General features: G+C 42.5%; 1 protein-coding gene and 1 long non-coding RNA gene across 2 annotated transcripts in view; one reads left to right on the top strand and one right to left on the bottom strand.

Moving 5' to 3' along the window:
* LOC132874176 (uncharacterized) overlaps positions 1 to 14,485 on the bottom strand; it is a 15,475-nt gene extending 990 nt beyond the window's left edge. Inside the window, exons 1-3 of the long non-coding RNA XR_009651640.1 lie at positions 14,357 to 14,485; positions 2,776 to 3,074; positions 1 to 2,388 (exon numbers count right to left, since the gene is read on the bottom strand). The exon at positions 1 to 2,388 is cut by the window's left edge and continues 990 nt beyond it. This is a non-coding gene — a long non-coding RNA (uncharacterized LOC132874176). The remainder of the gene's footprint in view (positions 2,389 to 2,775; positions 3,075 to 14,356) is intronic.
* Positions 14,486 to 17,401: 2,916 nt separating this feature from the next.
* On the top strand, positions 17,402 to 62,868 carry timm17a (translocase of inner mitochondrial membrane 17 homolog A (yeast)). The gene is made up of 6 exons (XM_060910153.1): positions 17,402 to 17,508; positions 57,545 to 57,644; positions 57,788 to 57,851; positions 61,529 to 61,657; positions 61,832 to 61,942; positions 62,037 to 62,868. Exons 1-6 carry the CDS (start codon positions 17,474 to 17,476, stop codon positions 62,105 to 62,107), a joined length of 510 nt encoding a protein of 169 aa, XP_060766136.1. The 5' UTR covers positions 17,402 to 17,473; the 3' UTR covers positions 62,108 to 62,868.
* Positions 62,869 to 72,089: the final 9,221 nt, after the last annotated feature.

Genomic DNA, 72,089 nt, shown 5'->3' with positions numbered 1-72,089 from the left:
GGTTGGTTATGCGAATGGGAACACTTTGAACATGCTAAAGCACATCCGACGACATCACCCAGGCATCCCCATAACTGGAACAAGACCGAAAAAAAAAAGTGTTCAGTCACTTCTCCCCACCGTGTTTCACCAACCACTAGACACAAACTCTACTAGAGTGAAAAAAATTACCGACGCAATTGGGATTTATATTGCATCCGCAATGCACCCATACTCCACTGTAGAAGAGGAAGGCTTCAAATATTTGTTCCATGTGCTAGAACCACGTTTCACGGTGCCATCCCGCAGCCATATTAAACAAACGGTAGTACCAGACATTTACAAAAGAACAAGGCACGTAGTGGAATTGGAGTTGTCAGCGGCTCCTTCTATTGCTCTCACAACTGATTCGTGGACGTCTCGAGCTACCGAAAGCTTTCTCACAGTAACGGCGCGTTTTATCAGCTCTTCGTGGGAGATGAGAACGGTAGTCCTACAAATGTGCCCCTTCTACGAGCAGCACACAAGTAGCCACCTAGCTGATAAGCTAAATGAAGTTGTGTCAGAGTGGAAACTCGAAAGGCCTGGGATGAATATAGCAGTCACCACCGACAATGCAAGAAACATTGTCAATGCAATTGGTGAGGCGGGGCTCGGTCCGCACATAGCGTGCTTTGCCCATACCCTTAACTTGGCCGCTAAGAAAGCACTCGATGTCAAGCAGGTATCGAATGTACTTGCAAAAATGAGATCAACAGTGTCATACTTTCACTGCAGCACGACGGCTACCTACATTCTGGAAATGAAACAGGACATGCTTGATTTGCCGCACCACAGTCTCATCATTATTGTTGCCACGCGCTGGAACTCCAGCTACAAAATGGTCGAGAGATACCTAGAGCAACAAGCTGCTATCTACTCAGCCTTGACAGAGAAGAAAATCAAGACCAAGGGCATCGCTAACCTGTCAGATCAGGAGCTGTCCTATGCAGAGAACATAGTCGATGTTATGAAGCCTCTGAAGATGATCACGGCAGTTATTAGTACAGAAACAGCACCATCTATTTCCATGATCCTGCCTCTGCAAACTACAATCCTGAATGCCACACAAGAAAATACATCTGATGCTGGAGATGAAAAATGCAATTAGAGAAAACTTCAAAGGCAGATACGAGGACCCAGACCTCAGGGATTTCCTAAATAAATGTACATTACTGGACCCCAGGTTCAAAACACTGAATCACCTAGATCCAGCGTGCCACAGGAAAGTCCATGACGATATTATCAGAGAAGTGCTGGGAAGAGCACAACAGGTATGCATTTAAGAAAATAATAATAATAATAATAATAATAATAATAATAATAATATATAAAATGTTATTTCTTAAGTGACTAATCTACTGTTACACCATAATGCTCAATTTATTGTTTTCCCCCTTTTCACATTGCAGAATGATCTGTCTCTGTCCACACAGGAGGACAGACCATCAACTTCACAGGCCACTCCTTTGCCAGTGAAGGCAGAGGAGTCAGAGGTATCCTCCTCCCCACCTCCTTCCAAGAGGTCAGCGATGGCAGAAATTTTTGGCTCCCTCTTCAGGGCTGATCAGAGGAGCCAGCCTACTTTGAATCAGAAGTTAAAGGAAGAAGTCAGTGCTTACATGGCAAAAGAATGTGCCTCAGTTGACTCTGACCCGCTTTCCTGGTGGAAATGTCACGAATCTCTGTATCCTAATTTAGCCATATTGGCAAAAAGTTACTTGGCCATACCTGCTACATCAGTGCCCAGTGAAAGGGTGTTTTCAACAGCAGGTGACATAGTTACTGCCACTAGATCTACACTCAGCACTGATAGTGTGGACAAACTAGTTTTTTTGAAGAAAAACTTAAAAATTGAATGAAGGTGTAATACATTAAGAGGTACATACTGTAGTTTATAATTGCAAAAATGGATTGAAGTTTATTACTGTTAAAACATTGTACCTCAGTATTATGTTGTGATCTGTGGCCTTGCCTTCATTGTTCCATTTTTCATTTTGATTCAGAATATTTCAGCTACCTATTTTTGAACAATAAATACCCTTAAAGACAACCTTTTTGGTTGTTTTTTTTTTCCCCCTGCACCGTACCGAAAATGTACCGTACCCGTGGGGTCTGGACCGAGGTACGTACCGGACCGTCACTTTTGCGTACCGTGCCACCCCTACTAGCAAGCTATATACATAGATCAGGAAACAATAGAACAGAAAAACAACCACAAATGAGAGTGTTTTAAGCTAGGGCTAATTTCATATCAGCTGTGCTGATGTCAAACGGTGGGTTATAGTCTTCATGTGGGTTTGGAGGCCAGTCAGGCAAGTCGTCTGGGTCTATTTTCACCATCTGGTAACCAATATTTGTCAGCTGCCTCTGAAACACAGACATAAAACATTGACAGAAAACAAGAAGCAAACATAGCATCACAATCACTAAGCCCAGGACCGATATGGTGGATGGAATCAGAGTCTTCCATCCACTGAACCAACGCCACCAACTGTCTTCGACTCCTCCATGTTCATCTGCTCGTAATTGTTCAGCAACCTTGCGCATCTTGTTCAGTGCCTCAGTGATGTTACCGAGTTAACCCTTGCCCTTCTTGACGTTTGTTGGTGCTCAGAGGGCGGGCAAGCCCCATCAGCACTCGCCCTACCTCACCGGGACTTGGAGGAAACTCGAAACCCTAAGACTTATCTATCGGCTAGACACTGAAATACTCTTCCCTATTGAGGGTGTGTGCGTGATTGATGTGATACTCACACTGTTCCATGCAGTGATGCCTTTCTTCCTCACACGCTTTAGTCAGCGTCCGGGGCACTTAGGCCTTCCTTTTCCTCCTGCTCAGCCGGTTCAGGAACCCTCCTGCAGTGGCTAGCGTGGATCCACGTCACTCTGCCTATGACCTTCACTGCCGTTGGGGTTGTGAACAGGACCTGGAATGGGTCATTCCACCATGGCTTGTTCCACTTGGTTCGTCTGAAGTCCTTCACCACTATCCAATCCCCTGGTTGTAGATCGTGCAGGGGTCCCTCAGCAGGCTTGGGAAGTGCTTCTTTTACCTGTTTGTGGATAGATTTCAAAGCAGAGGACAGCGTTGCACAGTAATTCAACATTGCATCATCACACAGTGTGGTGTCTGGCAGTGTTCCTTGGTCTGGCCCTATCCCCATGTTGGGTACTCGTCCAAACAGAATTTCAAATGGGCTTAACCCATGTTTAGGCCTAGTTTGCATCCTCATTTGTGTGAGTACTACAGGGAGGACCTTTGTCCATCCTAGCCCTGTTTCTGCACAAGCTTTACTTAGTTAATTTTTAAGGGACTGTAGGACTTTGAGCAGGTGGGTGGAGCACAGAAGTACGGCAGGCCAGAACTGAGTCTCAAAAAGCTCTTTATTTTCAGCTTTTCAATCTCCCAGTCACACAGACACACACATCAGTTGTCTGGTTGGGGAGAGAGCTCCCTTCCTCTGCTCTCTCTCTCGTTATATAGGGTGTGGTCACTGGGGAAGACACACAAACACAGGTTAACTGACATCAGGTGCAGTGATTCTGCCACTCACCTTCCCTGACTTTGCCCTGTGGTCACAGACCAACGCTTGACCACACCCCCGCTACCACATACCCCCACCGCCCGACTCAGGCCAGGCAGCCGTCCAGCCTGCAGCCGACTCCCCCCCCGACAGGAGAGGAAGTCCGCCACGACCATCTGCGCCCCCGGCCTTGGAGTGTCACAGGGCATTGGAGTGTCTGAATAATTTCATCAGAGTAAATTATGTATTAAAATTACTAAATAAACAAATGCGTTACAGTCCATGAAACATAGGAAGTATGAGAAGAAAACAGTAAATCAGAAAGCTGTGCACATTTGCGCGAAAGCTGCGCAAATGTGCGCAGCTTTCTGATTTACTGTTTTCTTCTCATACTTCCTATGTTTCATGGACTGTAACGGATCTGCAATAACATGCATTGTTGGCTACAGATCGAAACATACTTTCAGAATGCACTGACCAAGGCAGGACTAAACTCGATGTGCCTTCTAATAATAATAATAAAAAAAAAAAAACAGAATAGTAATTTGTAAGCTAAAAAGCCTGTGTCTACACTTTTCTTTCGCCGAGTGGCAGCTGTCTTCAACTGGGGCGGGAGGGCGGGACATGACTGAATGGGTGTTTCTGATTTGTCAGCTGTCGTCCTTACACCGCATGGCATGCCCCAAGCGTTTACAACACAGAATTCCAGGTTCTCCGCTCCAAAATCGGCAGCTTCAAAACGATTGATTTTTTTTTTTTTTAACCGACAACCAAAAAAAAATTAACCGGTTGACGTTGATTCGGTCAACCATCAGTCAAACGGTCATCGGTTAACATCCCTAGTTGTTATCAGCGCTCAGTTCAGAAGCCTGCATTTCTGATGGTATGGGGTTGCATTAGTGCGTGTGGCATGGGCAGCTTACACATCTGGAAAGACACCATCAATGCTGAAAGGTATGGACCCTTTTCACGTGACGTCACGACAAACGTGGCCGCCATTTTGGACATGTACTACCAGTAGTTTACCACAGCCAACATTGAGGAACGGCAGCAAAGAAAGTGTTTATTTTCAGCAAGACTTCCATAATGCCACTATATTGTTGTGCACCTGGATGTAGTAACCATCAACAAACAAGGCAAGGGTTATCATTTTATCGGATCCCGGTAGATGCTGACCGACGGAGAAGATGGATAGCGGCATACCAACGCTTGTGTAGTGACCACTTTGTTGGAGGTAAGACGAATAAAATTAGCCAGAAAAGGCATTACATTGCTGTTAACATTCCATTCTAGTTTACTGTAATTATGATCTGGCAGCTATTTACACCGGATCCAGTGTAAATAGCTGCTGGAGCCAACGTCCGAGGTTCCGGAGCGCGCTAGCTCGCGGCCGGCCGGAGCGCGCTCCGGCAAGCTCGGACGTTGGCTCCGGCAGCTATTTACACTGGATCCGGTGTAAATAGCTGCCAGATCATAATTACAGTAAACTAGTAAATACAGTTTTCTGCATCTCGCTCCTTTTATGTTTGTCGCCTTCCTCGCATTCAAACCGATTCGAGCTGAAGTCCACTACATGTCCAAAATGGCGGTCGCGTTTACGAAGGTCACGTGACTGAAAAGAGTCTATATCCAGGTTCTAGAGCAACATATGCTCCCATCCAGACGACGTCTCTTTCAGGGAAGACCTTGCATTTTCCAACATGACAATGCCAAACCACATACTGCATCAATTACAGCATCATGGCTGCGTAGAAAAAGGGTCTGGGTACTGAACTGGCCAGCCTGCAGTCCAGATCTTTCACCCATACAAAACATTTGGCGCATCATAAAACGGAAGAAACAACAAAAAAGACCTAAGACAGTCGAGCAACTAGAATCCTACTGTGGCAGCGGGGGCGTGGTAAAGCGCCGGTCTGCGACAGGAGGGCGGAGTCAGGGAAGGTAAGTGGCAGAATCACTACACCTGACGGCAATTAACCTGTGTTTGTGTGTGTCTTCCCAGTGACCGCGCCCTATTTAAGGAGGGAGAGCGAGAGCAGAGGGGCTCTTCCTGGAACCAGACGCCGAGTGTGTGTGTGTCTGTAAACTTTAAATCATAGTTGTTAGACTGAAAAGTGTGACAATAAAACAATGTATCCACCTGATCTCTGTGCTGCCATCCTCTGTGCTCCACTCATACCTATCGAACTGCTACACCTACATTAGACAAGAATGGGTTAACATTCCTATCCCTAAACTTGAGCAACTTGTCTCCTCAGTCCCAAGACATTTACAGACTGTTGTAAAGAGAAAAGGGGATGTCTCACAGTGGTAAACAAGGCTTTGTCCCAACTTTGAGATGTGTTGTCATGAAATTTAAAATCACCTAATTTTTCTCTTTAAATGATACATTTTCTCACTTTAAACATTTTATATGTCATCTATGTTCTATTCTGAATAAAATATGGAATTTTGAAACTTCCACATCATTGCATTCCGTTTTTATTTACAATTTGTACTTTGTCCCAACTTTTTTGGAATTGGGGCTGTAAGACGAAGAGGCATTTCTCCCATCTCCACCTGGATAGCTGTCACTGGGGTAGTTTTAACAGCACCACAGCACAACCTTAATGCTTGATTTTGGATCACATCCAACTTATTCCGCAGTGTTTTGGCTGCAGACCCATATATTATGCTTCCATAGTCAAGCACAGACCTAATCAAACCTGTATAAATTGTTCTTAGAGCATGTCTGCTTGCTCCCCACTCTACTCCGCATAGACATCTCATTACATTTATTACTTTCTTGCATTTATCAATCATTTTTTGTATATGCACTGCCCACGTTAATCTTTGGTCAAATCATATGCCCAGATATCTAAAGGAGTCCACCCTTTCCAATTCATTATCAGAGAGATTCACTTTTATATCCTTAGCCATTTTCTTTCTTGGAAAAAAACATTATTTTGGTTTTGTCAATAGAGATCCTAAAACCCCATCTAATGGACCATTTATCCACTACATCAACTGCTTGCTGTATCTTACTCACCACATATTCAACATTTCTCCCTCTTTTCCATAAAGCACCATCATCTGCAAACAATGCTACATCCACAAAATTCTCCACTTCCTTAAAAATGTCACTTATCATAATGGAGAACAATAAAGGACTGATAATGCTCCCTTGTGGGATACCATTTTCTACCTGAGACCGCTCACTTGTCATCCCATTAATCCTCACCATTATTGTTCTATCTGATAAGAATTCCTTAACCCATGTGAAAACTCTTCCCTTGACTCCCATATGATTTAACTTAATCAAAAGGCCCTCCTTCCACATCATGTCATACACCTTCTCAATATCAAAAAAAGACAGCCACAACGGATTCCTTATTCACATGGGCTCTTCTTATGGTATCCTCTAAATATACTAAAGGATCCATGGTGGGGCGTCGTGGCTCGGGTGGATGGGGCGCCATGCCATGGATCCGGGGACCCGGGTTCGATTCCGGCCCGAGGTCGTTTCCCGATCCCTCCCCGTCTCTCTCTCCCACTCATTTCCTGTCTCTGCACTGTCCTATCCAATGGAGGTGCAAAAAGCCCCCCCAAAAAAATCTTAAAAAAAAAAAGGATCCATGGTGCCTCTGCCTCTTCTAAAACCACTCTGATAATTTTGTATCAATCCTTTAGTCTCAACTGTATATATTAACCTGTCATTTATTATTCTTTCCATTGTTTTCCCCATCTGAGATGTTAGTGCTATTGGTCTGTAGTTGCTAGGGATCTTTGGGTCTTTCCCAGGCTTTTTAATAGGGATAATTATAGATTATTTCCATACTTTTGGTATTATTCCCTCTGTCCAGACCCTATTGTAAAGACTCAATAGAACTTCCTTTCCTTTATCAGTTAGGTTCTCTAACATAGAATAACAAATCCCAAATCCCCCCTAAAGGAGCTTCAGGATTAAGTTCTTTTTAGGATATTTTCAAGATCTTCACAAGACCTTTGCACGCATCTCAAGATCAAGAAAGCAGCAGAAATCAAGTCTATGGTACATGGATCTTCCAAAATACAGTGGAACCTCTCTGAAGTGAATATCTGGACATAGTGATGCTTTCCATAACTGGAGCTCTTTGCTTTTGGGGACATATTCTCATGAGTGATAGCCTAAAAGTGCAAAGTTGGCCTCTCACAGGAACTAGCAAACAAGATGTGTATAAATACAAAACAAACTCTGAAATATCCCTGGTGAAAATCTGTCAAGGATCCGTAAAGTTCTTTGTGAGGGCCTTGGAGGATCCAGTTGAGGAGCTCAACAAAGATCCTCAAAAGATCTTCAAGGATCTTTTAACTTCTTGCCAAGATCTTCAAAGATTCCAAATAAATTCCAAACAAAACAATTCTTTATTGATGCTATCATAAAATAACGTATCATGAAAAAAGTTATGTGGAACATTCAGGAAAAAGCAAACAGATGGCAACATAACAATAATCTGTTAAACAAACATCACATCAATCTGTTTGCTTTTTCCTGAATGTTCAACATAACTCTGTGTTCATGATATGTTATGATAGCATCGATAAAGAATTGTTTTGTTTAGAATTGAATGTGGGGGCGGCACGCTGGTGCAGTGGTTAGCGCTGTCGCCTCACAGCAAGAAGGTCCGGGTTCGAGCCCCGTGGCTGGCGAGGGCCTTTCTGTGCGGAGTGTCCGCATGGCTTTCCTCCGGGTGCTCCGTTTTCCCACACACTCCAAAGACATGCAGGTTAGGTTAACTGGTGACTCTAAATTGACCGTAGGTGTGAATGTGAGTGTGAATGGTTGTCTGTGTCTATGTGTCAGCCCTGTGATGACCTGGCGACTTGTCCAGGGTATACCCCGCCTTTCGCCCGTAGTCAGCTGGGATAGGCTCCAGCTTGCCTGCGACCCTGTAGAACAGGATAAAGCGGCTAGAGATAATGAGATGAGATGAATGTCTCATCTCGTTATCTCTAGCCGCTTTATCCTTCTACAGGGTCGCAGGCAAGCTGGAGCCTATCCCAGCTGACTACGGGCGAAAGGCGGGGTACAACCTGGACAAGTCACCAGTTCATCACAGGGCTATGAGATGAATGTGTTTTTTGTTTTTTAAGATTCTTGTAGATCTTGTCAAGAATATTAAAGATCATTGAAGAGCTTGGCAAGATGTTAAAAGATCCTCGAAGATCCTTACCAGGGGTTCTCACTACTGCCATCGAGAAGACGCTACAGAACCTAAAGTCCTGCACTTCCAGACTCAGGAACAGCTTCTACCCAACAGCAATCAGTGAACTGAACTTGCACCCCTCCACAACAATTTTACCTCAAGTGCAATCATCCATCCATCACTGCTTATCCTGTGCAGGATCGTGGGCAAACTGGAGCCTACTCCAGCTGACTATGGGCAAGAGGCAGGGTACACCCTGGACAAGTAGCCAGACCATCACAGGGCTGACACAAATGCCCCTTTTCCACCAAAGCAGTTCCAGGGCTGTTTCAGGGCCAGTGCTTAGTTTGGAACTGGGTTTTCTGTTTCCACTGACAAAGAACTGGCTCTGGGGCCAGAAAAACCGGTTCCAGGCTAGCACCAACTCTCTGCTGGGCCAGAGGAAAGAACCGCTTCCGTCGGGGGGGGGGGGGGGGGGGGGGGGGTGGCGGCGGCAGAGTTGTTAAGACCAGCAACAATAACAAGACCGCGAAAGATCGCCATTTTTAAGCGACAAGAAGCAGCAGCTGTACAAACGCGAAGTCATCCATTATTATTATTGTTGCTGTTGTTGCTGCTGCTTCCGCGTTGTTTTTGCTTCAATATTCGCGCCAAGGTTTATGCAAACGTAGTGACGTAACTGACGTATACAGTGACGTAACTGATGTATACAGCGACGTAATGACGTGGCTTCCCTTAGCACCGCGAGCTATGGAAAAGCAAACTGGTTCTCAGCTGGCTCGCAAGTTGAACAAGTTGTGAACCAGCACCGGCCCCGAACCAGCCCTGGAACTGATTTGGTGGAAAAGGGGTAATAGAGACAAACAACCATTCACAACTCACATTCACACCTACAGTCAATTTAGAGCCACCAATTAACCTAACCTGCATGTCTTTGGGGCAAACCGGAGCAAACCCACATCGACACGAAGAGAACATGCAAACTCCACAAAGAAAGGCCCCTGTTGGCTACTGGGCTCGAACCCAGAACTTTCTTGCTGTGAGGTGACAGTGCTAACCACTACACCACCATGCCGCTCTAAGCAGAGTCATAATACACTAAACTGCATGAGTCACTAAATTATTTTATACACTTTTATATTCTATTTATATTTTTATAGTTATTATTTATTCAACTGATAGCTTCTTTTAATGTGTGCATGTTAGTTAATGGACCGATGAGTAGAGTGAATTCCCATTCACTCTACTCATCGGTCCATTAACTCACATGCACACATGACCAAGTTTTTCCTTTAAGAGAGACAGCAAATTTCATTGTATGTTAATATGCAATGACAGTAAAGCCTATTCTGACTCTGCATTCTTATTCTGAAACCACAGTCAAAATAACAGTTCATATTTTCTTTTTATTATTATTTATTTCTGTTCCTGACCCGAAGTAGAACAGAATGACCAACTATCCAATGAGGCCAAAGATTTAATCTTTTTTATGGCACTCCATATAGTGCAGCGGTTAAGAGAATAATTGTTCAAATTATGATAAAAGTACCAAACTTGGACCAAGTACAGCCTGAACCCTTGTCTTCCACATAAGGGAGAGCTTCACCAGAAATTTGCATTATTTCAGGGGTAGATTAAGTATTAAATATTGGGTATCGGTTAATATGTTAAATATTATAAAAATCATTTAACACTGTGTATATAGCCAAATTGGTGGCCTATTTTCCCTTCAAGTGGAAGACAGCTATTGATTAGAGGGATTTTAAGCATGTTTAGCTAAAATAATAGTGGTTCTGCAGCATAAATACTTCAAAATGTACACAATTTAAACTTTGAATTTACAGAATACTTAACAGTTAAGAATTATACCATATCAGTAACATTTGGCCGACATTATACATGGCTGTTCATCCAATTGTTGCACAATTTATAGCTGTGTAACTTAAAAGTAACAATCCTATGTCTTTTTCATGTATTTCACTCTTTAGAGTATTGTCCTTAAACATTAAATTTTGATTTAAAGGGTTTCAGTTTTTTGTTATACTTCTTGATCTCAAATATGATGTTATTCTTAAGGGCTGGTTGAACCATTTTCTGTACAGACTTAGCATAATTATAGAAAATGGTTCAATGGTGAGTTGAAATGTTAAAAATGGGTCTGATTTGCACCTATCCTGTCTGTCTGCATCTGTTATTATCATTTTCAGAAAACTTTGTTGTGGTTTTTACAAGACTCTCCTGCATGAGCAAAAAAAAAGAACAAAAAAGTTGATATTGGCTATGTTCACACTGCAGGCTGAAGTGACTCAAATCCGATCTTTTTGCCCATATGTGACCTGTATCCGATCTTTTATTGACAATATGAATGACACAGATCCGATTTTTTCAAATCCGACCCAGGCCGTTTGGATATGTGGTCCTAATTCCGATTCCTATCCGCTCTTTTCATATGCGACTTCAGTCTGAACCGCCAGGTTGCATTCATCCGACTTACACGTCATCAACAAGCCACAAATGTCACTATTCTGCGCTGAAGTAGGCGGCGGGTCTCTCAAAAAAAGGTACAACATGGCGCATAATCACGGGCGCAGATAGAGGGTGGGACGGGTGGGATTCGTCCCACCCAGATTTAAATTCACTTCGTTCGGTCCCCCCCACTTTGCATAAGGCAAACCTCACTGAAAAATCAAAAGACTAATTACCATTCGGTTTATTGAGGTGCACAGCAGTGTATACATAGTTGCAACAACTCACATAAAACAAAACAAAGACTGATATTCGGTTGGTTGAGCTGCGCAGACTGCACAGGTTGCGAGCTCGAGCTTGGTTGCTATGGTAACCCACAACAAGTTTGACAGGCATATCGGGGTTGGGGTTGGTTTGCTGGCAGCTTTGTCCCCCCTCCAGTTTTTTGTCCCCCCCAGTTCAAAAAACGTATCTGCGCCCCTGCGCGTGACATCAATGCAGAGGTTAGGGAGCTGATTTCCATTTGGGGGGATACAGCTATTCAAGCTAGATTGGACGGGCCATACCGCAACCGGGCGGTTTTACTTCCGTAAACACTGGCCATGCTCACTGCGTGTGACGTCGTCGTATCCTGCAATGCGCATGCGGAACACTTTTAGGTCGCTTTTCGTTCATACTGAGGATCACATACAAGTCGCATACATTTGTTAATGTGAACGACCTCACAAAAAAATCGGATTTCACAAAAAAATCGGAATTGAGCATTAAGCCTTGCAGTGTGAACATAGCGATTGACCTGAGTGGGTGACATTGGTTTGATTATTTGATCTGATTATATCCTCTGGCTACATGATTACACATTCTGTCTTACAGATGCATACATGCATGTTCATAATCACAAAATGAGAAACCTGAACTGAGGACCGCCGACATCCTGGCTGCCATTAATTTTGAACTCTTGTAATTGGTGGTGGATTCAGCTCGAGTAGAATAGTGGAGGTGATTATCATAAAATTGATGATGTAAATTAATACATGTACATGTAATATGAGCTAATCATTTTGAATTTTATATTTTAAAATGTCTATCTACAGTATGTGGAGGATGCTTGTACATATTTATAGACACCAATTCTTTTGCAATTCACTACTATGAAAATGGCACTAATTTTCCTAACACTATTGCCGCTTTTTCACTACCAACGCGGCTGAGTTGGGCTGAGCCGTGCCGTGCTGAGTTGAGCTGAGCGGGGCTGTTGGAGTTGCATTTCGACTATAACTGCGCTGAACCGTGCTGGCTGGAAGTGGGTGGACACATTGGGTGGAGTTAGCGAAAGTGGGTGGACGTCAGGTGATGTCGTTAGGCGGCGCAAACAGTGACATCAGTGATCTTTTAAGCGGTAGTCTCACAACCCGGATAGTAAACAATAAACATGGAGGACATGGAGTCGTTAGTGTTGCTGGTCTTGGTGCTGTGGCTTGTTGTCACCGACAACGCCAACAGATACTGGCAAGAGCGTATAGATGAGGCAAGGCGCATAAGGCTTCAGAAATTCTCGTAATTCGTAATTCTCCTTCTTCCGGGTTTACAGATCCCAGCGCGCTCGCGGGGCGTGTGAGGACACTCCTCCTCACCAATCAGTGCACAGGGGAGTGTCTCCTCACGCCCCTAGCCTCACTCAGCTCGGTTTGGCTCGCTTCAGCCCCACTCCAAAACCGTGCGAGTTTTGGGGGCTGAGCAGGGCTGAAGCGAGCTGAGTCGTGATGTTCTTAGATAGTCGAAACGCGAGCCGTGTTGGGTTGAAGTGAGCTGAAGCGAGCTGAAAAAGGGTAGTGGAAAAGGGCCATATTTTGTCTTTCAGATGCATGTGCATGTTCCTGATGGTACTGAACTGTAGCATTTTCATGTGCATATAACAGCTTACTGACTAATACCTGCAATGTAAATTCATGGTGGAGGATTGTAATTAGACATTTTAGTTGGTGGAAGTAATCTGGTAAAAATGCAGAAAACATTCAAGCTAGTTGCTTCAGGCCCGATGGGACAGTCAAGCACTACTGCGAAACCAACAGACTGGTTGTTATGTTTCTTGTGCCAAACAGATGATGCAGGATTAGGTGAACTGAAATGTCCAGCAAGGAGAACAGAAGAAACATCTGGTTATGATTACATTGCAAATAATCTTTCAGAATTTGACAAAATCAATCGTGTGCCTATGAATATAAATCTGAATAGGTTGAATGATGGTCAGGGCATAGTAGAGACACTCAAGGCTCATAAAGCCTCATTAGCCCTGTTTTTGTTGTCAAAGAGATAGTTACAAAATAAATATACACAATGCATATTTCTTGCTAAAAACCGAGTATCCTAAATAAAACATTGAATCCACCCCCTTAATCTTTTAATTTTTGCTGAAGCTCTCCTTTTTCTGCTTACCAATGGTCTTGGCTATGCATCTGCAAAATTTGGTACTTTTATCACAATTTGAACAATTCTTCCAAATATTCTCCTTAACCGCTGCACTAATAGAGAACCCCAAAAATCGGACTGTTTCAAATGAGAGGATTGGAATGGCCCCGGAGAAGCGTCACGTTCTTGATTGCGTCACATGAACGGAAAAGAACAAAATGGAGGAGTACGCAAGGGAGCCGTGGTAAGGCTAACCAGCGAAAATAACTTGATTTGAAACGTTTTAAATGTACTATTGATTTCCTTTACCAAAGCTAAACACGCACTTGCATTATATATTGTTTCAAGCTTAAAATGAGTTTCAAAGGAAATTCCCGTGTAGTGGTTGATTCCTGCTTTGTACAGTTCAGTGTTTTTAGCCATGCTATGTTATCATGGTATATGACCTTGCTTTAGTACTGTTAATAGTACTTTTGCTTCTAATATGTTTAGGTTTCCTGTTTCCATATGTATAAGTATTTTGATGCTGGATAAAGTGGCTAGAGATAATGGAGATGAGACGGCAGTTGTAAGATATTTTAATAAATACATCTGTTATAATTCTAGCTAAACGAATCTGGTAGCAGTTTCTGCTTAAATAGCTAAATATTCTACTCAGACTGTAATTCACGTGTCAACCTCAAGGCCTACGGGCTAAATACTGTCCGTTGCCTCGCTTCATTTGGTCCCCCCCCCCGAATTTGTAGAAAGATAATACTGAAACATTTTTACCTTGTCTGGAACTGATACAAGACCCGTAGTTAACGTTCCGCAAGCGCCACTGTACAGTGCAGATGGGCTAACATCTCAGGCCTAGTTTATACCGAGTTAACGTGTATTCGCGCTGCCACCTAGAAAGGGGGATGATGGGGTCTCAGGGCATTTTCTTGACTTTTGCATAATCTTAAATTCGCAATCTCCACTCTCTCTTTGATGAACACTACTTAGTTGAGTGGTTCTTGACATGATATGGATACAGTTGTGGAATATAACTATTTACTGTTTTAAAAAAAATAAATTCACTGTTTAATGGTCTCTTGCATTAAGAAGGCAAGAAATTCCACTAATTAGCTTTTGACAAGGCACATCTGTTAATTGCAAAGCATTCCAGGTGATTATCTGAACCAGCTTCATGCCAGCATTGTGCAAACCTGTCATCAGGGTAAATGGTAGCTACTTTGAAGAAACTTTTTTTTTTAAACGCTCTTTTTGTTTTACCACATAATTTCATATACGTCACACATCAGGGTTCTCCACTTTTCAAAAATAAAAGGTGGTGGTGGGGGGCCAGGGGGACAAAGTCCCCCTGAAGCTGACAGACTTTGGGCTTTTTTGACAGTGAAACTGGCCAACAAATGGATAGGAAATGCTAAATCATTCTTAAAATCATTTTACAAAAAAATTAACATTCTTACTGTACATATCTTTGTCAATGTGAGACTCATTTGATGTTTCAGTTGAGACTGATGCACCTGTTGCGCATCTCTGAATTATTTATTTTTGTCAAAATAATTAGTTTTTCTTTTGTTTCAGACATGTAAAAGCTTTTTTACCTTTACCTGACATGTTTCGACGGTGTAACTTCCGTCTTCATCAGAGAATAAAAACATCATGATATTACCCGCAGACAAAGGCAGAACAATAGTCATAATGGATACAGCACAATCTCATCTCATCTCATCTCATTATCTCTAGCCGCTTTATCCTTCTACAGGGTCGCAGGCAAGCTGGAGCCTATCCCAGCTGACTACGGGCGAAAGGCAGGGTACACCCTGGACAAGTCGCCAGGTCATCACAGGGCTGACACATAGACACAGACAACCATTCACACTCACATTCACACCTACGGTCAATTTAGAGTCACCAGTTAACCTAACCTGCATGTCTTTGGACTGTGGGGGAAACCGGAGCACCCGGAGGAAACCCACGCGGACACGGGGAGAACATGCAAACTCCACACAGAAAGGCCCTCGCCGGCCACGGGGCTCGAACCCAGGACCTTCTTGCTGTGAGGCGACAGCGCTAACCACTACACCACCGTGCCGCCCACATACAGCACAATATGAAAACCAAATGAACAGTATGTTGGCAGACACCACCACATATGAGATCCTCAAGAAAGACCCCACAGAGGACAAGAAGAAAAAACTAAAAGCTTTACTGAAGCCTTTATTGGAAGCCAACAAAATTGATAAACAGACATACAACAATTTAATACCCACAGTCAGCATAACCCCCCGGATCTATGGCACACCAAAAATACATAAACCAGGAACACCGTTACGTCCAATTGTGGACAGCATCGGATCAATCACTTACAACCTGTCTAAAGCGCTTGCGGAGATAATCAAACCACTACTGGGCCAAACAGAACAACACTGCAAAAATTCAAAACAACTAGCAGAACAACTCAGTAAGATAAAAGTGGAAAAGGATGAAATATTAATATCACACGACGTTGTCTCCCTATTCACAAAAACACCGGTGGAAGCTACACTGAGAATTGTACGACAGCGCCTCAAGACAGACAAGACTCAAGAAACGTACACAGTTATCAGTAGAAGACATCAGTCAACTGCTCAGTTTCATTGCCACATCCACATACTTCCAGTTCCGCGGAACAATATACAGGCAGAAGGAGGGGTTTGCGATGGGGGACCCACTCTCCGCCATAATGTGCGGCTTCTTCATGGAACACCTTGAAAGAGAGGCTATTACATCTGCCCCAGAAGAATGCAGGCCCACATTATGGAGGAGGTATGTAGATGACATCCTGGAGAAAGTGAAAGTCGGACGCACCCAACAATTGACAGATCACCTCAACTCTATAGACGACACCGGCAACATAAAATTCACGCACGAAGAGGAAACAGAAAAATCAATAGCGTTTTTGGACATAAAAATTCACCACACAGACGACGGAGACATCAAAATAACAATCTACAGAAAACCGACACACACTGATCAATATCTGCTCTGGACGTCCGAACACCCCATCGCACACAAACTGTCAGTTGTCACAACACTCTACGAACGTGCATCAATCATAACCGACCCCACAGAACGTGCAACAGAAGAACAACACATACGGCAAGCTCTGATCACATGTCAATATCCACCATGGGCCATACACAAAGGCGCACAACAAGTGAAAACAAAAGAAAAGACGCAGGAAAAAGGAAGAAAACAGACAACCCAAAAACAGGAAAGTAAAGCAGTAGTGACTCTACCGTATGTCAGAGGAGTCACAGAACAAATCCAAAGAGCCATGAAAAAACACAACATACAAACACCCGTGAAACCACACACCAAACTACGACAGCTACTAGTTCACCCTAAGGACAAAATTGACCAAAACAGTAAATGTAATGTCATATATGAAATACCATGCCTGTCATGCAATAAAACCTACATTGGGGAGACAGGAAGGAGTTTTAGCATACGAAAAAAGGAACATAAAAAAGAATGTGAAAAAGAAACAGAACAGAGACAAACAAGAGCAATAAAAGAAAAGGCTATGCAAGGGAACCTGAAATCAGCAATAACAGACCACTGCAGAAGGGAAAATCATATAATGGACTGGGACAATGCTCAGATCATACAGCAAGAGAACAACAGATACCACCGTTGGATCAAGGAGTCAATAGAAATCAGAAAGCGTAGCCCAAGAACAATAAACAGGGATGAGGGGGCGTACATGCTCTCCCACACCTGGAGCGCCGTCCTGAGGGGGCAACACTGACAGCGGGAGGCGTGACCGACCTGTCAATATTGGCAGGGAGGTCACGCCTCCACAACATCAGCTGATTATAAAGGCACGTCACACACCAACATCCGGGTGACCCTCTGATGAAGACGGAAGTTACACCGTCGAAACATGTCAGGTAAAGGTAAAAAAGCTTTTACATGTCTGAAACAAAAGAAAAACTAATTATTTTGATTTAAGAAGAAGACATAATGAACGTAATATATTTATTTATTTATTTTTGTGTGTGTGAAATAAATGAACTTCCATGCATAAACAAAATACCCAATTACAATAAATGGATACGTTTTTTACAATACACAATGTTAATTGGGTGAAACCACTCTAATCCATGCATGAGCTGGTGCGCCTGCCCGAGACTGGCACTACGAAGCCACCCCGGCCTCTGTAGTTCGGGTCCTTTGACACAGGAACCCGGAAGTCTTGCAGTAAACAAACAGTGAGGCAACGGGAGAATGCAGCTCTCGCCTACATGATCACAGATGCGTAAAATAAAAGCCCTGAACTTAATGTGTGGTGTTGTATGATTACTGTAACTGTGAATGATCAGAAAAGACGATAGATAAGTGTAACTGTTGCACGATAACCAGGGATGAGAATTTTCCGCCGATCGGCGGATTTCTGACTTTTTCAGACCAAAATGATCGTTTTTGAGATCGATGTAAATCCATTGAGAAATTTTCGGGGGGTATGGTTAACGATCTGTGGTCACCTTATAACGTCTTGATTCTTGGTGGGCTCCGGGTTAACACACTCGAGTCTTTCAACATGTCGTAATTAACATTCACTTTTGCGACAATGTTCGACTCATTTGTGGTAGAATTTTCGGGAAATCCCATCGCGTGCAGTGTACGCGTGCTCTCCACGCGTGGCTTGCAATCGCCGTTCACCGACCCGTACACACTGTTTGACAATACACATTGGTAACATCGGAAAGGCACATGTATTCAGGCGGGATATTTTAGCATATCGACAATGGCAAAAGTCCTAGATAAGAAAGAAGAGGATCGAGCGAGGGAGACTGATAAAGGTGCAGGAATAAAGAACTGTTTTCGATGGGCTTGGTTAGAAAGAACACTGAACGCAGACTGTCACAACGAAGCTCGGTGATCACATCCGGAAAATAGACGTCCCAGGAAAAGTACTTTGCTCATTGTGTTCTGACATGATAAACTACGCTAGTAGAAGGGCGAGGACTATCGAACTTCACATATACACCAAAAAACACAAAGGCAGGTCGAAAATGATTTTGCCTGTTCAATGATTCATTATATTTATAATGTATATTGCATGAATCAATGCCATTTTGTGTGTGTGTGTGTGTGTGTATATATATATATATATATATATATATATATATATATAATATAATATAATATAATGTCATATATAAGTGTGTATATTTTATAAATGTGGTTAGCTTATCTAATGTAGCATGTTGGGGAGAATCATAGTGTATTTCTGATAAAATTTTAGGTATGATAGCATGTATAACTCTCCTACTTATTTCTCATTTCATAGGGGGACGGGGGAGGGAATTGCTGGTATGTGCCGCGCGGGAGCGTCTGCCCAAATGTTTTAGGCCGAGATGAACTTAGTTTTTGATTTTAAAAAAATCCAATATGTAATGCCAATTGTACATGCCTGTTCTTTAATTCAAAATCACCATCTTGATCTTCAAATTGACCATATGGTATATGTATTACATTACACAACATCCTGTCCAGATAAAACCTAGTTAGTACACACAACAGTTGAAAGGGAAGCGATAAGTGATGTTGAATGTTGCCTGCTTAATATGCAAGACCTCCTGCTACCATGATAACATCAGAAGAAAGCTTAAGAGAATTATATGATAGAACTTTTTTCTGGTTTGCACTTCATTTTAAAGGATTAGAGTATTCAAAGACATGAATAGCAAAAATGCAGAAATATAATACTGTAGAGCTTGTTTATATTAAAGGTGCATTGATTTTTTTTGAAGTCATCAAATGTGAATTGATTAAAAACAAGTCTCTTTTATTAATCATTTTCACCTGGTAGTCCACCAAGAAGGGGAATTTATTTCCAAATAAATTGCAACTTTTTGCTGATAAAATTAATGGTTTTGGGGTAAAAAAAAAAAAAAAAAGCCAAAAATCATTAGCTCCTGCCCCCTGGGCCCCCACCGGGGCTCTGCCCCTGGGCCCCGCTGGGTGCTTGCGGCCCCCAAACCCCCAGCTTTTTTCAGACTTTTTAAATATTTTTCATTCTCATCCCTGAATAACGCTACAAACACCCGCAAAGTTATTTAGCTGCTGGCTAGTTGCAGCTTGTAGCTTCCAACGTTACTATATGTCAGTATAGTGTAATGTGGTGCAGTGTAGTGTAATGTGGTGCAGTGTAGTGTAATGCAGGGATAGCCCCGTATGCATTTGTTTAATTGTCTTCTGTGTAGGGATGTTAACCGATGACCGTTTGACCGGTGGTTGACCGAATCAACGTCAACCGGTTAATTTTTTTTTTTGGTTGTCGGTTAAAAAAAAAAAATCAATCGTTTTGAAGCTGCCGATTTTGGAGCGGAGAACCTGGAATTCTGTGTTGTAAACGCTTGGGGCATGCCATGCGGTGTAAGGACGACAGCTGACAAATCAGAAACACTCATTCAGTCATGTCCCGCCCTCCCGCCCCAGTTGAAGACAGCTGACAAATCAGAAACACCCATTCAGTCATGTCCCGCCCTCCCGCCCCAGTTGAAGACAGCTGACAAATCAGAAACACCCATTTAGTCATGTCCCGCCCTCCCACCCCAGTTGAAGACAGCTGACAAATCAGAAACACCCATTCAGTCATGTCCCGCCCTCCCGCCCCAGTTGAAGACAGCTGCCACTCGGCGAGAGAAAAGTGTAGACATATGCCGCTTTTCCACTACAAACGCGGCTGAGCCGTGCCGTGCCGAGTCGAGCTGAGCAGGGCTGTTGGAGTTGCATTTCGACTACAACCGCGCTGAACCGTGCTGGCTGGAAGTGGGTGGACACATTGGGTGGAGTTAGCGAAAGTGGGTGGACGTCACGTGATGTCGTTAAGCAGCGCAAACAGTGACATCAGTGACAGTGGCGGAACAAGTCAGAGCCGGGCCGGGGGCGGGGCAAATGACCGGGCCCTTTATTAAAGCTTATCATAACATCATTTTAGGCTACAAAATGTCCGCAACTGCGGTGTTTACCAATTTCAACACTACCGGGTGCAACTATGTTATTTAGTACATCTAGTCCTTCAAACGAACATGTAACTCAGAAACAAAAAACATTAGGATACTGTACATGGCTCATAATAAAACATCAATAGCCTATACTGCGCACATTATTTGAAGGGCATACGAATGAGCGCTCAGAGTGGTGACAGGAAGAGTCAGAAATAAAAGGAGGGCGGTGCAAACCTCACTGAATGCATTGTGTTTACCAATTTCAACACTACGGGGTGCAACTATGTTATTTTGTACATTAAGTCCTTCAAACGAACATGTAACTCAGAAACAAAAAAACATTAGGCGACATACTGTACATGGCTCATAATAAAACATCAATAGCCTACTGCGCGCATTATTTGAAGGGCATACGGCGAGCCTTGCGCTCCGCGAACTCGTCCACGATGCTCTGTATGTCACTGATTCAGTGAGCTTTTAAGCGGTAGTCTCACGACCCGAATAGTAAACAATAAACATGGAGGACATGGAGTCGTTAGTGTTGCTGGTCTTGGTGCTGTGGCTTGTTGTCACCGACAACGCCAACAGATACTGGCAAGAGTGTATAGATGAGGCGAGGCGCATAAGGCTTCAGAAATTCTCGTAATTCATAATTATTCTCCTTCCGGGTTTGCGGTGTTTACAGATCCCAGCGCGCTCGCGGGGCGTGTGTGGGCATGTGAGGACACGCCTCCTCACCAATCAGTGCACAGGGGAGTGTCTGCTCACGCCCCCAACCTCAGTCGGCACGGCTTGGCTCGCTTCAGCCCCACTCCAAAACGGTGCGAGTTTTAGGGGCTAAGCAGGGCTGAAACGAGCTGAGTCGTGCTGGTTTTTGGTAGTCGAAACGCGAGCCATGTCGGGCTGAAGTGAGCTGAAGCGAGCTGAAGTGAGCTGAAAAAGGGTAGTGGAAAAGGGCCAATAGGCTTTTTAGCTTACAAATTACTATTCTGTTTTTTTTAATTATTAAAAGGCATATCGAGTTGAGTCCTGCCTTGGCCAGTGCATTCTGAAAGTATGTTTCGGTCTGTAGCCAACAATGCATGTTATTGCAGATCATATCTCTCCACACAAACTAAAGGCGCAGATGCCGACTTTTTCACGGCTGAATCATGCAGATCCGATTTTTTTTTTTTTAGGGGGGGGGCGTTGGAGTGTCTGAATAATTTCATCAGAGTAAATTCTGTATTAAAATTACTAAATAAGCAAATGCCGTTGAAATTATTCAGACACTCCAACACCCCCCCCCCCCCCCCCCAAAAAAAAAAAATCGGATCTGCACGATTCAGCCGTGAAAAAGGCGGCATCCGCCAAAAGGCGCGCCGTTTGCATCCCTGTTAAATTCATAGGTTAACCAACTTTAACCGGCTAATGAGGCTCGGTGGTCAGTCAAGGTTTTTTTTTATTTTTCGCCATACCTACTTCTGTGTGTTAAATAGTTACAAAATTATAATTAAGCGAATACTTTATGATTTATTTGGTGTATACTGATGTTTTTTATTTTATTTTTTTATTTGGTCAAGGGAAGGGTGGCGGGCCACGTGAAGGGTGGCAGGCCAGAATTATAACGTGGTGGTGCGCCACTTTAAAAGCGCCCGTGGAGAACACTGCACATCTTTTAATAGTTTTGATGTCTTCAGTATTATTCTACAATGGAGAAAGTGTCAAAATACAGGAAAACCTATGCAGGAGTAGGTGTCCAAACACTTGACTGGTACTGTATGTCTCATGGCATACACTCTACAATGGTCGCACCACATGAAAATTTCAAGTTCATTGTGGCCACCTGCACAAAACAACCTTGTCCATCCCGGCAAGGGTGCTCACCTTCTGAAATCAACTCCTCTCAAAATTTTTGGAGGAATTTCACAAAACTTGGCAAAAGTCATTGTTATATGTTGGTAGTATGCTTTTGTTATTTTGTTCAATTCGGTCACGTTTTACCAGAGCTGTGGCCCTTGATTTACAGCCTTGTACTCTCTCAATTTCAGGAAGGTGTGCTTGCCTTCTGACATCAACTCCTCTCACAATTTTGGGATGAATTTCTCAAAGCTTGGCAAAAGGCCTTGTATTGTGATTTAATTTCGTTTGTGAAAATTTTACCAGAACTTTGACCCTTGATTAAATAACTTGTACTTTGACAATTTCATGAGGGTGTATGTTCATCTGAAATCCACTCCTCTCTCTCAATTTGTGGAGGAATTTCATCAAACTTGGTAAAAGGTTTTGCTATATGACCGTTATAAGTTCAAGATGGCGGCGCGCACACGCAGCGGCTCCTCTCTGTCCCAACAGAACGGTGTTTTCGTGTTTTTTGTGGTTTAAAACAGTGTGTATCTGTTCGTCTTTGTCGCGTCCATCAGTCTCAAGGCACACATACTCCCGTGAGTTTCTGCTCGACATCCGCAGAACTATATTCACAGATATAAATCCAGCGGATGCGGAAGTGCTATGCGACTACGGTTTGCTCCAGAGGCCTGCTCAATCACCGACCCCCACTCCTGCATCCAGCCCACAGTGGAAGCGCCACAGGCGGAACATGCGGAAGCAGAAGAGAGGCAAGCGCGGAGGTATCCGAGCTAGGCTAGCGGCTAGCCCTCACCGGCCGGCTATCCCTACCATCACTCTGGCCAACATACGCTCGCTGGACAACAAGCTGGATTCGTCAGACAGGTCAGACAGAGTGCTAGTCGAGGGGGGGGAAGACTCGCGGTGGAGGACTCTGTGTTTACATCAGTGATGCCTGGTGCCGCGATGCTGTTGTGGTCTGCAAACACTGCTCACCACTGGTGAAGTTTATAATTATTAAGTGCCGGCCATTCTACTTGCCAGGGGAATTTACAGCCATATTGCTGGTAGCAATATACATCCCTCCCGGCTCCAATAACAACAGGAGTGAAGCACTGAATGAACTCTATCAGCACATCAGTGAGCAGCAGACAGCCCACCCAGATGCTTTCCTCATCCTGGCTGGGGATTTCAATCATGCAAACCCCAAGAGCGTGTTTCCAAAACTCTATGGTCATTAGGGGTGTGCAAAAATATCGATACGGCGATATATCGCGATACTTTGTCTTCTGATTCAATATCAATACTCAATTTGAATATCGATATTTTTTCAAATAATAAATCATGTTTCAGACGGGTTGTAAATCCAGTACGACTTCCGCACCTCCGCTCCGCGAGGTGTCGCTGTGCCGCTCCCTCACTGCAAGGCACTCTTCGTCTTCTCTTTTTTCCCCGGCGGTTGCAGTGAGGAAAAAAAGCATGGCTGTTAAGCAAGCATGGCTGTTAAGCAAGCATGGCTGTTAACGTAAACCTAGAGACGCCGCCGAACTTTAACGCAGATGTTTGGAGGCACTTTGGATTCCAAAGGAAAGGAGAAAAAACAGTGAGCTGGTGTTCTGTAAAGTTATCCTACCTCTTGGATTTGTCCTACCAAGCCTACTGCGCATGCGCGAAATCCAGGAGAGTAGGAAAATTCAACAGTAGTTTTGTCCTACCGATCAGCTGGGCTGATAGAAAATTGGTGAGTATTTCACGCATTTGCCGATTTTTATGTTTTGTGCGTATTGGTCGAGTCTTTGGCCGAGTCAAATAATTTGTAATGCCTTGTTTTGAATAATAAACCGGTCTGTATGAGAACTTGCTAATTCATGTGTTCTGCGCATGCGCAGTAGGCTTCGCGCATGCGCAGTAGGAGACTAAGATGCACACTGCACTTTTCAATGTGTTTCAGACAGTGTGTTGTTCCTGCAAAATAAGCACAAGTTAAATGTTCTCAGGTATATGTTCTCAAGTTTACAAAGAACAAATTGATATTAGTGTTAGCACTGAAATGTATGTGCAGTCTGCAGTGCAAGTTTTAAGTTTTCATAAAACAATTTGATTCTGCTTGTTAAGCAGCACTGATGTGTCCATGCTTACAGAAAAGTTGATAATACTAGCACAGAAATGGGAATTTTCTGTATGTTGTAGTGAAGCAACTCTTGGTTTTGCCAGCAGTGGAATAGAGACAAATATATGTCTGGCAAGAGTGTGTAGTTATGTATGTGAAATGTTATTTTACAGTGGTCAATAAATTCTGATTTTCTTCAGTGATACAGATATCGTGATGTGGTTGAAATTTTTTGCAATATATCGATTATCGCAGAATCGCTGTACCGTGATATTATCGTTATCGTGGGCAAAATATCGCCATAGTATCGTATTGTGAGGTATCTGGTGATACCCAGCCCTAATGGTCATATCAACTTTCCCACACATGGAAACAATACTCTGGACAATGTTTACACCATGCATAAAGACGCCTACAAAGCCCTACTCCTCCCCCACCTTGGGGCCTCAGATCACTCCACTGTTATGCTAATGCCAGCATACAGACCGCTGGTTAAAGTCACCAAACCAGCTACAAAACAGATACGTGTGTGGCCAGAGGGGTCCTCAGAGGCACTCCAGGACTGTTTTTCCACCACTGAATGGAGCATGTTCAGACAGGCGGCCACCTACAGCAACATCACATCTCCAGGAGTACACGGAGACCGTCACTGCCTACATGAGGAAGTGCATGGACGACGTTACTGTCACCAGAACCATCTCCATTCAGGCCAATCAGAAGCCATGGCTGACAGGGGAAGTCCACAGGCTCCTGTGGGCTCGGAATGCCGCCTTCAGAGCTGGGGACGAGGTGGGCCTGAGGACAGCTAGGGCCAGTCTGTCACGAGGCATCAGGGTGGCCAAGAGACAGTATTCCAGGTACATTGCTGACCATTTCAACGACAGCAGAGACACCAGGAACCTGTGGCGGGGGATTCAGACCATCACAGACTACAAGCCCTCACCGCAGACCTGTGACAACTCCACGTCTCTGCTGAATCAGTTGAACGACTTCTTCGCTCGCTTTGAGGCAGACAACAGCACCACGGCACAGAAGACCCCACCACCTCCTAGCGACCAGGTGTTGACGCTGTCCCCAGACAGCGTGAGGAGAGCTCTCAGGATGACAAATGCACGAAAAGCCCCGGGTCCTGATAACATTCCTGGTCGTGTCCTGAGAGACTGTGCCGAGGAGCTCACAGATGTCTTTACAGACATCTTCAACATCTCATTGAGCCAGGCTGTTGTCCCTACGTGCCTCAAAACCACCACCACCATTATCCCGGTCCCGAAGAAGCCGTCTCCCTCCTGCTTCAATGACTACCGCCTGTCGCACTCACTCCCATCCTCATGAAGTGCTTCGAGCGGCTAGTCATGCGGCATATCAAGTTTGCCCTCCCCCCTGCCCTGGACCCTTTCCAGTTTGCATATCAGTCCAACCGTTCGACCGATGACGCCATCTCCACTGCCCTCCACTCAGCCCTCACCCACCTGGAGACAAAAGACTCGTATGTCAGAATGCTGTTCATAGACTTTAGCTCAGCATTCAACACAATCATTCCTCAGCAGCTCATTCATAAACTGGACCAGCTGGGACTCAACACCTCCCTGTGCAACTGGCTGCTGGACTTCCTGACGGGGAGACCACAGACTGTACGGGTCAGCAGCAACTCCTCCAGCACCATTACATTGAACACGGGGGGGCCCCCCAAGGATGTGTGCTAAGCCCCCTCCTCTTCACTCTGCTGACCCATGACTGCACACCAACATCCAACTCTAATCTCTTCATTAAGTTTGTGGATGACACGACTGTGGTGGGTCTCATCAACAATGGCGATGAGACATTCTACAGGAGTGAGGTGAGCTGCTTGGCCATGTGGTGCAAGGACAACAATCTCCATCTGAACGTGAAGGAGATTGTTGTGGACTTCAGGAGAGAGCACACCCAGCATGCTCCACTATCTATCGACGGTGCTGCAGTGGAGAGGGTGAGCAGCACCAAGTTTCTGGGTGTACACATCTCTGAAGACCTGTCTTGGAGCAACAACACCGCATCACTGGCCAAAAAAGCCCAACAGTGTCTGTACTTCCTCTGCAAACTGAGGAGAGCAAGAGCCCCGGCCCCCATCATGCACACTTTCTACAGAGGCACCATCGAGAACATCCTGACCAGTTGTATCACCGTGTGGTACGGCGCCTGCACCGTGTCCTGCAGCAAGACTCTGCAGCGCATCGTGAGAGCAGCTGAGAGGATCATTGGTGTCTCTCTCCCTTCTCTAATGGATATTTATAACTCCCGCCTCACCCGCAAAGCCATCAGGATTGCAGGTGACCCCACCCACCCATCTCACAGCCTCTTCAGTCTGCTGCCGTCAGGGAGGAGACTGCGGAGTCTCCGGGCCAAAACCAGCAGGCTCAAGAACAGTTTCTTTCACCAGGCAGTCAGGAGGCTCAACTCTCTCCCTGTTCTGCCCCTCCTCCCCCCTCTGCCACAGATTCTGCTCGCACACCCCCCTACCCCCCCCTTCAGCATCTGACATGTCATCCTCACAGTTCCCCCCCCAAACACACATACATACATATACAGACATACAGACATATCTCATCGTTCATTAACACGCTGAACTCAGGGACCGCACATCTCACTTTACCTCTTCTGTGCGTTTCTTATTAGTGATGCAGTGCAGAGCACGCATCACTATTGTTCTTCTATGTGTTTCTTATTATTAGTGATGCAGTGCAGAGCACGCATCACTGTTGTTCTACTATGCGTTTCTTATTAGTGATGCAGTGCAGAGCACGCATCACTATTGTTCTACTATGCGTTTCTTATTATTAGTGATGCAGTGCAGAGCACGCATAACTATTGTTCTTCTATGCGTTTCTTCTTATTATTATTATTATTAGTGATGCAGTGCAGAGCACGGCATCACTATTGTTATTCTATGCGTTTCTTATTTTTATTATTAGTGATGCAGTGCAAAGCACGGCATCACTATTGTTATTCTATGCGTTTCTTATTAGGATGCAGTGCTGCAGCACAGCAACCTATGGGCTCCCCTAGGGGAGCCCATAGGTTGCAGTGCTGCAGCACTGCAACTATTGTTCTTCTACGTATTTAGGATGCAGTGCTGCAGCACAGCAACCTATGGGCTCCCCTAGGGGAGCCCATAGGTTGCAGTGCAAAGCACTGCAACTATTGTTCTTCTACGTGTTTCTTCTTCTTCTTCTTCTTCTTATATTTATTATTCCTACGCAAATTTTGATTTCGAATAACTCAATAACCGTACGTCGCACACAGACAAACAATACATCAAAATGTGCGGCTCGATCGGACTCGCTATGCTATTACTTTTCTCTACAGATTACGATTTTTTCGCGACGTAGTCGCGAAAAAATCGTCCAAAAAAAACCCCATTCATTTCTATGGAATTAATTGGAAAAAAAGCACTTTTTCAACGTTTTTCAAACGTCCGCTGCTCTGGCATGCTTTAACCTAGAGACGTGATTCAAACTCTAAAACGTAGGAAAACTTCTCCTCTGTGGATCTGGCATTCAACTTTTCTGCTGGGTTCTACACTTTCGGATCAGTCCCAGCTCAAACGCCATGTGGGTTCCGGGAGAAAATCCGGCTTTTGAATGGGTGTCTATTGCGTTACACACCAGTGAGGGTCGTTAAGCTTAGAGTGCAGACAGTTTGAAAAAAAAGCTCAAACTTCCTCGCTTAAACTGTGTTTTCAGCCACAAATTTCACTCTACAGACATGATTTTCTCAAAAGTAGTAGGAAAACTTGTCCTGATTCACAGAATGTGTCTACCTAAACGATAGGATTTACGGTTTTTGAATGACAAGCCTCAAAGTGAGGAGAGCACAGGTGAGCGGCCTCATTGACTCCCATTATAAACGTTGCTGAAAAGTCACTCGTTTTTAACTCCCTGTAGCGTCCTCATTTTTAACAATACAGACAAAAAAAATTACATCAGTCTATTCAGGAGACCCTTCTAGCGCTCAATGTGAAAGAATTTTGTGAATAGCTGCTTCCGTTGTCGAGTTATTTGTCATTGTTCGAGGTCTGGTCCGTAGTAAAACACAGCACAATATTCAAGACCTTGTGTGTCTTAGCTCATTGACACACATATTATAAACGTGAGTGAAAAGTCACGCGTTTTTAAATCGCTCTAGTGTCGTTATTTTAAAGAGTACAAACAAAAAAATACATTTTATTCAGGAGACCCTTCTAGCGCTCACTGTGAAAGAATTTTGTGAATAGCTGCTTCCGTTGTCGAGTTATTTGTCATTGTTCGATGTCTGGTCCGTAGTAAAACACAGCACAATATTCAAGACCTTGTGTGTCTTAGCTCATTGACACACATTATAAACGTGAGTGAAAAGTCACTCGTTTTTAAATCGCTTTAGTGTCGTTATTTTAAAGAGTACAAACAAAAAAATACATCATTTTATTCAGGAGACCCTTCTAGCGCTCACTGTGAAAGAATTTTGTGAATAGCTGCTTCCGTTGTCGAGTTATTTGTCATTGTTCGAGGCCTGGTCCTTCATAAAAAAAACAGTAGAAAACTCCAGCCCTTGTGTGTCTTAGCCTCTCCTTAGCCGCCCACTTTATTAGGAACACTTCTGTTCGTACATACAAACTACAAACACTCTTCTTAGAGTTTAGAGTTTATTTTATTTTTAAAAGGGACAGTGCACAAATTAAACATTATCCTTGTGGTAAGGACAGATGTCTGTCCCAGGTTATAGCAGTACATGCTAATTTCCGCCTGTAGTCACTTTGTTCATGCTCTTGAATAGCTCTTCTTCATGACGGCTGCTGCCTCAAGCGCACACATAATCATTGCATTGAAACGTCATTGCGGGTCACACATTCACGGCCAGCGAACATGCGTGACCAAATTGCTTCGCGCACTGCATCCTCTCACAATTTCCCCCGGGGAATTGTCCGGTCTAGTTAGGATGCAGTGCTGCAGCACAGCAACCTATGGGCTCCCCTAGGGGAGCCCATAGGTTGCAGTGCAAAGCACTGCAACTATTGTTCTTCTACGTATTTCTTCTTCTTCTTCTTCTTCCTCCTACGCAAATTTTGATTTCGAATAACTCAATAACCGTACGTCGCACACAGACAAACAATATATCAAAACATGCGGCTCGATCGGACTCGCTATGCTATTACTTTTCTCTACAGATTACGATTTTTTCGCGACGTAGTCGCGAAAAAATCGTCCAAAAACCCCCCATTCATATCTATGGAATTAATTGAAAAAAAAACACTTTTTCAACGTTTTTCAAACGTCCGCTGCTCTGGCATGCTTTCACCTAGAGACGTGATTCAAACTCTAAAACGTAGGAAAACTTCTCCTCTGTGGATCTGGCATTCAACTTTTCTGCTAGGTTCTACACTTTCGGATCAGTCCCAGCTCAAACGCCATGTGGGTTCCGGGAGAAAATCCGGCTTTTGAATGGGTGTCTATTGCGTTACACACCAGTGGACCTCGTTAAGCTCAGAGTGGAGAGAGGTTAAAAAAAAAGGTCAAACTTTCTCGCTTAAACTGTGTTTTCAGCTACAAATTTCACTCTACAGACATGATTTTCTCAAAAGTAGTAGGAAAACTTGTCCTGATTCACACAATGTGTCTACCTAAACGATAGGATTTACGGTTTTTGAATGACAAGCGTCAAACTGAGGACAGTGCAGCTGACAGGCTTCATTGACATCCATTATAAACGTGATAGAAAAGTCACTCGTTTTTAAATCGCTCTAGTGTCGTTATTTTTAAGACTACAAACAAAAAAATACATCATTTTATTCAGGAGACCCTTCTAGCGCTCACTGTGAAAGAATTTTGTGAATAGCTGCTTCCGTTGTCGAGTTATTTGTGATTGTTCGAGGCCTACTCCTTAGCAAAACAGCAGACACCTGACATAATCTTGTGTGTGTGTCTTAACTCTCCTGTTCAGGCCCGTCACCATGCCGATTGGGGCCAGTGACGGGGCAGAGGGGTCTGCTGTCTCAAGCACACACACAAATCATGCTCAAAATTTCAAACTTAAACTGTTTTCAGCCACAAATTTCACACTACAGACATAATTTTCTCAAAAGTAGTCGTCACACTTGTCCCAAAAAACCCCCATTCATTTCTATGGAATTAATTGGAAAAAAAAGCACTTTTTCAAACATCCGCTGCTCTGAGAAACTGAGAAGAGGGCAGCCGACAGGCCTCACCTTAGCCGCCCACTTTATTAGGAACACTTCTGTTCGTACATACAAACTGCAAACACTCTTCTTAGAGTTCAGAGTTTATTTTATTTTTAAAAGGGACAGTGCACAAATTAAACATTATCCTTGTGGTAAGGACAGATGTCTGTCCCAGGTTATAGCAGTACATGCTAATTTCCGCCTGTAGTCACTTTGTTAATGCTCTTGAATAGCTCTTCTTCATGACGGCTGCTGTCTCAAGCACACACATGATCATTGCATTGAAACATCATTGCGGGTCACACATTCACGGCCAGCAAACATGCGTGACCGAATTGCTTCGCGCACTGCATCCTCTCACAATTTCCCCCGGGGAATTGTCCGGTCTAGTTAGGATGCAGTGCAAAGCACTGCAACTATTGTTCTTCTACGTATTTCTTCTTCTTCTTCTTCTTCTTATTCCTACGCAAATTTTGATTTCGAATAACTCAATAACCGTACGTCGCACACAGACAAACAATATATCAAAACGTGCGGCTCGATCGGACTCGCTATGCTATTACTTTTCTCTACAGATTACGATTTTTTCGCGACGTAGTCGTGAAAAAATCGTCCAAAAAAACCCCATTCATTTCTATGGAATTAATTTGAAAAAAAGCACTTTTTCAACGTTTTTCAAACATCGGCTGCTCTGGCATGCTTTAACCTAGAGACGTGATTCAAACTCTAAAACGTAGGAAAACTTCTCCTCTGTGGATCTGGCATTCAACTTTTCTGCTGGGTTCTACACTTTCGGATCAGTCCCAGCTCAAACGCCATGTGGTTTCTGGGAGAAAATCCGGCTTTTGAATGGGTGTCTATTGCGTTACACACCAGTGAAGCTCGTTAAGCTTAGAGTGCAGACAGTTTGAAAAAAAATCTCAAACTTTCTCGCTTAAACTGTGTTTTCAGCCACAAATTTCACTCTACAGACATGATTTTCTCAAAAGTAGTAGGAAAACTTGTCCTGATTCACACAATGTGTCTACCTAAACGATAGGATTTACGGTTTTTGAATGACAAGCGTCAAACTGAGGACAGGGAAGCTGACAGGCTTCATTGACATCCATTATAAACCTGAGAGAAAAGTCACTCGTATTTAAATCGCTCTAGTGTCGTTATTTTTAAGAGTACAAACAAAAAAATACATCATTTTATTCAGGAGACCCTTCTAGCGCTCACTGTGAAAGAATTTTGTGAATAGCTGCTTCCGTTGTCGAGTTATTTGTCATTGTTCGAGGCCTGTCCCTTAGCAAAATTCAGCAGACACCTGACAAACTCTTGTGTGTGTGTGTCTTAACCTGCTCAGGCCCTTCACCATGCCGACTGGCTTCAGTAAGCGAGCACAGAGGGGAGGGGCCGGCTGTCTCAAGCACACACATAAATCATGGCATTGTAGCTTCATAGCAGGTCACACAACCATACGTCGCACACAGACAAACAATATATCAAAACGTGCGGCTCGATTGGACTCGCTATGCTATTACTTTTCTCTACAGAGTGTAGACAGTTTGAAAAAAAAAGCTCAAACTTTCTCGCTTAAACTGTGTTTTCACCCACAAATTTCACTCTACAGACATGATTTTCTCAAAAGTAGTAGGAAAACTTGTCCTGATTCACACAATGTGTCTACCTAAACGATAGGATTTACAGTTTTTGAATGACAAGCGTCAAACTGAGGACAGGGCAGCTGACAGGCTTCATTGACACCCATTATAAACGTGAGAGAAAAGTCACTCGCTTTTAAATCGCTTTAGTGTCGTTATTTTTAAGACTACAGACAAAAAAAATACATCATTTTATTCAGGAGACCCTTCTAGCGCTCACTGTGAAAGAATTTTGTGAATAGCTGCTTCCGTTGTCGAGTTATTTGTCATTGTTCGAGGCCTGGTCCGTGGTAAAACACAGCACAAAATTCAAGACCTTGTGTGTCTTAGCTCATTGAAACCCATTATAAACGTGAGAGAAAAGTCACTCATTTTTAAATCGCTCTAGTGTCCTTATTTTTAACACTACAGAGAAAAAAAATACATCATTTTATTCAGGAGACCCTTCTAGCGCTCAGTGTGAAAGAATTTTGTGAATAGCTGCTTCCGTTGTCGAGTTATTTGTCATTGTTCGAGGCCTGGTTCTTCATAAAAATCAGTAGAAAACTCCATACCTTGTGTGACTTAGCTCATTGACACCCATTATAAATATGACAGAAAAGTCTCTCACAGTCTATTCAGGAGACCCTTCTAGCGCTCACTGTGAAAGAATTTTGTGAATTTCTTTTTTTTGTGAAAAAAAAAAAAAACGGCCTCGGTCGGCATGACACTTCACCTTAGCCGCCCACTTTATTAGGAACACTTCTGTTCGTACATACAAACTACAAACACACTTCTTAGAGTTTAGAGTTTATTTTATTTTTAAAAGGGACAGTGCACAAATTAAACATTATCCTTGTGGTAAGGACAGATGTCTGTCCCAGGTTATAGCAGTTCATGCTAATTTCCGCCTGTAGTCACTTTGTTTATGCTCTTGAATAGCTCTTCATGACAGCTGCTGTCTCAAGCACACACATAATCATTGCATTGAAACATCATTGCGGGTCACACATTCACGGCCAGCAAACATGCGTGACCGAATTGCTTCGCGCACTGCATCCTCTCACAATTTCCCCCGGGGAATTGTCCGGTCTAGTTAGGATGCAGTGCTGCAGCACAGCAACCTATGGGCTCCCCTAGGGGAGCCCATAGGTTGCAGTGCAAAGCACTGCAACTATTGTTCTTCTACGTATTTCTTCTTCTTCTTCTTCTTCCTCCTACGCAAATTTTGATTTCGAATAACTCAATAACCGTACGTCGCACACAGACAAACAATATATCAAAACGTGCAGCTCGATCGGACTCGCTATGCTATTACTTTTCTCTATAGAATACGATTTTTTCGCGACGTAGTCGCGAAAAAATCGCCCCAAAAAACCCCATTCATTTCTATGGAATTAATTGAAAAAAAAGCACTTTTTCAACGTTTTTCAAACATCCACTGCTCTGGCATGCTTTCACCTAGAGACATGATTCAAACTCTAAAACGTAGGAAAACTTCTCCTCTGTGGATCTGGCATTCAACTTTTCTGCTAGGTTTTACACTTGCGGATCAGGCCCGGTTCAAACGCCATGTGGTTTCTGGGAGAAAATCCGGCTTTTGAATGGGTGTCTATTGCGTTACACACCAGTGAGGGTCGTTAAGCTTAGAGTGCAGACAGTTTGAAAAAAAAGCTCAAACTTTCTCGCTTAAACCGTGTTTTCAGCCACAAATTTCACTCTACAGACATGATTTTCTCAAAAGTAGTAGGAAAACTTGTCCTGATTCACACAATGTGTCTACCTAAACGATAGGATTTACGGTTTTTGAATGACAAGCCTCAAAGTGAGGAGAGCACAGGTGAGCGGCCTCATTGACTCCCAGTATAAACGTTGCTGAAAAGTCACTCGTTTTTAACTCCCTGTAGCGTCCTCATTTTTAACAATACAAACAAAAAAATACATCATTTTATTCAGGAGACCCTTCTAGCGCTCACTGTGAAAGAATTTTGTGAATAGCTGCTTTCGTTGTCGAGTTATTTGTGATTGTTCGAGGCCTACTCTTTGCAAAACACAGCAGACACCTGACATAATCTTGTGTGTGTGTCTTAACTCTCCTGTTCAGGCCCGTCACCATGCCAATTGGGGCCAGTGACGGGGCAGAGGGAAAAGCTGTCTCAAGCACACAGACAAATCAAGCTCAAAATTTCAAACTTAAACTGTTTTCAGCCACAAATTTCACACTACAGACATAATTTTCTCAAAAGTAGTAGTCACACTTGTCCCAAAAAAAACCCATTCATTTCTATGGAATTAATTGGAAAAAAAAAGCACTTTTTCAAACATCCGCTGCTCTGAGAAACTGAGAGGAGGGCAGCCGACAGGCCTCACCTTAGCCGCCCACTTTATTAGGAACACTTCTGTTCGTACATACAAACTACAAACACTCTTCTTAGAGTTTAGAGTTTATTTTATTTTTAAAAGGGACAGTGCACAAATTAAACATTATCCGTGTGGTAAGGACAGATGTCTGTCCCAGGTTATAGCAGTACATGCTAATTTCCGCCTGTAGTCACTTTGGTTATACTGTTGAATAGCTCTTCTTCATGACGGCTGCTGTCTCAAGCACACAATCATTGCATTGAAACGTCATTGCGGGTCACGCATTCACGGCCAGCGAACATGCGTGACCGAATTGCTTCGCGCACTGCATCCTCTCACAATTTCCCCCGGGGAATTGTCCGGTCTAGTTAGGATGCAGTGCTGCAGCACAGCAACCTATGGGCTCCCCTAGGGGAGCCCATAGGTTGCAGTGCAAAGCACTGCAACTATTGTTCTTCTACGTATTTCTTCTTCTTCTTCTTCTTAATCTTATTCCTACGCAAATTTTGATTTCGATTAACTCAATAACCGTACGTCGCACACAGACAAACAATATATCAAAACGTGCGGCTCGATCGGACTCGCTATGCTATTACTTTTCTCTACAGATTACGATTTTTTCGCGACGTAGTCGCGAAAAAATCGTCCAAAAAAACCCCATTCATTTCTATGGAATTAATTGAAAAAAAAGCACTTTTTCAACGTTTTTCAAACATCCGCTGCTCTGGCATGCTTTCACCTAGAGACGTGATTCAAACTGTAAAACGTAGGAAAACTTCTCCTCTGTGGATCTGGCATTCAACTTTTCTGCTAGGTTCTACACTTTCGGATCAGTCCCGGCTCAAACGCCATGTGGGTTCCGGGAGAAAATCCGGCTTTTGAATGGGTGTCTATTGCGTTACACACCAGTGAGGGTCGTTAAGCTTAGAGTGCAGACAGTTTGAAAAAAAAGCTCAAACTTTCTCGCTTAAACTGTGTTTTCAGCCACAAATTTCACTCTACAGACATGATTTTCTCAAAAGTAGTAGGAAAACTTGTCCTGATTCACACAATGTGTCTACCTAAACGATAGGATTTACGGTTTTTGAATGACAAGCGTCAAACTGAGGACAGGGCAGCTGACAGGCTTCATTGAAACCCATTGTAAACGTGAGAGAAAAGTCACTCATTTTTAAATCGCTCTAGTGTCGTTATTTTTAAGAGTACAAACAAAAAAATACATAATTTTATTCAGGAGACCCTTCTAGCGCTCACTGTGAAAGAATTTTGTGAATAGCTGCTTCCGTTGTCGAGTTATTTGTCATTGTTCGAGGTCTGGTCCGTAGTAAAACACAGCACAAAATTCAAGACCTTGTGTGTCTTAGCTCATTGACACGCATTATAAACGGGATAGAAAAGTCACTCGTTTTTAAATCGCTCTAGTGTCGTTATTTTTAAGACTACAAACAAAAAAATACATCATTTTATTCAGGAGACCCTTCTAGCGCTCACTGTGAAAGAATTTTGTGAATAGCTGCTTTCGTTGTCGAGTTATTTGTGATTGTTCGAGGCCTACTCCTTAGCAAAACACAGCAGACACCTGACAAAATCTTGTGTGTGTGTCTTAACTCTCCTGTTCAGGCCCGTCACCATGCCGATTGGGGCCAGTGACGGGGCAGAGGGGGGCTGCTGTCTCAAGCACACACACAAATCATGCTCAAAATTTCAAACTTAAACTGTTTTCAGCCACAAATTTCACACTACAGACATAATTTTCTCAAAAGTAGTAGTCACACTTGTCCCAAAAAAAACCCCATTCATTTCTATGGAATTAATTGGAAAAAAAAGCACTATTTCAAACCTCCGCTGCTCTGAGAAACTGAGAAGAGGGCAGCCGACAGGCCTCACCTTAGCCGCCCACTTTATTAGGAACACTTCTGTTCGTACATACAAACTACAAACACTCTTCTTAGAGTTTAGAGTTTATTTTATTTTTAAAAGGGACAGTGCACAAATTAAACATTATCCTTGTGGTAAGGACAGATGTCTGTCCCAGGTTATAGCAGTACATGCTAATTTCCGCCTGTAGTCACTTTGGTTATACTGTTGAATAGCTCTTCTTCATGACGGCTGCTGTCTCAAGCACACAATCATTGCATTGAAACGTCATTGCGGGTCACGCATTCACGGCCAGCGAACATGCGTGACCGAATTGCTTCGCGCACTGCATCCTCTCACAATTTCCCCCGGGGAATTGTCCGGTCTAGTTAGGATGCAGTGCTGCAGCACAGCAACCTATGGGCTCCCCTAGGGGAGCCCATAGGTTGCAGTGCAAAGCACTGCAACTATTGTTCTTCTACGTATTTTTCTTCTTCTTCTTCTTCTTAATCTTATTCCTACGCAAATTTTGATTTCGATTAACTCAATAACCGTACGTCGCACACAGACAAACAATATATCAAAACGTGCGGCTCGATCGGACTCGCTATGCTATTACTTTTCTCTATAGAATACGATTTTTTCGCGACGTAGTCGCGAAAAAATCGCCCCAAAAAACCCCATTCATTTCTATGGAATTAATTGAAAAAAAAGCACTTTTTCAATGTTTTTCAAACATCCACTGCTCTGGCATGCTTTCACCTAGAGACATGATTCAAACTCTAAAACGTAGGAAAACTTCTCCTCTGTGGATCTGGCATTCAACTTTTCTGCTAGGTTTTACACTTTCGGATCAGGCCCGGTTCAAACGCCATGTGGTTTCTGGGAGAAAATCCGGCTTTTGAATGGGTGTCTATTGCGTTACACACCAGTGAGGGTCGTTAAGCTTAGAGTGTAGGCGGCTTCAAAAAAAAGCTCAAACTTTCTCGCTTAAACCGTGTTTTCAGCCACAAATTTCACTCTACAGACATGATTGTCTCAAAAGTAGTAGGAAAACTTGTCCTGATTCACACAATGTGTCTACCTAAACGATAGGATTTACGGTTTTTGAATGACAAGCCTCAAAGTGAGGAGAGCACAGGTGAGCGGCCTCATTGACTCCCAGTATAAACGTTGCTGAAAAGTCACTCGTTTTTAACTCCCTGTAGCGTCCTCATTTTTAACAATACAAACAAAAAAATACATCATTTTATTCAGGAGACCCTTCTAGCGCTCACTGTGAAAGAATTTTGTGAATAGCTGCTTTCGTTGTCGAGTTATTTGTGATTGTTCGAGGCCTACTCCTTAGCAAAACAGCAGACACCTGACAAAATCTTGTGTGTGTCTCTTAGCCTGCTCAGGCCTGTCACCATGCTTACTGGCTTCAGTAAGCGAGCACAGAGGGGAGGGGGGCAGCTGTCTCAAGCACACACATAAATCATGGCATTGTAGCTTCATAGCAGGTCACACAACCGTACGTCGCACACAGACAAACAATGTATCAAAACGTGCGGCTCGATCGGACTCGCTATGCTATTACTTTTCTCTACAGAATACGATTTTTTCGCGACGTAGTCGCGAAAAAATCGTCCAAAAAAACCCCATTCATTTCTATGGAATTAATTGGAAAAAAGCACTTTTTCAACGTTTTTAAATCGCTCTAGTGTCGTTATTTTTAAGACTACAAACAAAAAAATACATCATTTTATTCAGGAGACCCTTCTAGCGCTCACTGTGAAAGAATTTTGTGAATAGCTGCTTTCGTTGTCGAGTTATTTGTGATTGTTCGAGGCCTACTCTTTGCAAAACACAGCAGACACCTGACATAATCTTGTGTGTGTGTCTTAACTCTCCTGTTCAGGCCCGTCACCATGCCAATTGGGGCCAGTGACGGGGCAGAGGGAAAAGCTGTCTCAAGCACACACACATCATGCTCAAAATTTCAAACTTAAACTGTTTTCAGCCACAAATTTCACACTACAGACATAATTTTCTCAAAAGTAGTAGTCACACTTGTCCCAAAAAACCCCCATTCATTTCTATGGAATTAATTGGAAAAAAAAGCACTTTTTCAAACATCGGCTGCTCTGAGAAACTGAGAGGAGGGCAGCCGACAGGCCTCACCTTAGCCGCCCACTTTATTAGGAACACTTCTGTTCGTACATACAAACTACAAACACTCTTCTTAGAGTTTATTTTATTTTTAAAAGGGACAGTGCACAAATTAAACATTATCCTTGTGGTAAGGACAGATGTCTGTCCCAGGTTATAGCAGTACATGCTAATTTCCGCCTGTAGTCACTTTGTTCATACTCTTGAATAGCTCTTATTCATGACGGCTGCTGTCTCAAGCACACACATAATCATTGCATTGAAACATCATTGCGGGTCACACGTTCACGGCCAGCAAACATGCGTGACCGAATTGCTTCGCGCACTGCATCCTCTCACAATTTCCCCCGGGGAATTGTCCGGTCTAGTTTTTATTTTTATTATTCCTACGCAAATTTTGATTTCGAATAACTCAATAACCGTACGTCGCACACAGACAAACAATATATCAAAACGTGCGGCTCGATCGGACTCGCTATGCTATTACTTTTCTCTACAGATTACGATTTTTTCGCGACGTAGTCTTCTTCTACGTGTTTCTTCTTCTTCTTCTTCCGTATTCTTCCTCCTACGCAAATTTTGATTTCGAATAACTCAATAACCATACGTCGCACACAGACAAACAATATATCAAAACGTGCGGCTTGATCGGACTCGCTATGCTATTACTTTTCTCTACAGAATACGATTTTTTCGCGACATAGTCGCGAAAAAATCGTCCAAAAAAAACCCATTCATTTCTATGGAATTAATTGAAAAAAAAGCACTTTTTCAAACATCCGCTGCTCTGGCATGCTTTCACCTAGAGACGTGATTCAAACTCTAAAACGTAGGAAAACTTCTCCTCTGTGGATCTGGCATTCAACTTTTCTGCTAGGTTCTACACTTTCGGATCAGTCCCGGCTCAAACTCCATGTTGGCTCCGGGAGAAAATCCGGCTTTTGAATGGGTGTCTATTGCGTTACACACCAGTGAAGCTCGTTAGCTTAGAGTGGAGAGAGGCTGAAAAAAAGCTCAAACTTTCTCGCTTAAACTGTTTTCAGCCACAAATTTCACTCTACAGACATGATTTTCTCAAAAGTAGTAGGAAAACTTGTCCTGATTCACACAATGTGTCTACCTAAACGATAGGATTTACAGTTTTTGAATGACAAGCCTCAAACTGAGAAGAGGGCAGCCGAGAGGCCTCACTGACACCCATTATAAACGTGACAGAAAAGTCACTCATTTTTAACTCGCTCTAGTGTCCTCATTTTTAAGACTACAGACAAAAAATTACATCAGTTTATTCAGGAGACCCTTCTAGCGCATACTGTGAAAGAATTTTGTGAATAGCTGCTTTCGTGGTCGAGTTATTTGTCGTTGTTCGAGGCCTGGTCCTGAGCAAAAAAAAACAGCAGAAAACTCAAGACCTTGTGTGTCTTAGCTCTCCTGAGGCCCGTCGCCATGCCGACTGGGGCCAATGACGGGGCGGGGGGGGGGCTGCTGTCTCAAGCACACACATAAATCATGCTCAAAATTTCAAACTTAAACTGTGTTTTCAGCCACAAATTTTAAAATTTTATTTTAGGTGCCTATAGTAGGGAACATATGAGTGCAGTTTTAGGCACACCAGATCCATGCAATGGATTTGAAGTCAGATTAAATAAAGGAAATAAAAAATGGCACAAGTAAAGAAATGAAAGCTGTATATGTACCCGCTGAAACAGTTATTGGAGAATCAACCATAGTTTTAAATGTATTCACCCAGTTGCTCTGATTTTGTATTTGTGTTTCTTTTACGTTCCAGCCTTTTAATTTTTGACTGCAGAGCTTTATCTCATTTCAGAGTTGGGTATTTTTCATACTGTAAAGAGGAAAGGGGTGTATTTGATGATTGCTGTCTTGTAAAGTCTGGAGTGAGCGTTGCAAAACTACTTGAATGAGGGAGTGGAGTTCTAAAGAAATCTTTGAAGGTTGCAGAGATATTATTTTTGTAAAAATCAATAATGGTAATTGCATGCATGTGCACGCGCACACACACCGCTATCTAACATTGTGGCACAAAATAGGGTCTACATGGTCCTAATTGGTACTGTTAGAACCAGAAAAGGTTGTAGTTTTATGAGCAACTTAATTTTGGAGGTTGACTTATGAATTCATCTTTGTGGGGGGGTCTTGTGCCCTTTTTAAAAAAAATTTATTTAAAACATTTTTTTTTAAAGGACCCATGACCGGCACGGTGGTGTAGTGGTTAGCGCTGTCACCTCACAGCAAGAAGGTCCGGGTTCGAGCCCCGTGGCTGACGAGGGCCTTTCTGTGCGGAGTTTGCATGTTCTCCCCGTGTTTGCGTGGGTTTCCTCCGGGTACCCCGGTTTCCCCCACAGTCCAAAGACATGCAGGTTAGGTTAACTGGTGACTCTAAATTTACCGCAGGTGTGAATGTGAGTGTGAATGGTTGTCTGTGTCTGTCAGCCCTGTGATGACCTGGCGACTTGTCCAGGGTGTACCCCGCCTTTTGCCCATAGTCAGCTGGGATAGGCTCCAGCTTGCCTGCGACCCTGTAGAACAGGATAAAGCGGTTAGAGATAATGAGATGAGGAATGGTTCGTGGACATGGTGAGTAAATATATAAATAAATAGCCTTAACAGGTGTGCTTTCTGTGAGTGAGAGACAATGTGGTTCGTTAGGTTATACTTGCATACACAGAGCATGGTGTGGGTGTTTTTTTGGAACATATTATTTTTGCTATTTTCCTATAGCCTACACTTTAAACAGAGGGAGAATGCATTTTGCTGGTTGAAAGTAAAAGCCATTCTCTTACCATCACACAGACAAAATGGACCAAAGTGGTCTGGACCAAAGTGGACCAGGCTGTGGTTGTGATCCTTTTCTTGAAAACTTCACCAATGGATGAAACCAAGGTCAAGTGGTTCTTCAGAAAGGATTAATGTGTGTGTATGTGAGAACGTTTGTGAGCTCTCAAAAGGATAGTTTGGATGCATAGTGGCATGGTGGTGCTGCATTCATGAGTATGCACCTAGCTGTAATGTGTTCTTTTGGAAAACATGTTTATTTTTATTATTATTTAAGGGTTTGTGTCCATCTTTAACATAAATATTACTCATTATATTGAAGGAAAATGTGTGATTAAATGTGTTTTGTGATTAAAATACAATGATGCTGCATTTTCATAGACCTTCATAGATATGATTTTACTGCTTTCATGGGAGTCAGTCCTCACTTAATGGGAGCTTAGCTCCCACTGGTTCCCACATAACTCGAACTATGACCCTAACAAATTCCTGGCTGCTGCACACAATGCATATGGTGCAATGTGTTACTCACTTCTGTTGGCTCCAGTGCTGAAACTGAAAGTGCCTAACACAACCTTCACATTTACTGTGCAGTGAGCTCTTTGGGATGGCACTTCTGACTTTTGTTTCCAGATCGTAGAAACTGCTCCGCGTACCAGATGTTGCTCAAATTCTTCTATGTGAATTTTCCTCACAAATGTATCTTTTTCAAAATGTATGGAACAGACATCAAACCATCCTGTTGGCTTGAAGTTGTGCCCCTTTGTCTGTACAAATCGAACCCATTCGTTCCGCAAGTGTCCTGCGGACTTTGGGCTAATGGATCGAAATTCCACTTTTTTTTTTTTTATCGGCAACACTTGAACAGCCTTGAACGACCCACTTCTTAGGAAGCATGTTTTGGAATAAAAAAAATTTAAAAACGTGCTACACTTTGTAAAGCAGACGAAGCCAGAAATGCCGTGAACTTTCAAGCGTTGTGCATATGACATCACTTCTTTTGAATTAACAAGAACTTACCAGGAACGCATTCGTGTAATGACTGACTCAAAGAGCCAGGCTTTACCAGCTAAATAGAACATGTTCCCAGTCTCATGTTAAAATACAATTTGGACAGTAAACTATTTAGCATGTCTAGTTTTAGAAGGTAGAAGTTCTAGGGGTGATATCATTTTTCGTTAGACTAGCACTTTAAAGACAGCAGTCACAAATGCATAATGCGAAGTATTGTTCTGTGTCCCTGTACCTGATCGTACCAAGCCGTTTGCTACTCATTCTGACTTTAGTGACCTTGACCCTGTTTCCACTTATATTCAGACTCTGAGCCTGTTGTACTCCTCTGACACTGTTTGTACACCTTTAGCACGAACCTGACACTGATTCTCGTCTCACGTCTTGGATTTGGCTACCAGTTTGCAATACACCCACTCTCTCCTGGAAGTGCCTGCACCTGCTGACAGGATACTTCACCATCATGGACGTAGCAGAAGAGGCGAAATAAACTGCTCTTTCAGCGCAAGGACACCTGTTGGGAGAACATCAGCAAATGTTGAGTGATCTAAATATCTGCAACTCATAGCTCACTGCTGCTGTTTTGCAGGCCCTCCTGACATGTCCAGTGCCAGCCAGGAACCCCTTTACAATTATACCTCGACCAGATAAGTTCTCTGGGGATGTATCGGAATGTAAGGGAAGATGCATCTTCTACAAATGTGCATTGTATTTAACGACTCTAATGGGGACTTCTGATCAGCAGAAAATCGCCCAGTTTTTTAATCTGCTTACTGGCAGGGCTTTATGGTGGGCCTCTGCAGTATGGGAATGTGGAGGTGAATCCACAGCTTCTTGGAGTCAGTTCGTTGAACTCTTCAAAAGAGTTTTCAACCATCAGCCTGAGGGAATTGAGGTAGGGGAAAAGCTACTTACAATATGGTAAGGAGAGAGAGGGGGGGAAAAAGTAGCTGAGTATGCTTTAGAATTCCACACGCTAGCAGCTAGTAGTGGATGGAATGACTCAGCTTTGAAGGCTGTTTTTCCATCAAGGTCTGGACCTTATCCTCACTGAACTGACATGCTGTGATGAGCAGCACACCTTAGATTCTCTTATTGATCTGACTATTAAACTAGACAATCTCTTCCGTAATCTGCCTTCCTTGCAGCAGGTTCGTGTTCTTGCACAGTCTCCCATGCTCATGGAAATCTAACACTCGCATACCCTGTTCAGAAAGAGAAAGGAGACATCAGAAAAGACTGTTTTTACTGTGGTGAGCCCAGTCATCTGTTGGCCCAGCCAGCAAACACCAAGAAACATGATCAACTCGGGCAGAGGGCAACTTCATTGCCCTCAAGTTTGTTCAAATGCTTGAGCTACCAATAGAAGACTTCCAATGACCAGTGAATCTCCAAGCTAGTGAGGGTGGACCCATTGGGGAGGGGTTGGTTACCAGGCGCACACCACCACTGGAGATTCAGGTTGGGGCTCTGCAGAAGGAACACGCTTCATTGTATGTCACTTGTAATTCTAATCAAGCGATTGTTCTGGGATTCCCCTGATTACAGCTTCACAATCCCCTCATTTCCTGACAGCACAGGGAAATTCTATGATGGTTCCCCATCTTGCTATTAGCATTGCTTGCAACTGCCCCAACTCACTTTGGCTTCCACATCTGTGGAGAGTCCTTCTCTTGGGGGCATCAAACAGGTCCCTGCATGTTACCATGAGCTCAAGGTTCAGTAAAGGAAAAGCCAGTGGGCTATTTCCTCTCAGACCTTGTGACTGTGCTATTGACCTCCTTCCAAGCACTACCCTTCCATGTTGCTATATCTACCTTCTCTCAATCACTGAGCAATCTGCAATGGAGGAGTACATCCAAGAAGTGCTGCAATAAGGTTATATCTGTCCTTCCACCTCCCCAGCATCCACGGGTTTCTTTTTCATGGAAAAGAAGGGAGGAGGTCTCAGACCCTGCATTGGTTATAGAGGACCGAACCTGTGAACTATCCTTATCTGTTACCACTAGTACCCTCTGCCTTGGAACAACTACGATCTACTTGTATTTTTTACCAAACTTAACCTCAGGAGTGCTTACAACCTGGTGTGTGTTTGAGAAGGGGACGAGTAGAAAATGGTGTTCAGTACTAGTCACCTGAGCAGAACTACGACATCAGGAACAGAGAACTTTTAGTGGGGATGTTTTTTTTTTGTCATTTTCACAGACCACAAAAGCTTCAAATATCTCAAGTCAGCTAAGTGTTTGAACCCACAACAGGTAGGCACTTTTTTTCCTTCTTTTTTTTCTCTTTAAGATTTCAATTCACCATCGCATACCGTCCTGGCTCCCGAAATATGAAAGCTGACGCACTGTCCCAAATTCATGCCTCCATTACAAGCAACCCAGAATCCACTCCTATCCTGCTGCCCAAGTGCTTTGTGAATGCTCTCTCCTGTGACATTGGTTCTGGGCCAGTTCCTTGTTAGCCACATAACTCTCCTGAAATCTGTCCACCAGGTCTCATGTTTGTCCCACCACAATACAGGGGCCACCTTATGTGGGCGCATTCGTCTCCTGCCACGGGACACCCTAAAAGTCAGCGCATGTACCAGCTTATCAGGGCAAAGTATTGGTGGGAGAACATGAGGCCTGACATCAACCAGTTCATCTCCTCCTCCTTTTCTGGCTGTGCACAAGCCAAGGTGCCCTGAGCACCACCTGTTGGTAAACTCATGCCATTACCCACACCCCAGAGACCATGGTCACACCTGGCAATCGACTTCATTACTGATCTACCCAAATCACAGAACAATACAGTAATCATGGTAGTTATCGATCAATTTTCTAAAGCATTAAGACTTTGAAACCACAGAGCTCATCCCTTGCCCAGCCTACCCACAGCCTTCGAAACTGCGTAGCTAATTTTTAACCATGTCTTCAGGTACTATGGGATCCCTGAAGACATAGTGAGTGAGTAGGGACCCCAGTTCTCATCCAAATTGTGGGCCAAGTTCATGGGCAAACAAGGAGTATCCGTAAATCTTAACTTCTGGGAACCATCTGCAGTCCAATAGTGAAGTAGAGCACGTTAACCAGGAGATTGGGTGCTTCCTGAGAATGTTCTGCTTGGAAAGCACAAAGGACTGGTCTCCGTTTTTTTTTTTTTCCCATGGGCAGAATATGCACAGAACTTAAACACACTGCCACACAACTTACGCCATTCCAATGTATCCTGGGATACTCACCCACACACATCCTAGCTGTTGATGCCTGGTTTCAGAGATGTGAAAAGGTATGGGAGAGCGTTCACCAACAACTTGAGCGAATGTCCTATAGATGCAGACTTTATGCTGACCAGCACAGAGGGGAGGCCTCAAAGTACGCACCAGGAGACAGTCTGGGTGTCCACCAAGGACCTATGAGATGCCAATGCATGCAAGAAGCTCAGCGCCAGGTACGTCAGCCCCTTCAGGGTCCTTCGGCAGATCAATGAGGTCTCCTACAAATTGGAACTTCCGCCACACTGCTGCTTATCACCCACATTCCATGCATCATGTCTCAAGCCTATTATTTCTGGACCTCTTGCCACTAACACACCATCCATAGAAAATCCATCACCTCTGGAACTGGAAGGACAGTCGGTGTACCTGGTACACAAAATACTCAACTCCCATTGCAGGCAAAGCAACCTAGTGTATCTGGTGGATTGGGAGGGGTACGGTCCAGAGGAGCGCAGTTGGGTACCCGCCAGGAACATTTTGGACCCGGTCCTGACTCAGGAGTTCCACGGTCAACATCCAGAAAAGCCAGCACCCAGAAAGCATGGATGTCCCAGGAAAGAGAGTGCCGGGAGGTTTGTCACTGATGACGCTAGTTCGTGGCAGCCTTCAAACATGGCCATCACTGACTACAAGTGCCACAGCGCCCTCCCTCTCCCAAATTCTGATTACTGCCATATCTGTTCCACAGCTCAAGCAATCAGCATACCTGAAAGGTCATAGGCAAGGGTCAGAGGTGGAAGGTAGAATATCAACTTTTTATTTTCTTGAAGAACGACCCAAAAAGTGAATTCAATCTTCCTCGTGTCTAATTTGCACCCTAAAACTGAATAAAACGGTTAAAATATACTGGTTTGCGTAAGTTCCAAAGGTTTGTTTACATCTCACTTATGCGCACTTTTACCTCCAGGGGACAGTTGTTGTGACGTCATTCAAGGCAAACAGACTGGGAGCAGTTCTGTGTTTACTTGCGAACCGAGCACGTGTACGGACTTTGGTCGTGAGAGGTTGTGTAAAATGTCTGAAAGCGATAGCGATTTTGAAGTAGGAACTCTCCAAATTGAATATTGAGAGGTGAAACCATAGATATATGAACCTATGGCTGTTGTGAAGCAATCGGTGAATGTGGCTCACTGGTTTAACCGTGCAGCTTCTGAATCGGACAGCGACTCGGCTGGCTCTGATCGCGGTGACCCCGGACCTCAACAAGACTCACGCCTAAACAATTTATCCTGGTAGTTATGATAAATTCCTACTTTCATCATAATACTAAATAAGGGCCCTTTTGAAGAATAATTAAACCACCCTCCCTAGTGGATATAGGTAATGATTACTTGACAGTGTGCCGGTAGGCCATATTAGCTTGCCATATGCGGCATTATACTATTTATAGCCTACTCCTAAGCAAGGAAATATCCCTTTATCTCATTTCCACAAGGATTTGTTCAGGATTTTTGACTTGTCAATTGGCAGATTCTACCATAACAGAGGCCAGTTAACTCCCATCTCCTTAAATTGCTGAATTGATTATTTTGATCATTCTATTAAGTTTTTCTAGTAGCATTTGGGGTCTTGGACATTCATAGTAAATTTTAGGACAGTAGTCCTGGTAACTAATTAATAAAAGCCGTTTTAATTAACCCGTGTTTCTACCATCATTCTGACAGACAAAATCAGTCTTTATCTGACAGACACTCTCCCACAATTTTGAATCTTTTTCATGGAGGAAAGTCATGAAAATCATATAGAATGTCTGCCAGAGTATGATATAATCATATGAAGCAAATATATGTTCCACAATTTAAAAAAAAAAAAAGTTTATCTCTTTGAAAACCACCATTTCTGTTGTCATTTCTGACAGACATGCTAAATGACAATAGAAACATCGGTTTCTATCATCAAAATCTGACAGACAAACTAACGTCTACCATCATATTCTGACAGACACTCTAGATGACAATAGCAACAAAACTGTTTCTTACATTATTAATCTGATAAATTTAGTAATATTAAATACCTCATCACTAGAACCAAATAATATAAAATTGAAATAAAAAAGATAAAATGTATTTTCAAAATTGAAATATCAACAATAATTGTAAAATACCAGTATTGTGGAAATTACATGAAACATTACATTATACATGTATTCTTTTCAATCAGAAAGAACATGTAATTCAAAAATCTTTATAATCAATGACGCTTATGCAGTTAATACTTATTGAGAATGTATTATTAACAGTACATTGTATACATGTAATTACATACATCAATATCACTATAATTCCATCAGTTCCTTAACAATTGACGGGTAATCTAAAAGTTTGAAACATTAATTTTTAGGAATAACAAAACTATACAGTAACACAGGAAAGTATAAAACATTTCAAGTTCACCTTTTTTGTCATTATTTTCTACTTAACTTTAAGTCAACTTACTTGCAAAACAAAATAATGACATAAGTTGACATGTTATTTGGTATGGCTATAATAGATAGGCCTACAGTATATACAGTATTTAATGTAGTGTACTCTGGTAGGCCTAATGCTTTATCCATGACTGTGAAGGCATGATATTGATGGTAGTAAGGCCTATGATGATGGATCATAGGTAATAAACCCCTAGGAAAAACCCCCAATGGAAATAAACCCCTAGGAAAATAACCCCATGGAAATAAAGCCCTAGGAAAAAATCCCCCTAAGATAAAATGTGGAAAAAAATTCTGTATGATTTTTAAGAACAATTTGAAAAAAAGGGACAGTATAAACAGTAATTATTGAGTTTTAAAATGTTTCCTTTCATAAACCTTTCCATTATGATCTATTTAGACTGTGAGGGGACCGTTGATTCCATAATTCACTGACCGTAACCTTTATTGTTTGCTAATTACTGACACCTCTCATTTCCCAGGAAAATGAAATGGTTTATACAAGGAAAAATTTTAAAACTCAGTAATTACTGTTTATACAGGAGAAAGGCAAAACAAAAATTGTTTGTAGCATAAAAATACAGGCCTTATACAAGGCTATATTATATACATAACAGAATTCATTCATACAAAATGTGGCTAAATTAAATTTCCAACCATTCCTTCTTCCTTTGAAATTCTTTTCTCGTTTTGGATATTTAATGTGGGTAACTCTACTGATTATCAAAAGAGATTCTGACTGATCAAGGCACCTCGTTTATGTCACGGACACTGAACGAACTGTATAGACCCTTTTCACTCACGTGACCTTCGTAAACGCGACCGCCATTTTGGACATGAAGAAATAACGGTTTATGTCACAGACCCTTTCGGTTCTCGCTCATCTAGCTGCTACAATGACTGCTTAGACTGCAACAATAATACCTAACACACATTTAAGTATCCGTCGTAAAGACGTGAAACTCGTCGAGTGACGAGTGTGTTCATTGATAAGCTAACACAATCTAAAAGTAGACATACCATCACACTGCCCTGGCGCTGTGTACAGTTTACCTTCTATGGTTTGTGCACTCACTATTTGCCATTACTTTCTCCAACCCAGTGTTCGAACTATGCTGATATTTTCGGGGGGTCCCTTTTTTTCCCTTGGGGGGGGGTGCTTGCGCTTGTCTCAGAGCACGGATCTCCAAACACATGAGAAGCCTATCTTACGTACATATCACGCGGACTCCACACCTCCACACACGCATCGCGTCTGAAGTCATAACTCATCAGGGGAAATCGTGTCCGCATTGGCATGTTCAAAAAACAACCTCGCGTCAACAATGATACCACACGCAAGAAAAAAAAAAACAGTCAGGCTACTCAACACATCTGATCCACAGCAGCACCAAAGCATCACTGGAAATCATGTCAACAACCAATCTTCCATTTCAACACGCATCAACAAACAAATGGCACCACAAACATGAACGAATCGGTCAGGCTACCGATTCCAAACCCACAGCAGACGAATAATTAAATGCATCTTACCTTAAAGCAGAATCGACCACAAAGGAAGTCTCTTGGCACACTTCCTTTCTACTAGTTTGTGTCCCCAACCTGGCGGCAGCAGCAGTCGTTGTCATATCGGTTTATTTTATCTTTGATGTAAACACAACTCTTCGGATATGCAAATGCTTCCCATTACACATGATTGCTATGTCAATAAACATCATTTTGCCAATATTTTAGAGACCATCTATCTTCTCCGTCGGTCAGCATCTGTCGGGATCCGATAAAATGATAAATCTTGCCTTGTGTGTTGATGGTTACTACATCCAGGTGCACAACAATATAATGGCATGATGGAAGTCTTGCTGAAAGTAAAAACTTTCTTTGATGGCTATATTCCTTTCGATGCTTCGCCATCGTTCCTCGTTGTTGGCTGTGGTAGACTACTGGTAGTTCATGTCCAAAATGGCGGCCGCGTTTGTCGTGACGTCACGTGGGAAGGGTCTATAGGTTATTAGGGATTAAGCCGATCCACACCAGCGTGTATCACCCACAAACGGACGGTTTAGTTGAAGGGTTCAATGTGTCCTCAATCACCAGTCTGCTACTATTGGACAAAATATTTCATCCATATTTCATCAAAAACTGCGACTGCGATTGAAATACGGGACGGGAGCTGTTCCTCGCAGGACAAATTAAATTCACCTAAAATTCGGGACGTCCCAGGCAAATCGGGACGGTTGGCAACCCTACTTGCGACCCTTTTAGCCGACAGGCCATTTCAATGTGTTATTTCCCCGCGAAAGTGACACAGTCGTGTCTATCGTCACTGTTCTGACAGACTATGAGATTGCTATCGTTAGTATATGACCGACAGGTGTGTGCTATCACACTTTACAAGGTCTGTCATTTTTGTGACGATAGCACACACCTGTCGGTCATATACTAACGATAGCAATCTCATAGTCTGTCAGAACAGTGACGATAGACACGACTGTGTCACTTTTGCGGGGAAATAACACATTGAAATGGCCTGTCGGCTGAAAGGGTCACAAGTGGCTCTGATTTATCTCAACGTACAATAGTTTTCCTCCAGAAAAATTTTAATATGAATACACAAATATATTCTCAATGTTTTTATCGTCAAAAATTTCTATCGTCAGGATAGCTGACTGAAAATCTTACCTTGATTTATTTGATGAAATCTAGCTGTCAGAACTCCAAGTCTTGCCCGGAAGTAAATGTCTGCTGTCACAAAAATCATGCGCAGTAGAATTTCCTCTTTGCGTCAGTCAACATGTGCGTGATGAGGGCTTGAATTTTGCTATCGTCAGGTGCATTAGACTGACAGACTGACGATAGCATTTTTTAAAAATAACTGTGGGCTTCTCTCGTGAACGAAATAGTTTTTTCGCTGTTAATCTATTTCAACTCTATCTGTTGACACCCAAAAATTATAAAGCCTGCTTCCACACGATAACTACCAAAGATCCATAATGGCTGAGTCTATCGTCAAGTCATCTGACAGAAATTCACTGACGATAGCAACAGGGATAATGAAAGTGATTTTTAAAATGGGAGTTATGTCTGTCAGATATCTCATCTCATTATCTCTAGCCGCGTTATCCTTCTACAGGGTTGCAGGCAAGCTGGAGCCTATCCCAGCTGACTACGGGCGAAAGGCGGGGTACACCCTGGACAAGTCGCCAGGTCATTGCAGGGCTGACACATAGACAACCATTCACACTCACAGTCACACCTACGGTCAATTTAGAGTCACCAGTTAACCTACAGTTGAACTCAAAATTATTAGCCCCCCTTAAATTTTGGAACATTTTCCCAAATATCCTCCAAATGTTTAAAGCATTGATAAAAATTGATATACACAAACAATCACCAGTACTATTCAGATGTTTGTGGTGCATTTTGGAATATGAAATTAGTTTTAGGCTGTCTTTATATGAAATATGGTAAAAATGAGTTGGTCAAAAATATTAGCCCCCATGTGGATTCTTGCTTTTAAAACACAGTTAATTAACCAATCAGCTTTTAAACAACACCTGTGCAATCAATTGGCTTCCTAGCAACACCTGTAGTCAATTGGCTCCATTCAACAGTTTAAAAGGACTCCAAGGAACAGGGCATTTGAATGAATGAGGAGGATTACTATTTGTCACAATGCCGAAGACTAAAGAAATAAGTCTTGAACTCCGACAAAAGATTGTGGAGGCTCATGACAAGGGCCAAGGCTACACTGCCATTTTGAAGAGGTTTACAGTCTCCAGAACTGCAGTTCGGTGCATCATTGCCAAGTACAAGGAGACAAATTCGGTCAAGAACAAACCTGGTCGTGGACGCAAGTGTAAGATCTCAAGAACTCTGGAAAGAAAAATGGTCAGAGATGTCCGTAAAGAGCCCCGTACATCTGCAAAGGAAATTGTTGCTGACCTGGCCTCTTCTGGAGTTTGTGTGTCAAGGCACACTGTTGTGAGGGCTCTTCATCGGAATGGGCTTCGGGGCTATCGTCCCAGAAGAACCCCCTTACTAAAACATCGTCACATCAAAGCCCGACTGAAGTTTGCCCGTGAGTACTTGAAGAAGAAAGATGAGTTTTGGAAGTCTGTGCTTTGGTCAGATGAGACGAAATTGGAGCTGTTTGGGCATATGGACATTGCCTATGTATGGCGAAGAAAGGGAGAGGCCTTCAACCCTGTGAACACAGTTCCCACAGTTAAACATGGTGGTGGCAGCATCATGCTGTGAGGCTGTTTTGCAGCGTCAGGTACAGGCAGTCTGGTTCGGGTGCATGGCACCATGAAAAAGGAAGATTACCTAAAAATACTGAAGGAAAACATGCAGAAGTCTGCTCTCACTTTGCGCTTAGGTCGTCGTTGGGTCTTCCAGCAAGATAACGACCCAAAGCATACATCTAAAATAGTCCAGCAATACTTCAAGGATACCAAGACCAACGTCATACAGTGGCCTGCACAGAGCCCAGATCTCAATCCAATAGAAAACCTGTGGCAAGTGCTGAAAAAGAACGTCCATGCACGAAAACCATCCAATTTGGGCCAGTTGGAACAGTTTGCAATGGAGGAATGGGCCAAAATTCCTCAGGAGACCTGTGCCAACCTAGTGAAAAACTATTCAAAGAGGTTGTTGTCAGTTGTGGGTCAAAAAGGGTACACAATTGACGACTAATGGTCAGGGGGCTAATAATTTGAACATCTCACTTTTGCTGTTTTTGGTTGAAACTCAGTGTGATAATAAGATATCATAATGAAACTTGTTGGACAATGTCTTCATAGTGCATTTATTTCAAGAATAAAAACATTTGTTGTCAATGGTCATTTTCATGGAGAAATCAAGAATTATGTTCAATTCCACAAGGGGGGCTAATAATTTTGAGTTCAACTGTAACCTGCATGTCTTTGGACTGTGGGGGAAACCGGAGCACCCAGAGGAAACCCACGTGGACACGGGGAGAACATGCAGACTCCACACAGAAAGGCCCTCGCCGGCCACTGGGCTCGAACCCGGACCTTCTTGCTGTGAGGCGACAGCGCTAACCACTACACCACCGTGCCGCCTGTCTGTCAGATATGTCAAAGAAATAGAACTTTATTCTTTAAAAATCTTTTATTGATATACTCAGTGTATTTTTAAATGACGTGCTGTTTTAGAAGACCAAATACCATATTTTCTCCTCTCTCAGAAAACGGTAAAAACTTCTTCCTGAACCAGTCTCGTTGTTACAGTTCACTGCACAGCAATAAGGCATGGTTTTTCTTTGGAAATTCCCGAACGCACGTCTGCACTCGAGCCAAACGGCAATGCGAGTAAACGGAAGTGGACTCAACTCAAGCGGTTTGTTTGTCTTAAATGACATCATGCGCCGAGTGGTCATAAAAATCGCCGAACAGAAATTCGCCGCGATCCGCACTAACTTATTTTAATTATTACTTATTAACAATACTTCTTGGGACCAGAAGAAAATTACAGAGGGTTTTTTAACATATACCGTTTCAAATGTGCATAAATTGAAAACCGTTGCCTATGATCTTTAAAGACAGCGGTCACAAACACAATATACAAAGTATTGTTCTGTGTCCCTGTACCTGATCATAGCAAGCTGTTTGCTACTCATTCTGACTTTTGTGACTTTGACCGTTTCTGCTTGTATTTGGACTGTGAGCCCGTTATACTCCTCTGACGCTGTTTGCACATCGACCAACCTTTGGCATGAACCTGACTCTGATTCTCGTTTCATGTCTTGGATTTGGCTACCAGTTTGCTATGCACCCGCTGTCCCCTGCAACTGCATCTGTAAGTACCTGCACTTGCAGACAGAAACCAGACAGAGGGAGAGGAAACATTTTATTTGGAGCACATTTCAAAACAATTGTCAAAGCAAAAATATGGTGTAAATGTAGATTTCTTAAATGGAGTGTGATGGACGGAGCTGCGACGCGTGGAAGCATTTATTAGCAAAAACCACTATGAGCTGAACTGCCACTACTGTTCATTTCATTTATCACCATTCACCATAGATTTACTCCATTTTAACAAACTAAGTTGTTTTAGAAGTTCAGGGAAAGACCTACCAGCATTTTTAAATGTTTGTGTACAAACCGAAATCTTCCATTCTTATGCTTGGTCATATTCACTTCTCATCTGTATAAACCTTGGTATCAAAAAATGCAAACGTTCATATCGGTGGTTGAAATATTTTAATTTATTGTTTAAGACTTTTGCAAAACAACTCTATCCATTTTTGTGGCTACTGCCTCATAGAGGCAGGACCCACTATGTCCATCGTGTTGTAAGGATGAGTGTAACAATGGCACACTGCGCATATGCATACAGGTGTTCCTATTAAAATGGCTGGTGAGTGTATACAATTCGGTTCACCATTCGAAATAAATTGACTAGACTAAAGACATGCTTTCAGACATGTGTATGCTTATTACAGAGGGAAAGTGCATTCCTATTTTAAAACATACTCCAGGTTGTCCCGTTTTCTTCGCCTTTTTTGGTCAGTGGTCCCATGTGTGATGTAGGTGTGATGCACTTCCAAGTTGTTACGGGAAGTTGTCAAAAAGAGTATTGAGACCACTGAGCTCTAGCGCCGGGCCTTTTCTGGGAAATAAGAGTTTCTGTCATGGTGACTGTGTGTGTGTGTGTGTGTGTGTGTGTGTGTCAGTCAGCCTTGGTTCGGAGGTTTCAGTTTTGAAAACTGTAAGAGTAGAATAATATAAAGTGCAGACACTTGGTATATTTTACTTCTGTGATTGTTCATTTTTGGACTAACTTCATTTTGGTGGCTACTGCCTCATTTTGTGTGTGTGTAATATGCTAGATGGTATCAGAAAACAATTTTATCTGTTTTGACAGGAATGTTTTTAAGATCAGTGGGTATTTTGTCTGCACAAAGGGGTCTGGGTGAACAGAAAGTGTTTTTGTATTTTTGTTTGGTGTTGATGGGGAAAATGATCATTGGATTTTTTTTCTTTTGTATCAGCAGGAAAATTCATTAAAAGTTAGACTTTTTTTGAATGAAGTATTCATCTTTATTGTCATTGTTAACAGATGCATAGAACACCCTCAAGCTAAATTTAAAAGCTGATGGCTAAATAAGAGTTATTTGGTAATTGGCAGTACATAATCCGAATAATCAATTATTCATTTACATGATTGATAGATTAGATTATTCGACTATCAATATTGTCATTTGTTACAGCCCTAGTGCCAGGCTTCCAGGTGTTTCTGCTGATTTGTAGCAACAACTCTTTCTTTAATTTTCTGTAGTCTGTAAGGATGGCTCTGATTTCTTGTTGAATTTATTTGTACAGTCAATCACAAAACAACTCTCCCATTTTTTTTATATATAATATATTTGCAGCTGAACTCTAAAGGCCAATTTATGCTGACAACGCAGTCCTCGCAGATGGCGTCTGCGTAGCCCCCCCACCTTCGCAGACGCTCTGCGTGCACCTCCCAAAAATTGTGACCACCGCAGAAGCCTCGCAGACAGCATCGCAGACAAGAGGGCTCTGATTGGTCCACTCTACATCCGCTGTACACGCACTTCCGCTTCCCTACTTTCCCGGTTTGGTTTGTTTTCACGACCGCCATTTTTAAAAATACGAGCGAAGATGGAGCAGCACGAAGAGCGGTTGATCGAGGAAGTGAGGAAGTACGTACATCTATACGACTCCAGTTCTAGTCATTATAAGTAACCGGAGGATAAACACTCCACTAACCACACCCACCAACTACTCCTAGCGATTTCGCAACTTCGCGCCCCCTTGTGTTGTGGCGGTGAATAACATCGCGTACGCTTATTACTCCCCGCTCAACGATAAATTACAACTGTCTGCGAAAAGCTATCTGCGAAAGCCTTGTCGCAAGAGCATGCAGAGGCCTTAATGCTGCCACTCAGTGGGTCTAATTGCACAGTGACTTCCATTTATGGTGATGTCTCGTGCATGACGACTTCTTATTTTCAACTGAGGGCAGACTGGAAGCTACAGGCGCTATCGGCTCTTGAGGTACAAAGGTGTATTATGAGACTGACAGTCCATTCTGTCTCTGGGCTAGCTGGTTAGCATGCTAACTTCAGGAGATGTCTCAAACACCATAAAGAGATGTCCTTTAGAGTATGTACGTATACACACACACCTAAAATGGGAAAGACTGGGTTCTTACATAGTATAGAAAAGTATGGAATTTGATTTTAGTACAACCCCAGTTCCAAAAACATTGGGACACTGTGTAAAACACATTAAAAAAAATAGAATGTGAAGATTTGCAAATCATGGAAACCTTATATTTCATTTGAAAATAGTACAAAGACAACTTATCAAATGTTGAAACTGAGATTTAATTGTTTTTTGAAAAATATGCTCATTTTGAATTTGATGTCAGCAACACGTTAAAGTTGGGACGGGGCAACAAAAGATTGAAAAAGTTGTGTAATGCTGGAAAAAAAAAACTAATTTGGTTAATTGGCAACAGGTCAGTAACACAATTGGGTAAAGAGCATCTCGGAGACTGAGTCTCTCAGAAGTAAAGATGGGGAGGGGTTCACCGCTCTGTGAAAGACTGTGGGTAACAGTGCAACAATTTAAAAGTAACATTCCTTAATGTAAAATTGCAAAGAATTTGGGGATCTATGGTACATAAGAGAATCTGGAGAAATCTCTGTATGCACGAGACAAGGCTGAAAACTGACATTGGATGCCTGTGATCTTCAGGCCCTCAGGCGACACTGCATTAAAAGCAGAAGTGTTATCATGCTAGCCATTATCACCCAAATGAGGATGGGTTCCTTTTGAGTCTGGTTCCTCTCAATGTTACTTCATGTTGTCTCAGTGAGGTTTTCCTTGCCATCATCGCCTTGGACTTGCTCATTAGGAATAAATTTGTCAGTTCATGTTTTTAAAATTTGTATCAGGAGTTTATATATTTCTGTAAAGCTGCTTTGTGACAATGTCTATTGTTAAAGTGCTATACAAATAAAATTAATTTGACAAAAAGAAACATGCTGTATACAGCTTTAATTTATGTGAGTACTCAACAATCACGGAGTGATTTCCTTGTTTTTGGACCACTAAAGGAGACACTAGGAATGATCTTCAAGTAGGATGAAGCATAAATGATGGCATCTCAGCAGCTGCACACGAAAATGGACTGGGGGAAATACAGACACTTGTTAAGCACTGGAACGCTTGCATTGAATGAAATGGAGATAATCTTGAAAAATTATACACCTTTTTGATACCTATTTGCAATAAACTGAGCAAAATGAAAAAAATAATGTCCTTGCCCTCGTATTTACCTTTTGATCCTCTTCTTTTAGCCCCTGGAGGATTGTGGATGACTGTGGGGGTGCCTTCACCATGGGAGCCATAGGTGGAGGAATATTTCAGGCTGTCAAAGGCTTTAGAAATTCACCTTCTGTATGTTTGGCTGCTTTATGCTTTTTAATCCTTTTCTGACTCATTTATTTATTTATTTATTTATTTGTCTCTGAAAATGCATTTTGGGAATCTCAACTATGTCTGTTAATTTAATTTTGATAGATTTATGGTTTTTATCATAGGGCATGAGCCACAGGTTGCGAGGGAGCTTGATGGCCATCAGGACCAGGGCTCCACAATTAGGAGGTATGAGTACATTGTATGTGAACCTCTGTCCAATCATCTGTTCCATAAACAGTTATTCTTTATCAAACAGCACAGCTAGGCAACAAATGCAAACCCATTACCATCTATATCCTGACGAAGTACTTGCATTGTTTTCCCATCACATAATGCTAAGAAACATAAGGGTCATTCCGTGCCAACTCACCTAAATTTCTGGAAACTCCCCAGGTCACCCTCTGATTTTGCTGAAAAAATTCTTACATGTAGATCTACATATTTCTACAACCCCTGCAAATTATTAGCTTTCAATTCCTCATAGTTTCCGAAAAACAGGCCTTTGAAATTTGACCCCCAAAAAGCTAAATTTGCAAAACGTGCTTTCTTCCAACTTCAGGAGCTTATACTTTTAAAATGGATTAAACCTGGAAGCCAATATTGCAGATACTTACTAAATGGCATCCAAATTTTTCAATTATGCCATCAGTTAGCCTCTGGGATGCTTATTTATCACTCTGTAGGAAGCCAAAAAAGGCTTTTCGGCCAAAATGAGCTAAAATAGGGTGTAACTATAGGAGCCATTCTGGAAAAATGGATCAACTCAGACTTTTCTCCTCATAACACAGTAATTATATGGTCATTATCTGTTCATAGGTACATTTTTTCCCAGGATAACACTGTTAGATGATGAATTACAAAAGTTTTAACATGAGCCCATCTCTCCGAGGGCCCAAAAATAGCCCATTTTTGCCCCCCAGTTTGACCATGTGGCTAGGGGTTTAGGATCTTCTAATTTTTTCTTGATATTGTCTCCTATAAGATGTATCAACTGACCAAGTTATTTTAGCAAACACCTATGGCTTCACATTTAAATCAATTTTTATGTAAATGAACATTTTTTCATAAATCACTGTTTTGTCATATTCAGGACCTTATAAATCTGAAACAGAACTATATAGAAAAGTGATACTGCACAGATCTATAAACTGGCATACACATTTTCATATTCTGGAATGAGAGTGCCTGAAGAATGCTTAGTTTTCTATCTATGGGAAACTGAAAATGGTAATTTGGCCCAAACTGGTAATTATTTATGAAGAGGTCCTTAAGTGAGGTTATGTGACAACATTGATTATTCTACTCATAAAGTACTGGTAATAATGTTAGGTACTTTTGCTATTCATAACAGGCTTTCGTCTAAACGGGGGAACAGGGGCGCTGCGCCCTCTTACTCTCGGCGTGCGCCCCCTTACCGACTCCGTGAAAACATCCCAGCAACATTACGTGACAATGTGTCTGATCATCAAATACGTTATAATTGCTCCAAAAATATTCCAATCATAGTAGATACACCGCCAGACGGTGCAAAAACAATCCGAATTGGCGTTTTCCAGACTGAGGCGCCATGTTGTTTAGTTGCTTGCTTGTCGCGGCTGCTCTCGCGAGATTTGACATGGGTTACATACAAGGTCAGCTGACTTGTCGAGCGAGATTTCTCGAGACTGAATGACCTTTCACCCACCGGCGCGGGAGCTTTTGACAGAAGTAGTTCGCGAGTTGTTTTTGTTGACACTTGGGCATTTAAAGATGTCATCCCGCGGCACGAAGCGGAAGAAAGCCAAAGACTGTCCGGGGCAGAAGATGATTACTTCTTTCTTTTTCAATGTTGACAGACAATTTGTTACAATTTCCCTCTCAGATAGCCTCAGAATGTCCCATTGGAGCATTTTTCAAAGGCTTTGCACGGCGGGGGGGGGGACAACGGCACCCCCCCCCCCCCCCCCGCTTCGCTCCCTCGCCATGGTGAGCGCCCTCATACTAAATTTTTCTAGAAAAAACCCTACATAAATATATTGTTTCAATCATGATCCATACATGTTTGGAGTTTTATTTAAAAACCTGTCCAACAGTACTTTAACAGTTTACTGAAGTCATGTTAGTTATGGCATACACCACCAGATGGAGTGACAGTCTAGGGACAGCAGAGTCAGCCTGTCTGTCTGGACATTCTTTGTGTGGTTGAGGCCCCCGACATAAAATCTGGAGGACGTCAGTATCAACTGTCACAGCATGACTTTAAGCATATTCAAGATCTGTTTTCTAAGATGTAACATTATGCACCTTTTAATACTAGATATTAAGAGTCAGGACAGATGAAAATGGCATTGAGTTTTCTAAAAGTGGTAAAAATGACTCTTTGTCTTTGTATACATGCATATTATATAGAGTGTACATGTGTGTATCTGTATGTAGTAAAGAAATGAGATACTACTCAAATAAACATTTTCTAGAGATATTCTGATACAACAATCTAAACTTTTATGGCAGCTTATAAAACTCTGTCGTACCTCTGTCCAGGATAGTTCCATTTCAGGCCTATAAGCTGATAAATATGAGAAAAATGGAATAATCATAAAGTTTGTGTACATAAAAATTGATTTAAATATGAAGCCATGGGTGTTCGTTAAAATAATTTAGTCAGTAGATACATCCTATAAGAGACAATATTTAGAAAAAAAAATGAAGATCCTGAACCCCTAGCCACATGGTCAAACTAGGGGGCAAAAATGGGCTAATTTTGGGCCCTCGGAGAGATGGGCTTATGTTAAAACTTTTGTAATTCATCACCTAACAGTGTTATCCTGGAAAAAATGTACATATGAACAGATAATGACCATATAATTACTGTGTTATGAGGAGAAAAGTCTGAGTTGATCCATTTTTCTAGAATAGCTCCTATAGTTACACCCTATATCATTTTGGCCGAAAAGCCATTTTTGGCTTCCTATAGAGTGATAAATAAGCATCCCAGAGGCTAACTGATGGTATAATTGAAAAATATGGATGCCATTTAGTAAATATCTTCAATATTGGCTTCCAGGTTTAATCCATTTTAAAATTATAAGCTCCTCAAGTTGGAAGAAAGCACGTTTTGCAAATTTAGCTTTTTGGGGGTCAAATTTCAAAGGCCTGTTTTTCGGAAACTATGAGGAATTGAAAGCTAATACTTTGCAGAGAGTGTAGAAACATATAGATCTACATTTAGGAATTTTTCCAGCAAAATCTGAGGGGGTGACCTGGGGACCCCTAGGTGAGTTGGCACGGAATGACCCATAACCTTTGAGCATTGTACATAGTGATAAAATATTACTGTAGATAATTAATCTGAAACGTTAATTTAAATTTCAGTTTAAATCATTTTAATTGCTGGCCTCAGCAGAAAAAAATACCTTTGAAGAAACACTGGAAGATGGTCACTGTGCTACTGAGAATTTTTGGACCAGTGGAGAAACTGTTCCAACCTGAGACATTGCAGGCCAATACTGTTAACAGTGTTCAATCAATCAATCAACAGTCTAAGCTAGTTTTAGTTCCACTTGTACTGTATGTCCTAGCTTGGCTCCAATGATGCCTGGCATAGGTACAAGAAGGGCACAGACACATGAGTATGCCATGGCTTATTTGCTTATGAAAATAGTGACAACGTTAAGGATTACGAGTAACCAAGTTTTCAGTTCATTAATTGAATACTTTTTGTATGTTCATATTTTTGTATGTATAGTAACTTCAAGTTAATGCAAAATATTATTTTAAGTTGTATTTGCTATGCAAGATAAAGACAGGCAGCCAAGTAACAGGTGACCTGTATAAAATGTGTACTATTCTGAAATGCGAACACATGTAAACTATGACTGTTGCAGGAAGCTTTGCTGTATGGGGTGGGCTTTTCTCAATGATTGACTGTGGTCTAGTGAAGGTGCGTGGAAAAGAGGACCCATGGAACTCAATAACTAGTGGAGCTATGACTGGCGCAATTCTTGCTGCAAGAAGTGAGTTGCATGTAAAAATATAGTTTGTGAGTTGTTTATTTCCTTACTAGTTGTTGAAAGAATTGAAATGAACTGTAACTATAGAATGTTTCTAGACTCCCAACCATCAGTTTTCTCTTTTGGCTGTCTGCTGTATTTTACTCTTGGTGCTGATTTGAAGTTCTCTATCCTTAGATGGGCCTGTGGCTATGGTCGGTTCTGCGGCTATGGGAGGCATACTGCTAGCATTGATAGAAGGTGCTGGAATCCTTCTCACAAGGTTTGCTTCATCACAGCTCCCAGCTGGTGAGTGTGCAAAATATGAGTATGGCTTGTAGCATATCTTACCAACTTGAGACTATAAATGGCCAAGAATTTAATTTCTGCCATTTTTTGTCAGGTCCACAGTTGGCAGAGGAACCACCCTCAATGTCTGCTTCATCCTTTGGTGACTATAGACAGTACCAGTGAGCAGCCATAATTTAAGCCATTTTAATGTTCCATGAACTTGTGGAGTATTAAAATTACATGGAGCACTGAAGGAACTCATTCATTTAAGAAGCACATGCCAGTGCAGTCCACCAGTGAAGATGTTTGTTGAACAAAAAAGGAAAAGCCCCCCCCCCCTTTTTTTTTAAACCCTGGGCCTTCTGCAGCATAGATTTTCACATTCTCAGCCTGCTGGTTTCTTTTCTCCCTATTTAAATCCAGGGTCTCTCTTGCTGGGACAAGAGAAGATGCATCTTTTGTGCTTATCTATTGGTGAAGTTTCCTTGTGTGCCCCCCCCCCCAAAAAAAAAATTGAGTACTAACAAATAAACACAACTTTCAGGAGACTTAGACATTCAAGAAGACTTAATTTTCTTAAAGTATGCTGTTTATCTTAATTGTGTGAAATGTAAGCATCTTTTCCTATACTTATAAAGGTTGAACATGTTTGCAGTGGTAAACTATTTTGCCAGTAAACCTTTCTGGATAAACATGGCATCTTTTCCGGAGCGACGTACAAGTGCAAAAGTAACAAAGAAATAAAGTTGTAAATTGATTTCCTACATCTTTACCTTCTGAACATATCCCTAAACTAAGTTTTGAAGCAGATATTTATTTGTAACAGAAGTAAATTGTGTTCTCACAAAAACTCAAATTAACATAGTACTGTATGTATTTCAGGTTAAAGAAAAGATTTTGACTGGTCGAAATGAATAAAACTGAGTTGGGTACTCGTCTGAAAATGATTGTTCCTTTAAACTAATACAGAGGCATACATGTAAATAACCATTCAATTTTTTGATCCCAAATCTGAAGTCATTTTAATATGTACAAAAGCAAAAATAAATGCTGTCCAAAAGCATTTGGCATGTTCTAGAGAAAGTAGGCATATGAGTATGCCATAAACAAATTAGGGTGGCACAGTGCTGCAGTGGTTAGCACTGTTACCTGACAGCAAGCAGATTCTGGGTTCAAACCTGCCAGTCGACTGGGGCCTTTTTGTGTGGAGTTTGCATGTTTTTGCGTGGGTTTCCTTCCACAGTCCAAAGAAAACTATGCATATGACTGCATACGATGGCGGTGCATCCAGACGCAGCAGCCCAGCGCTCCTCACATTTTGGCAGCTACTTTGTGTTTATTTTTTTTATTGTGTTTTTCTTGCCGGGTTTTGTGACTGCGTTTACAGTACAGCAGAGCTGAGCTGTTTTCAGTTTTGAACGATATTCACTGCAAGTTCGAGGCTGACAACTAGGATTCCATCCCTTCGGAGATTCGGCGATCTCCCGAGAGTGAGGGGCTCAACACCCCCTGCTGAGGTGGAGAAGACAGTGGTGAGACAAATCAGCCTGGGGAGTTTTTGCTGAGGAGGCAGACCTGGGGAGAGACACAACAGCTGTCCTCTCGTACATTAACTTCTGTGCTGAGTGAGACTGAGATAAAAACTGTTAGTGTTCCCCAATCATAAACCGTGGCCCAACAGTAAGGTGCGGTCGCGCGTTTTGAGCAGGGCCTCTGTTTAAATCTGGGGATCTGCAGGCCTACAAAACAGCACTGAGAAACCTGAAGAGGGGCATTGGAGAGGCCAAGTGCAGGTACAAGCAGTGCATAGAGGAACACTTTAACAGCAATAACCTCAAAGGTATGTGGCAGGGGATTAAAAACTGACTGGCTACAAGGATGGCAGCATACTCTCAAACCCCACGGACTGCACTTTACTGGACACACTGAACCGCTTCTTGCTTCGATCGACGAAACGGAGGCCAACATCCACCCAACACTACCAGGGAAGGATGACCCCATACAGCTGCATCAACACCAGGTCAGATCCACCCTGCAGAGAATCAACGCGAGGAAAGCAGCTGGTCCAGATGGAGTCACTGGCAGGATCCTCAGAGACTGCACAGACCAACTAGCAGAGGTATTTACAGCCATCTTCAACCTATCACTACAACAGTCCACAGTCCTCACTTGCTTGAAATCCACTAACATCATCCCAATACCGAAAAAAAGCATCGTGAACTGCCTCAGTGACTATCGCCCAGTTGCCCTAACCCCCATTATCACAATGTTTTGAGAGACTCATCCTCCCTCATGTTACAACAGCCATCCCTGCTGATCTCGACCAACATCAGTATGCTTAGACTGAACAGGTCAACAGAGGATGCAATTATCACAGCTCTCACACACTTGGATCAGAAAAACCCCTACGTGAGGAGAATGTTGTTTGTGGATTTTAGCTCTGCCTTTAATACAGTTATTCCCCATAGGCTTGTTCAAAAACTGAGTTACCTGGGCTTGGGCAGTGCACTTGGATATTGGATTTCCTAAGTAACAGACCACAGAATGTCAGGATTGGACTTCACGCATCGTCCACTCTTTTCTTGAACACAGGCACACCACGGGTGTGTCCTCAGCCCCCTCCTCTACGCTCTCTTCACCCATGACTGTTCCCCCATCGACACTAGTAACACCATTGTCAAATTTGCTGACGATACCACGATAGTGGGAGTGATGACTAACAACAACAAGACAGCCTACAGGGAGGAGGTTCAGCACTTGACAAAATGGTGTTCAGGCAATAACCTGGACTTAAACATTTCAAAAAGTAAGGAAATGATGGTGGACTTTAGGAGATCAAGGCGCACCGAATACGCTGCCCTCTGCATACACGGTGAGAGAGTGGAGACCTTCAAGTTCCTCAGCGTCCACATCTCTGCTGATCTCACCTGGACCACAAACCTCTCTCACCAGATGGGGAAAGCCCAACAGGGGCTTTACTTCCTTAGGAAGTTAAAGCAAGCTTGCCATCCTCGCCACCTGCTGATCAACTTTTATCGATCTGCACTAGTCTCTCCTGACCTACTGTTGTATGGTGTGGTTTTCCAGCTGCACTGCAGAGGACAGGAAGGACCTGCAGTGGGTGGTGAGGGCAGCAGAGTGCATAACTGATACACCACTACCTCCCCTCAAAGACGTTTACACTAACTGACTACAAAAGAAGGCCAGCTGTATTTTAAAGGACCATACCCACCCTGGACATAATCTGTTCTCCCTACTGCTCTTGGGAAGGAGATACAGACTCATCAGAGCTGCATCAAACAGACTAAAACACAGCTTCTACCTTCAAGCTGTTGGATGTGCAACCCCACCTCCCCTGCCCCAACTTCTAGAGCAAGATTTTATTTTACAAATAACCCCAGATCTTGTTTTAACAATAAGTATCAATGTATAAATTATAGCTATTTGCACTATGTAATTAGATGTCCTTGGGGTTGTTGAGACAGGGAGTTGTGGGAATACCATCGAGCCAACAATTCAGGTAGTAGCCCTTTGAGGGTAAATGCTTTAGCTTTCACAACATTCTTTTCCTAAAGGCCAATGTTGGGAAAATTTCTTCCCACTAACGTTTTCGTTTTGGTAGTTTAATTGTTCTTCCATGTAGGGACCCCCCCCCCCCCCCCCCCCCCAAAAAAAAAAAAGTACATTCCAACATCCATGTTGGTAACACAAGGCCACAAATCTACACCGTCATTCCAATCGTTTTGAAGAATTTTGTATGGATCATGACCACCAATAAAGTCTAATTTCCGTGGATATCTATCCTTTTTTTTCTTTCTGACTAAGATTATCCAAGTAAGCTGGTTACAGCACCTTTTACCTGTAGTTTTCTTTGGACATCAGACAGCTTCGCTTGTCTTCAGTATGCAAACAAAGTTTGGATGTCCTGCAAGACAAGAGTTGCTCACGTAAATGTGACTTCAGTGCAAGGGATCTATAGGTTGGTGACCTGTCAAGGGGGTGCCCTGCCTCTCGTTGAATATCTGCTGGGATTGGCTCTAGCCCACCCAACCTGCAGTGGACGAGCAGCATGGGAAATGAATGGATGAATAAAGAAATCAAAAATAATAAATTACATGGAGTTTTTTTTTTTTCCCCAAAAAGATTGTTCTGTATGTTAGAAGCTAAAATTGACTGTATAAGCAATAAATGTTTTATTTTTATTTTTTCAAAGATGTGCTATTGTTCAGTTAGAATGATATTGTAGCAAATACTTTGAAAACGGTCAGAAAACAATCCCACAATACTAAAAACGATGCTTTATCCCAGCTGAAAATGTAATGTTTATCTACCTGCATAATGTTAGCTGTTCCCTTGCTGTTCTTCAAAAAATGGATTCACTAACCATAAATTACACAGAAAATTTGACTCCTAATCACCTTGTTGCTGATTTGGGAAGGATTTTGGAATATCAATTAATCCTGGCTTAATGAATGAGATGAGTCAGAATTTAAACTTGGGATATAGGCAATGTTGGAGAAACCAGCAGGAGTAAGCTATATTTTGACCATGTCCAACTGAAAAATCCCACTTGCTCCCATCAGGCCTCCCTCCAAATCCACTCCTTCAAAACACATGAACTCCCTGACGACTGTTGGAGCATGAGACTACAAGAGAGCATGAGGGAGAGGAACATGGCGCATCATTCTATCCAACGACCTCATCTCTCATTCGTATATAAGAAAATGCCAAACACTGTCATAATGAAATGATGATAATAGGTCAATTTATATAGCGCCTTTCTCACACCCAAGGTTGCTTTACTTTTTTTTGGTGGACCAAAAAAATTCCACCAAAAAAGGGTACGGATATAATTCCAATGGCGTAGCTACCCACAATCCCACCAAAAGGCACACAAAAGTAAGTCCCACACCGCCTGAATAGCCGCTGCAATGCCACTGGGCAACATTACTTGGAACACCGCGGCATGGATCCACAAAGCAAGCACGGAAACACTGCCGCACAGAGTGCTGATGTGTCCCAAACCACCTGAACAGTCACCGAAATTTCAACTCCAACTTGGTGTAATCATCTTAACTTCCCTGTTCCCTGAGGTTGGCGGCGACGAGGAGACGCTACGAGGCAGGCGCTGCTGACATGCACTTCTTATCACATCAAGAAGACTGCTTATTGTTTGGTAAAACACGCTCGTCAGCTACTACAACAATTTTAACCAGTTATTTTAAACGGTGTAGACCCACACCCTCGCAAGTAATGCACAGCGCACTTTTCACTCTACTGCTGCTGATCATTATCACACTACCCCTGCGAACTTACCTGTACGGACCGACACACATCGGATATCTAAACCTCAGGAATGTGGGAAGTGTAGGTTGAACTGGGCTGCTTTAAACCGCGGCCCTTACGCACTAGATATTGACGCCATAAGCCCACATTACAACCCGATGGGCCTCTACACAGTATACCTTTCCGTGCTGGGTCATGGGCAGGCCGCGGCAGGTCGAGATAAACATACCACCAAACAACAGAGACCTCTCCATCTCGAGGAACTCATGGTTTTATCCTAATGATACTACTGCTGTCTGGCGACATTCATCTTAATCCAGGACCAGTTATTCCGGAGGTTTCTCTAAACATCGCTCGTACTGAGCTATCTTCAGATCCAAAGGTAACATCTTCCTCTGAGGCGAGTGATTATGGAACAATTATACCCGATGCACACAGCGCGGTTTCAACTACCATTGACAACTGTGACTTGTTCAGAAACTCTTTTGGAGTGTCCCGTGAAAACGACGCCAAAGACTTTAAAATTACAATCGTCCGGACCTGTAGGAATCCTGCAGTGATAAAGCAGCAAGCTACTTACTTATTCCAGACTGTCAATCATGCAAAGGTCATATGGGACCCAAAGTTGAAACCCAAAGGGCTTTTTAGTGGACACTTAAACGCCAGAAGTGTTGTTTCTAAGACTGACCAATTGACTCACTATCAAACTCAAACTTGGACTATTTATGTTTGTCTGAGACGTGGTTCCAACAATCAACCCGTCAATGTTTTCTCTGTACCCGGATATCAGTGTTTCCGACGAGACCGAGTTGGGGGGAGAGGAGGGGGGGTTATGATCTATGTCAAAGACGGCATTAAATGTGAACGTATTGCGTTCGATGCAGCAGATACGTTAGAGCACGTTGCCATAAAAGTTGTATTATGTCAACAAATGTCATTCATTTTATAGACCACCATCAGCAAGTGATTCTTTTTATAATGACCTTGCTAATATGTTAAAACAATGTAATCAAAACAAAGAGATCCTCTCCAATAAACCAGAGAGGATAACAAAAAGTTACAATCTCCTCACTGGGCTGTCTGATCACAATCTAACATTAGTAGCAAGAAAATTAACTAAAAATAGATTTCAGAACACACCACATCACACAGAAATCATGGCACACATACCTAAAACTAAACAACTTGCATATGAGAGTGAGATAAACAGCCTGGACTGGGAGAATGTTCTGTCCACAGAGGACTTGGATCTTGGCTGTGACTTGTTTACAGCAAAATTGAAATCTGTTAGAGAGAAGTTTACTGTGGAGTCCAAGAGAAAACGGAGAAAGAGAGTAACCCTCTCCTGGTTTAGTGACACCTTGTGGCAAATGATGAAACAGAGATCTAGCCTTAAAAAAAGCCATTAAATCTAAAAGAGATACAGATATTTTAATTTATAAAGGTTTGAGGAATAAAGTGGTTAATGAAATGAGATTAGCAAAGTCACGTTTTTATATTCAGGTAATAAATGAGGCTAAAGGAAATCGTAAAGAAATTTGGAAAAATATCAATAACCTCATAGGGCGAGAAAGACATCACACAGAAGACATACAGCTCAAATCTCAGGGCAAGATAAAAGATGATGTTTCCATTGCAAACATTTTTAATTCATTTTTTGTTGAGTCTGTTTATGAGTTAGGCAATCGTTTTAAGAAAAATGACATTAAGCCTATAATAGGCCTACACACTGAAAATGACCAGGGCTTCAGTTTGAATGTCATTGATGAAGCACGTATTAAAAAGATTGTTGGTTCCTTAAAAAGTTCTAAAAGTAAAGATGCTTTTCATATGGATAGCATGCTCATTAAGAAAAATCTGAACACTCTAACACTCCCAATCACACATTTAATCAATCTCTCAATAACACAAAGTCGCTTTCCTGATAGCTGGAAGCATGCAGTAATTACACCCATTTTCAAGTCTGGAGATTGCTATGAACCAAATAATTATAGGCCGATAAGTTTACTACCAGTACTCTTAAAAGTTGCAGAGAAGGTAGTTATAGAGCAGCCAACAACACACTTAAATACCTGCAACCCTGGTCTAAACAATATGCAATTTGGTTTCAGAGAGAACTACTCTACCGAAACAGCTGTTTTACATTTTACTGAAAAATCAGAGCACAGCTGGAAAAAGGTGGAGTTGTTGGTGCTGTATTCTTATACTTGTGTAAAGCCTTTGATACTGTTAATCATAATGTTCTCATTTCCAAGCTTTCTTATTTTAATTTTTCAACACAAACATTGACATGGCTTTCCTCATATGTTTCAAATAGGGTGCAGTGTGTCAGAGTCAAAGATGCATACTCTAGTTACGTAAGAAATACAATGGGCGTGCCCCAAGGATCTGTGTTGGGTCCTCTTCTTTTTAGTTTATACATCAATGACCTTCCACAACACTGTAAAGGAGTTGATGTACAACTGTATGCAGATGACACAGTCCTGTATGTACATGGTAAAAATGCTTTGGTAGCAGCGGAGAAATTAACCAATGCTATGCAAGGTGTGGCTGAGTGGCTTGAGCAGTCCTGTCTTACTCTGAACATCAGTAAGACAAAGGGCATGTTCTTCTGTAAAACTAAGGGGCAGACTCCAACTGCCAACATTAAAATTAGACATGAATCCATTGACATAGTTACCGAATTCAAATATCTTGGACACTGGACTCCAATCTCAACTTCAAAAAGCATATTAAAAAATGACAAAAACAATTAAATATAACTTGGCAAATTTTAGACATATAAGATCATCGCTTCCTATGGATGTAGCCAAAACATTTATGCATGCTTTAATTTTTTCACACATTTCATATTGTATCACCTGTTGGGGGCAGGCCAATGAATCTACCATTAGACTGCTACAATCACTATATAAACAAGCTATAAAATTCTTGATAAGAAAACCATTTCAGCACCACCATTGCAATATTCTAGAGAAACATCATTTATTAAGTTTTGAAAATTTTAGACTTTTTTCAAGCTTGTGTCTAGTGTATAAGATCCTACATGGTCTGGCCCCAGCTTGTCTATTGGAGTTTGTCTGTTATCGTCCTGCTAGTTCCATACGATCCTCCAGAATAGCCTCTGTCCATGACTGTAACATACCTTTCTATCGCACAACTTTTGGACAGTCTTCTTTTTCTTGTAAGCCACTACACAGTGGAATGCACTATCAGGGGATTTAAAGAGCTGTCTCTCCATCAGGAGTTTTAAATCACAGCTGAAATGTTTCCTTAAAAACAGTCAAAACTGTAATCACTGATTCATGGTGCTGACAGAATGTGTTTATGTTGGATGCGGGTGTTTGCGTGTGTGTGTGTGTGTGACTGTGTGCGAGTTTGGGGTGTAGGGGGTTTGGACACAGATTTGTTTACTGTATGAGTGGAGTTTGCTATTTGGGTGAGGTAGGGGGTCTGGATATTTATTTTGTATGTTTTTATGTATTATTGTTTTTATGTCCTGCCTGGGACTGCAGATGTAAATTAGCCTGAGGCTAACTCTGGTACGATTCATGAAATGGCAACATTTATGTTTTAATTGTAAATGGTCCCTTATAAAATAAACTGAAACTGTTCATGAACCCCTCCTAGAACTGCCACCTTATTGTGGTGGAGGGGTTTGTGTGCTTGAATGATCCTAGGAGCTATGTTGTCGGGGGCATTATGCCCCTGTAAGGGTTTCCCAAGGCAGACAGGTCCTAGGTGACAGGCCGGACCAAGAGCAGTTCACCAAAACCCCTAATGGAGCAACAACCAAGGACCGAGACGTCGCCCGGTATGGCGCAGCCGGGGCCCCACCCTGGAGCCAAGCCCGAGGTTGGGGCCCGCATGCGAGTGCTTGGTGGCCGGGCCTTTGCCCATGGGGCCCGGCCGGGCTCAGCCCGAAGAGGTGACATGGCCCAACCTCCTGTGGGTTCACCACCCACAGAGGTAGCAGTAGGGGGCTGGTGCAGTGTAGATTGGGTGGCAGTCGAAGGCAGGGACACAGCGGCTAGCTGTTGGGACATGGAATGTCACTTCGCTGGGGGGGAGAGCCTGAGCTTGAAGCGGAAGAAGACGAGACGAGACTGTTCATGAACTGACATCAAATCAACATGACCATGCAAACTGTAAACAGTGTAAAGTACCCCTTCTCTTTTTTTTAAAGATATTTTTTGGGCTTTTTTCACCTTTATTGGATAGGACAGTGTAGAGACAGGAAATGAGCGGGAGAGAGAGACGGGGAGGGATCGGGAAATGACCCCGGGTCGGAATCAAACCCGGGTCCCCGGATTTATGGCATGGCGCCTTATCCACCCGAGCCACGACACCCCCAAGTACCCCTTCTCTACTTTTAAATTAGTTTATAGTAGTGTTGTCTATAGATCAGTTTAAAAAAATGTTAATGTTGATAAATATATAAACAATCCTGTATGGTTCAGAATCATGGACACCTTATCATTAGCATATCAATCAGCTGGACGTTTTCCACAAAGGTTGTCTTTGGGCAATCTGTGACCCTACACAACAAGGTGGCCAATGCGGATCTTTTCGCAATGTGTAAAATCGGTGGGATAGAAGGCTTCCTCATGCAATCACAGCTGCGTTGGGCTGGCCATGTTACACGAATGAGTGATGACAGAATACCAAAAGTCCTCATGTACAGCCAGCTTGACAGTGGACATAGGAATTTTGGGAGGCCTTGGCTGAGATACAAAGACAAGCTCAAGAGCAACCTCTCCTCTGTGCACTTACCACCCAACAGCTTTGAAGAAGTGACCAAAGTGCGAACCGAGTGGCATTCGCAGTGTAAAGCCGGAATAAAACAGCATGATGACACAAACATGGTTCGACTGCACGA

The sequence above is a fragment of the Neoarius graeffei genome, chromosome 26 (assembly GCF_027579695.1).
Source record: "Neoarius graeffei isolate fNeoGra1 chromosome 26, fNeoGra1.pri, whole genome shotgun sequence".
NCBI classification, from domain to species: domain Eukaryota; kingdom Metazoa; phylum Chordata; class Actinopteri; order Siluriformes; family Ariidae; genus Neoarius; species Neoarius graeffei.
The sequence above is the reverse complement of the archived record's forward strand: the minus strand, read 5'-3'. Positions and strand labels throughout refer to the sequence as shown.

Coding starts and splice junctions, on each gene's coding strand:
- timm17a (XM_060910153.1), top strand. CDS start 17,474: ATGAAGACGGAAGTTACACCGTCGAAACATGTCAG. Junction 17,509..57,544: donor ACACCGTCGAAACATGTCAG/GTAAAGGTAAAA, acceptor CTCTTCTTTTAG/CCCCTGGAGGATTGTGGATG. Junction 61,943..62,036: donor TTCATCACAGCTCCCAGCTG/GTGAGTGTGCAA, acceptor ATTTTTTGTCAG/GTCCACAGTTGGCAGAGGAA.